Genomic DNA, 71,791 nt, shown 5'->3' with positions numbered 1-71,791 from the left:
TGTCAGTGATAATGACTAAAGGAAGGTCATGCAACTTGAAGATATTCTCTGTAAAAGCTTTAGCAACAGTACTGACAGTTATTGAATGTTTCATGGCAATGAAGTGACTGTATTTGGTGAATCTGTCTACCACCACAAGAATCATGTCCTTGGCTTGTGAAGTAGGAAGGCCCTCAATGAAGTCCATGCTAATGTGACACCAAGCAAAATCAGGGACATGCAGAGGTTGCAGTAGACCTGGATATTTGCAGTGTTCATGCTTGTTGATTTGGCAGGTTGGGCACTGCTTAATAAAGTCCACAATAAACTTCTTCATGCCAGGCCAGTGGAAAAGGAGTTTCATTCTCTGATATGTTGCTCTATGCCCAGAATGGACACCAAGTTCAAAATTGTGCAAAGCTGACACCAGTTTAGTTCTGAGGGCAGTGTCTATCCCAATAACAATTCTGTTTTTGTACCTTAGCAACCCCTGTTGGAGGGCATAGTTAGGAATAGCATTTCCTGAAAGAGCTAGTTGGGACAGAAGATCCTTGCATATCTGATCTTGAGCATAACTATTAGTCACTTCAGTTAACCAAAGGGGCTGAGCCTGACTAGCAATTAGTGACTGTAGTCTGTATTTAACTCTAGATAAAGCATCAGCAACCTTGTTGTTCTTTCCTTGTTTGTATTCAATTTTGAAATTGTAGCCCAACAATTTGATGATAAGTTTATGTTGAATCCCCTGTGTTAGCTTTTGTTCCTGAATGTACCTTAAGCTCTGATGGTCAGTTCTGATAATTAGAGCAGAAGCAGCAAAATAGTGTTTCCAGTGTTTAAGTGCTTCAATGATTATCATGGCTTCTTTATCATAGGTTGACATAGCGGCTGCTTTTGGTCCAATGGTTTTACTGAAATAAGAAAGGGGTCTACCCTCTTGCATTAGAACAGCACCAATTCCATAGGCACATGCATCTGTCTCCAGGATGAAAGGTTGGGAAAAATAAGGGAGTGCCAGAACTGGGGCTTGGGTCATCTTATGCTTTAGTATGTTAAAAGCATCCATTTGATCAGTACCCCACTTGAAAATGTCCTTCTTTAGGGACTGAAACAAAGGTTTGCAGATAAACCCATAGTGCTGAATAAACCTCCTGTAATAGCCAGTAAGGCCCAAGAAGCTTCTCAGTTGTGTTACATTTTCACGTGTTAGCCATTGTGTTATTGCCTCAATTTTTGTTGGGTAAGTAGCTACACCATCTCCTCTGATGACATGTCCTAAATATTCCACCTGTGGTTGGGCAAAAGAGCACTTGCTAAGCTTTGCAAACAGCTGATTAGACCTTAAGGCTTCTAGGACCAATTGAAGGTGTTGAAGGTGTTCCTTCATGTTTTTCTATAGATTAGGATATCATCAAAGAAAACCAGGACAAACTTCCTTAGATAAGGAGCTAGAATGGTATTCATTAGTAGTTGGAAGGTTGCAGGAGCATTAGTTAATCCAAAGGGCATCACCAAGTACTCATAGTGGCCACAGTGTGTGCTAAATGCAGTTTTTCCAATGTCTTCTTCATTCATTCTTATCTGGTGGTAGACACTTCTGAGATCCAACTTGGAGAAAACAGTTGCTCCCTTTAACTCATCCAAGAGATCTTCAATAACATGGATTGGGTATTTGTTCTTAACAGTCTGTTCATTAACCTTCCTGAAATCATTGACTAGCCTCCATGTCATGTCCTTCTTTTTCACCAAAAGAGCTGGGGAGGAATAAGGACTATTACTGTCTCTTATAACTTTTGATTTGATCATGTCCTGCACTATACTCTCCATGGCATCCTTCTGGTGGTGAGGTAATCTATAAGGCCTCTAATTGATGACATTTGCTTGGGGTGTAAAGGTGATGACATGATCAATAGCTCTTTTTGGAGGTAATGTAGTTGGTGTGCTGAAAATAGGGGAATAATCATTTAGAATTTTCTGCACTGGTTCACGCAGAATTTGATCCACTCGTTCTTGTACAATAATTCTGTTTAGTATCAACACTGCTCCACACACAGGTTCATTTGGGACTGCTTCTGTGCTAGCAATTTCTTTAACTGGAATAGTAGGTAAACTTTCATCTTGGAATATTTTCTTTTCTCCTCCTGGTAAGGTGACCTTGACATGCATTTCATCAAAGTCTAGTTCCACAGGACTGAATGAAGCCATCCAGTCAGCTCCTAGGATAACATCATATCCTTGTAGTTGCAGTACTCTGAAGTCAGTGGAGAATTGTGTACCTTGCAAGGAGAAGGGACAGTTTAATGCAATAAATTCTGACCAGAGGGTAGCACCATTTGCAACAATCACTTGTCTTCTTTTAGTAGGAGTAAGGGCACAATTTACTTTCTTAGCTAAGCTTGGGGTGATGAAAGTGGCAGTGCTGCCACTATCAATGAGAGCTGTGGCGGGGGTGTTTCCTAACATGATAGTTGCAGTGAAGCTGAGCTTCTTAGTAGATCTAATTCCCATTAGTGCATGCATGGATATTTGGAGAGGAGGATCATCAGTGTCAACAGGGGGAGGAGTTTCTGCCTCTTCACTCTCAGCAGTGTAATAAACTAACTCTGCATCATTAGGGTAGCATTCTTGCATTGCTTGGATTTGGATTTGGTTGACTAGCTTACAAACCTTCTTGTGTCCTAGGAACCATGGATCTTTGCACTTGTAGCATATGCCTTTTAGTTTTTCTTGTTGAATCACAGTAGCATTTGAACTAGGAGGCTGCTTTCCAGGATCAAACTGGATTTGTCTTCTAATTGTTTGGTTCAGAAAGGTTTGTGTAGGTTTCTTAGCTGGTTGAGCCTGTTCCATTCTTCTAGCTAACCAAATGGCCTTCTGTAGGTCAGGAGGTTCATGACATTGAACATGATGCTGAATGTTATCACATAGGCCAGCAATGAAACTAGCTTTATAGTAATCCTGTGGTAATGCTGGGTTATCTCTTCTAATCAAATTCATGGACTGTTCAAACTTCAACACATAATCATTGACAGTCCCAGTTTGATTTAATGCATGAAATGTTCTGACATTGTCACATATTAAAGTTTCAGAGAATCTATCACCAAGCAGTCTACAGAACCTATACCAAGGCAGGGTGTTAGCTATTATCCCTGTTCCTCTCCACCACTCAATTGCAGGCCCAGTAAGGTAAGTCACTCCTATTTCAGTTTTCTGTTCCAAGGGGGTTCTAGCAGCCTCAAAGTACATCTCAATGGTTTGGATCCATGAATCAGTGATGGTGCCATCAAACTCAGGTATACTATACTTGGCAGGTTTCACCAGTGTGTGCACTCTCCTGTTCTCTTTAGCCCAGTCCCTGTTTGCAATACCAAACCTCCTGTCAAGGTGAGCATTTAGTCCATCTCCTTGTTCCTGCTCCAGAGTAATCACTTGTTGGCTAGGTCCCACTTGATGAGCAACAGCTTGATTTTTGACCTCAACATTAGCTTGTTTGTTCTCAACAAAGTATGGATGTTTGTAGGGTAGCTTGAGAGTACCATCTAAGTTTAGCTCCTTACCAGAAGTTTTGTCCACTAAAGTAGCAGACCCAACAGTAGCAAGGGATGGTTGTGCTTCCTGGAACTTGTTCACAGTGCCCTGTGGGGTGTGAGCAATGGTGCTGGCTTGGGGAACATCCTGAGGGTTGGGATGCACTTCCCTTGGTTTGGGAAAACCTGAGATGAAAGTGGACAAAGAACCCTGCAAGTCACCAAGAGTCTTCTGCAGAGACTGAAAGTTTTCATGTACGAGGTCTCTGAACTCATCAAACTCTAGCTTATCCTGCTCTCTGTGTTTCTGAAGCAGTTGGACATCAGTTGGAGTGAGGTAAACTCCTGCTGATCTGTGGAAGTGGAGTCCGAAGGTCCTACCATCTTTGTCATGAGACAAGGCGGAGAGGGTTTTGACAGAGATAGTCAAGTACCTCACTGGTGACCAACAAACATAAGAGAGGAATTTTACCACAGCAGAAACTGCAACCCGAACTTGGTGTTGTTAGTCCTGCCGCCGCCGACACCGACGCCATCGCCGCGCCACCAGAGTACACCGGATCCGGGAGGGTGGTGGGATTTTACTGCGCAAGCCGAGAGCTTTTGCAACCACTAACCTGACCAGACCTATACCGAATGATCGCCGCCGCCAGCGCCACCATAGTGTCATCGCCGCCTTGATCGGGAGGGAGGGAGGGATTTCACTGCTCGTCCCCCAGCATCACCGCTAAGAGATCTAGCACTTCGCCGAGGAGAGACTGGCTTTGATTACCATTGTCATACTCTGCTTAACTGAAGAACTAAAACAGGGGAAATTGCACTCGAACTAGCCACTTTACTCGAGAATTTAAGGCAGGTGCCGTGGTTATCTTACAAGAAGCCGACCAGGAACATTGGCGGCGCGATAGGGGAAACCCTAGAAGAAAAGACATGCCCTTCCCAAGCCGGATCCATGGCTTTTATAGCCTTACAAAACGAGAGGGACGGTAAAGCTAAGAAAGCTAAAACGAAAAAGACGAGCGTGCCAGAAGAACGACAGTGACGCTCGACGCTGCGATCACCGTTCGATCGAGGATCAACGGTAGCCGGGACCCTACTTAAAGCGAAGCGGTACGGAGGCCTCGAAGGCGTTGGATCCTTGATGTACGGTCTTGCTAGCTTCCCGCCTTCTTCTTCCTTTGAATTCCTCGACTTGATCATGATACAGACACTTGGGTCCTGACATGCTCGACTGACGAAACGGACGCGTGCTCTTCGTTGAGGAGAAGCGGCATCAGCTCATTGTTTGGGACCCTATCACTGACCATCACTGCTTCGTTGCCTATACGCCGCGGTTCAAGATTGGGGTCCTTCGCGGGGCAGTTCTCTGCGCTGCCGGCGACCAGGGGCATGTGCATGGCGAATGCCGCTTGAGCCCTTTTAAAGTGGGGCAGAATACGTTGCAAGTGTTTACCTCTCGGAGAATGGCATATGGGGCGATCTCATTTCAATGGTGCTTCCATGGAGGACTGTTATTTCCAAGTGCGCCACATTTGTTGGTAACGCCGTTCACTGGATGCTTACGAATAGCGAGGGATTGAGTGAGGGCATACTTCAGTTTGATTTGGATCAGCAAAGGCTAGCTGTGATCAATACGCCTCCTGATGTTCGTTACGGCTTTGACAGTGTTCAGGTCATCCAGACAGAGGATGGCGGCCTTGGCTTCGCCACTTTGTTGCCTTGTTGGGTCCCCGGCTCCCCGCTACCACCCCCACTTCCAAATGTGGGAGAGGAAGGTCAATTCTTATGGTGTTGCCAGATGGGTGTTGCGGAAAACTGTTGAACTGCAGAAGATCCTTGGATTGGGGTTTAGGATTCAGGAGGAGCTGTCTTCTATAGTGAACTATACTGAGGATGATAATGCAATCTTTTTTTCAGTGCATTCATTTGTCTATATGGTTCTGCTTGAGTCAATGCAATCCAGGAAACTTTTTAGAAGCTACGATCAGTTTTGCACCTATCGTCCTTTCACAAGTTTTTATACTGAAGGTAACTGCTGAAATCCAATTTATTTTCCGTACCTGGTTGCTGGAATAACTTACTGTACTTCTGAAGTGTTCACTGTCAACTTAAATTTCCTGATAAACTTATATGTTGTTTTCTGTGTTAGTGACTTGAGCATTAGCTCTTTATGGAACCACCGTGCTAGTGTACTATTATTCTTTTTATTCTGCTATAGTACATGTGTTTTCAGCATGTGCCATATAACAGGTGGAAATCGCCAACAAACAAACTAGAGAGTACTTGAATGGGAGTATTTAATACATGCAATGACCGACGGGAAATTAATTGGGACATTTTATGTCAAATGGCCAGTGAAAAACTTGATTGGCACATTTGAGAGAATAAATATAGATTCATAAAGTGTATACTTATTTCTGGAAGACAGTGTTATTGAGTGAGGGGCAGCTTTGAAATAGTTATATGTGGTAGGAAGGAGTCAACTGATTACATGCCTTAAAATGCACGCTAACCACTTTTTTGCATGTTTAGTTCTTCAGTCCAGTGTGGTTATTGAATTTTTCAAATATGATGTATGGGTTGATCTTAGAAAGCTGTCCACACATATGTGAGTTGCCGATTCTGGAAACAATGCATCTTATAAGATATGGAATAATATTTCTGTTGTTAGCATTTTCTTACGACATTCTTGTTGCTAGTTGGATGCCACAAATTTATATATCTGGTTATCTTTGATATTCTGATTTTCTTTTCCTATACTTGTGCACAATACAGTCGGGTAATATCAGACTATATAGGAGTGGAACTAGTAAGATAATTTGTAAGGCCGATTAATTTCTGCACTGGGTTGGTGCCTTTCATACTTGCTAACTACTCCCTCCGTCCCATGCTATAAGATCTTATTACAGCCAATATGTGAGTGTATTGGACGTAATAATTAAGATCTTATATTATGTGACGGAATGAGTAGCATTTAGATTCAAACTGTATAATTTCCTTCTTCGACAGATAGATGCACACTGACACTAGCAATGTTATCTTTTGTATGGCCATGAATTTTGTGGCTGCCGTCAGATTTAGTAAACTACTCCCTCCATTCCTAAATATAAGTCATTTTAGAGATTTCAATAAAGACTACACGCGGATGTATATAGACTTATTTTAGAGCATAGATTCACTCATTTTGCTCCGTATGTAGTCCATATTGGAATCTCTTAAAAGGCTTAGTATTTAGGAACGGGGGAAATAGTTAATGAAGTTATGAATGCCTAATAGATATAAAATGTTGATGCCCATACTGGGAATTTTCCAGTAGGCAGTATAACAAAAAAGTTGATTTTTTTTCCTCCACATAAATTATTGTATGGTTGATATGCGTGTATATTGCTACTTTGCTGATCTTATAGCGTGGGATATGTTTGGAATCGACAATAGACACTGAAAAGTTAGGTTGAAGCATACAAGGGCAGCCACAGCATAGGCCAAATACCGTGGTCAAATTTGCTTTTCAGGCTTTGCCACCAATGCCGCACGCTTTGAGATGGTTGTCAAACCAAAACTTGTGGGAACCAAAGCAAGTAGCTACTCCGGTGCTATATTTGGCCAAGCAATAAAATGTACATCGCCATTGTCTTCAACATCTCTTTCTTTCTTCAGTGATGCTTAGTTTTCTGCCGCTGCATTCAGGGATGAGATATTTTATGTTTTGCTTGTCACGGTGTGGGTCCTCCCCTAGAAGTACTTGGCATTCACCACACTGGAGAGATATATCAAATCCGGCACCAGTAACAAATGATAATGACATGGTAAATTTGGCATCACATACACTGTGGCTGCCCTGTCAAATCTGTGACCTGACTATCACATTGAAGCTTAAAACTGGTTAGCTGTTTGCCGCTCATTCCTGCGAATTTCTCATTTTCTAATTACGTTTTACCTAGTCATGCAGAAACGATCCGGCTTAAAATATTTACAGGTTTGATAAGTCTGAAGTTAACACTGTTGATTTACCTAATGAGCTGGATTTGTCCTCTTTGCACAGGTATCAGTGGTTTGAAGCAGAAGTAGCTTACTGGTACACTGCAACATGGAATGCTGACTCTTGCAGGAGTGACTATGACCGTCGATCATAGTTGTCAACTTGCTTGACTTGTAGTAGAAACTATCTAATGCTCTGGCATTATTTTCAGCAATCCTATATGCAATCGTCAACTGAACTCTGAAATGCCTAGACCCATTCAACATTATTGAGTAATGATTTAACCTTTTTCAATCGGTTGGGACCCCTTCCAGTTTGATGCCAAATTTCCGTTTGAGCCATATTCGTGTTGAAATTATCCTCTCAGCAGTGACATAGAGCAAGATAATTTTGTACTCGTATTTGTTAAAGTTTTGTATTGTTGCATCTGGCTGCTGCTATGGGCATGGCTGACGATGTGTCCTTTGCTGAACCCTGAACACCAGCCGTCTCGTTTGGTCTGGCCATATGTGCTCTGTGCGGCGTCGCGGTGAGCCATGGCAGCAGTCAGCTGAGATCCTCTTGGCTTCTATCACCATGAACACACACACACACACACACACACACACTTCATTCGTGTATAAGTATGGATTTTAGAGGGCAATTCCTCTGTTTTTGGATAGACAATTCGTATATTGAAAATGCTGAAATTCTAGAGAAGGCATGTTCTCCCTATAATTCCTCGGCACCGTACCAGTATAGCCATGTCATGCTATTCAAAATTCAATGGCTGAAACAGAGTACTACTAGGATTACCCCAATCTAACCGACACCTACCTGGGACGTTTTTTACAGGCTGAGGAAAACAGTGTGGATCAACTGTTATCTGAACCCCTAAATACTAACAGATAGTACGACATCAGACAGCAAAGCCAAACCAATCTGCGGCAACAAAAAAGCAATCACATTCAACAGAAGCAATCGGCCAAAGAAGAAACTAAACTGCAAAGAGATTATATGACACAACTCAGGAACATGTCGCCACACAATCTCAGGCCAAACGCAGTTAGAGCAGAAGCACTAAATCATCGCAATCACATGGACATAACGTATGCCACCACTGCAGAGTCTCGATTCCGCAGGCGCGGCATTGCTACATTATTCATTCATTCATTCAAGCAGAGAGTACTGTATGATGCGAGTTTCCCAGCATCCAACCAATGCTTCCTTGGGAGCGAGTCAGGCCTTGTCGGCGGTGACGGCGGGCGGCGACGGCTGGGGCTGGGCCTGCTCGGGGGTGAGCGCCTTGATGGAGACGGCGTGGATCTCGGCCATGAGCGGCGCCAGCGCGGTGTTGACCATCCGGTGGCGCTCCAGCAGCCGCTTCCCCTCGAACTTGCCCGACACCACCTCGATCTCGTAGCTCGCGCCGCACCTTGGCACCAAATCAATCCCATCAAATCAATCAAGACCACCAATCAATCGTTCGAACAAGCTTACATGGAAAATTGTGGGCTGCTTACCCGCCGGATGTATCGGTGACCACCTGAAATCGTAGGAACACACGGGTTAGGTTAGGGTTTAAGGCGGAGAGGATGGGCCATGGACGGACTTGCGGGCGGAGGGGGATTGGAGAGAGGGGAGAGGGGAGAGGGGAGGGAGGCTTACGAGGTGGGTGGGGCTGAGCGCGGCGGCGACGGCGGCCTCGACGTCCTCCTTGGTCACGCCCATGGCTGCTGACGATTGCCTCCCCCTCCTCTTGGTCTCTCTGTCTGTTCCGGGCCGGCGGAGAAGGAGACTTTCAACTTGGCTGTGCCTTCCTCCTATCAATTTATCCCACTTGCCCCGGAGAATACTTCGGATGCTGTGGTCTCGGGGTTACGAATTTGTCCGTCACCATGTTATTCCAGAAATCGTAGTGCGCTGCCTGGGAATCGAATATTTGGTGGTTTTTCTTTTTCTTTTTCCTATATATATATGGCTGGCGAATTTCACGGAACAACATACGTAGATGAGATGAGATGTATCTACCTCTGTGCAGCAATTTCATATGCCCGTGAGATGAGATGAGAGTAGATACATTTCAAATTGCTTCAGAGATTGATAGCTACCCTTAAGCATTGAGGCGCATCAAGGTACAGAGATTGATAGACTTGGTGCAGAGGTTTGCACAACGCATACATTGCAATTCTATTTTCTTCCAGTGATAATGCACTCACACACCCAAGTCACATAAGCGCATTTCGCTTACAGGATTAAGAGCCCTCGTAATTGCGCGAGACCACATATTAATCCAGAACAGTGTTAGTTTGACATGGAGTAGAATAAACTGGCATCACAATCAAGTGAATTCAAACACAAGGAGCTGTTGTTACACAATTGTATCATGGCATGCTAAAACCCTACGGTCCAACAGTGATACTGCAGCAGACGACAGGCAGTCCATGTAATCAACCGACCGAACCACACGCTACTCATAGTCGACAATCAGCAGGATCCCCCCATCAAACTTCATGGCTCACGCAGTTCGCAGAGGCGGGGAGACCAATATGACACCATCGCCTCGGACAAAAAGGAAGGGGATGGTACGCCTGGTTGTCTGCAAAAGGTTCAGTATTTGCAATAGTTAGTATATCAACACTCTCTCCCTGATGCATTTCACAGATAAGCCTTTCTTGTAGAATTAGATAGATTCCTCCAGAAACAAGTCATTATGGTCTTGCAGAACTCACAGTCAAAGATAGACCACACAAAATCAGAAACATAAAACTCCCACATGTATAAATGATTCAAACAGGTCTGTCCTCTATTCTTATGATGGTCAGTGGATAATAATGTCAGAAATCATGAGAAAAATGTTCGCAAGGATGTTTGGCGTGCGTTAGGCAGCCAAGCCCACACTGCTCAAGGGACTCCATACGTTCCAAACACACATGCACACACTGAACAAAGTAATAAGTTTTCCATTGGCATGCAACAACTACCATCATTCATCAAAGTTCAACTGTGTTAAAAAACAACCACAACATGGCCTCCAAAAGGTGTTGGATGATAATAGTATACACAAAAATTGAGAACAAAAGGTCACGGAACTTACTCGCACAATCTCTTCATATGTTTCATCGTCGATCTCAACAGTTGTTACAATCTCTTCAACATCTCCAAGGATCATGTTCAAGTGCTGATCATATGCCTGTGTAACAATGCACAAGGGAAACATCTCAGACTTTAGCAACTACCACATCCCAGCATGAATAACATGTTATGATATACATGGACCTCCACAATCCACATGACCAGAAGATGGATGAAAACGTGATACTGAATGTAGTGCAGACTAAAAACAAGCCATTGCAGTGCAGCATACAATTGATAAAAGAGCACATCATAACATTGTGATTTACTGGTTTATCAATAATGTGGACCTGCACAATCCACATGATTAGAATGTAGATGCAAACGTGATACTAATTGGTGCAGACTGAGAACAAGTCACTGCAGCGCAACATATAATTGATAAAAAAGCACATCATAACATTGTGATTTATCAATAACATGGACCTCCACAGTCCACATGATTAGAAGCTGGATGCAAACGTTATAGTAATGGTTGTGCAGACTGAAAACAAGTCACGGCAGAGCAGCATACAATTGATAAAAAAGTACATCATAACATTGTAACCACCACCACCACCACCACCAACAACAACAAAGCCTTTTAGTCCCAAACAAGTTGGGATAGGCTAGAGGTGAAACTCATAAGATCTCGCGATCAACTCATGGTTCTGGCACATGGATAGCAAGCTTCCACGCACCCCTGTCCATGGCTAGTTCTCTGGTGATACTCCGGTCCTTCAAATCTCTCTTTACGAACTCCTCTCATGCCAGATTCGGTCTAACGCGACCTCTTCTGACATTATCAGCACGCTTTAGCCGTCCACTATGCACTGGAGCTTCCGAAGGCCTGCGCTAAATATGCCCAAACCATCTCAAACGATGTTGGACATGCTTCTCATCAATCGACGCTACCCCAACTCTATCTCGTATGTCATCAGTCCGGACTCGGTCCTTCCTTGTGTGGACACACACTCATCTCAACATGCGCATCTCCGCCACACCTAACTACTGCACATGTCGCCTTTTCGTCGGCCAACACTCAGCGCCATACAACATTGCGGGTCAAAACACCGTTCTATAGTACTTACCCTTTAGCTTTTGTGGCACTCTCTTGTCACAGAGGATACCAGAAGCTTGACGCCACTTCATCCACGCGGCTTTAATTCGATGGGTTCACATTTTCATTGATATTCCCATCCTTTTGCAACATTGACCCCAAATATCGAAAGGTGTCCTTCTGAGCCACCACCTGCCCATCCAGGCTAACCTCCTCCTCCTCCTCCTCGTGCCTAGTAGTATTGAAACTGCACTTCATGTACTCGGTTTTAGTTCTACTAAGGGCCTGTTCGGATGTCCACCGGCTCCGCGGATCTGCGGAGCACCTAATTTCCAGCTCCACTAATTTGCGCTGCAGCTCCGCCAGCTCCTCGGACAGAACCTGGAGCGGAGGGACTCCGAACACCTCCTAAGTCTAAAACCTTTCGATTCCAAGGTTTTTGTATCCCTAACTCGAACTTCCTGTTGACCCCCGTCCGACTATCATTGTAATATTCTCAATAAATTAGTGGAAACAACACGCCACGTTGCCGAGCAATACTTGCAACGACAAGCGCATACGCCACAAATTCATACCGTGCTACCAACCTGTTAAATAGCCTCAAAGTTAATGTTATTGAGATGCTTATCTTTATCTATGTCGAATCGCTAGCAAGTAGCAACGCATGTTTTTTCTGTTATTCACGTGAACATATTAACCTCCTAGATCCCATTACACATAATAAAATGGCACATTTAGTGCCGGTCGCTTCGTATACAAATCCCAGTGAAAAAAATTACTATTAGAAATTAAAAAAAATTGGGGACACGATCTACGCAGACAAAAAGGAGACGAAATTGGGAGCAAAAAAGCTCCTCTCCACGGGCATAAAGAAATCGCTGCAGGCCAATGCTAGCAGGGAATTCTTCCACAGCCCAGCAACCACGGACGGGGCACAGGGCTAAATCAAACAATCGAAAGGGGATCCCGAGCGCTGCTTACATGGAGCTTGCCGCGGAGCTCGCGGTCGGACCTGAGCTTGACGTAGATGCGCTCGTCGAGGCTGAGCCTAATCAGATCCAGCGGCTCCTTCACCGCGATCTCCTCGTCGGCCGACGCCATCGCCTCCGCCCCTGCCGCTCCGCGTAACCGAGAACTAAACCCTAGCTTCCGCCCACCCAATCGAACTCGCCAAGCCGCGGTAAGCGTCGGCACCGGAGTTTTGGGTGGATGGTGGATGCCGTGCCGGCCGGCCTGCTGGATATCTGGTTCGCCGGGCCTTCCAGGGCTAGAGAAGGCCCACGGCGAGAATATATCATCCGGGCGCGTGTTTACGAGCCCAGTGGGATTACTTGAAGCCCACCCACATTGGACGTCCCCGCCGCCGCTGGGCCTTGGCCGTTTTGTTTTTCCTTTTTTTTCTTCCTTTCCTTTTCTCATTTTCTGATTTTTTGTTTCTGACAAGTTTCTGTCTTATTTTCCTGTTTACTATATGTATAAATATTAACTAAAATACTAAAACATTAATTTATTTTTAAAACATGAAATTTATGCCCCAAACACATTTTTAATATAATGATTTATTTAAGAAATGTGAGCATTTATTTATTATACTGAATAGATATAGATATAGATATAGATACACACACGCGCGCTATTCGTCACTCTGGGTGAGGAATAGTTATTCCTCACCCCGGTCCAGTCCTACTTGAAAACATAAGAAAAGAACACACCTAAGGTAATATTACACTATAAGAAGGAGTTGGTCTAGCACCGTACAAAAGAAAGTGAACTAATTTTATAACATGCATGCCGTAAAATTACATTCTACATGCAATGAAAATGTGGCGTATCAATATCTCATTAAAAGATGTTGTCATAATTTTATAATAGAAGTGAGGTAATTTTACAAGAGTAGTCAAGGTAATTTTACAACATGCATGTTAGAAAATTACATTCTGCGTTTTGATATTTCTTTGTCTCAGTCGAACGGCCAGGGTGAGGAATAAGCTATTCTTCACCCTGGGTGCATAATAGAGTGTCTATATATATATATATATATATATATATATATATATATATATTAAGGAACACATTTTTCGTGTTTTCATTTTAAAGTGATTTTAGTTTGATTTTAATTTTTAGAATCTATTGAATAAGAAACTTTATCAAGCTTATTGGGCCAGCCGTGTTGCAACCATGTGGGTGTTATAGTGGCATAATGTGTATAATAGGAGCTCCACATACTTTTCTCTAAAAAATGAGCTCGCCACTACTTTTGTAAACAAGAAAATAGATCATGAATGACCAGAAAACTTCATTAAACATAGAGTGGTGTTATAGAGAACTTTACAACATCATCCAAAAGAAACGGAAAAAAAGACTAGTCCCTAACTTTACAAGGAAGACCCCAAACAAGAGATGAAACCGTAAATCCGTCCAAATAAGCCCCCTCATAAGCACCACCATGCAGTGGCGGTGCCAGGATCCAAACCCTGTAATGTCAAGCTTTGCTAACAAATTTTCTTTAGAAAAAAATAAACAGAAAAGGAGCACATGCTAATAAATTGTATTACAGTGGTTTTAAAAAAAAGAATACATATTCTATTGCGCAAATCATACTTAACATTTTATTGCAGAAAATTTTGTCTCAACTATCGTTCACGTGACCGAAAAAGAATCCCTGATAGCTTCACCAAAAGATATACTGAAGGGAAACTAGTATTACCGAGAAATTTATGCATTTGTCAAACTCAAAATCAAACAACACAAGTTGTTGCTAAGAAAAGCAACATCTGAAATAATTCTTAATAAAGAACAACCTCTTACTCCCTTATATTGGTCGTGAAAGGAATGGAAGATAACGAAGATATAACTTTCAAATAAAATGAGAACGGACTTGTCCTGGTGTTGTATTTGATGTCGAGGGACAATAGACGCTGCGGCAGGCCGCTCGTGTCTCGCCAGAGGTATACGAATGATGTATGGTGCATATCACTCGCGCGTGGCTCACCGGAGGTCGACGCGTCATGCCCATACCAAAGATTGCTTGTACGTTTTCAATTTTGAAGAGACTTTTACACAGAAAGAAGAAAACCAAAAAAGCAGAGAAGTTGAACTATGGAAGGAGAAATCGTGGGATTTCAGGGATTGGTGAAGTTATTAGAACTTGCTTTGCTACTTTGCTTTTTTTTGCACAACCAAATTTTACCCTAAAGACCCAAAAAGATGTTGTGCAACGGTGATGTACGCATACATGGCACGTCAAATTCATGTGTAATTAAGCGACTACACTACCAGAACATGGTTTCGCCATTGCCACCATGGCTCCGCCTCTAACAACCAAGCACACGCTAAAAAGAATTCATCGGCACCGAACAAAAAGGTGCGCTACCTCTCCTCTGACATCCAGGCGAAAGGAGGAAGATCGATCACCCATTGACCAAAAAATCAAAGGCCAAGAAATTGAGATCCGTAATCAACCGATGCCACACTGTCATAGCTCCATCACAAATGCAGTTGATGACGAGCTTCAACCAACCTATGAACTCCAGCCCCTCTTCTTTCTCCATCAATGTGATGCCATCAGGAGTTTGGACCAAGGAACATAGCCACCTCTAGATCAGGGTGGTATGGGATTTATCAAACTAGCAAAGCCACCGAATGCAACAAACGTGTGTTGACGACGCACTTCAGAGTCTAGACCAGCATATCTTCACTTGCCTCTAAGGCAACCCTTAATGTAGACCTACCATATGTGTGTGTGTGTGGGGGGGGGGGGGGGGGGTCCACAGTCACCTCCCCCGCCCTACATCAGGTAGCAACGCCCTCAATGGTCCGGGATGAGACACGTGCCTCTCAATTGGGCAGATGGGGAAATGAGCGGGACAAGAGAGTTCTTTCCAATCGAGTCTAACTTTTATAACATGCTTCGTAGTTCTTGACTATTTCTTTAGGCTAGCCCAAGCCAGTATTACAGATTTCGGTGAAGGCCTCTGCGCTAGTTTGTTTTCTTTGTGTTCATGTTATTTTTCTTTTAATTTGATACATATCTATTTTGTTAATCAGTAAAGTAAAATTTGTTAAACCTAGAAACTTACGGTGCCACTGATACTCACCTTTTCTAGTCTACACGGACACTTAGGCCTTGCAAAATGCAAGGTACTTAGAGAGGCGTCTAAAAAAATTATTTTTTCTTACTAACATTAGTGTTTATCTCTATAGGAGAGATGCCTAATTAAATGTATACCCTCTACGAATAAATAATGGTGCTTGATATAACTAGTTTATTTCTCTAAGCAACTTTCCAAAACACCTTTAATTGTACAAGGCCCTAGGAGCGAGCTAGTGACATTGGGTAATTTTGAAGTGCAATGCATTACAGGTGAATTTTATATTGTCCTCCTTGCTCAATACGGTGCAAAATCTATTATTTAAGGCTTATGATCTAATACTAGTTTGTCTTTTTAATATAAGATCATGATCAACATATACCATGTGCACATCAATTTGGGCAATTTGGTGAAAGATTACGATCAAATACATGTTGCACTAAGAATACTTGTTCCCAAGTCTTTTCAAGTTCATATCACCACCCACTCCAACAAAAACAAAAATAAAAATCATACCACCGATTACACACGTCCTTCTCTTCGCCGTCGACCATCCAAATTACCAAATAAGATAATCGATCTGTTCTTGATGTGTCATTCTTTTATATCTCCCACAGAAGAAAACAACCTGTCAGACCGGCCTTTCCTCCATTTTGTCACCCATCTTCGTCTCCTCTCCGTGTCGCCTCCCCCGTGTCCCCTCCTAGTCCTCGCTTCCGGACCCTTCGAAAGTGAAATGAAATCGAACTGCCGCTGTCCACCGGGAATTGTTTTATGCGCGCATGTAACGTCCCGCATAGGCCAATGCCCATCCTCACCATCCGATCCGCCCACCGCGATCACGTCCACACGGCCTTTTTTTTATAAGCGAGCAGACGATCGCCGGGCGGCCGGAGCAGTTGGCCGCGGCACCTCATCGGCTAGCGACAGATATACGATGTTTTTTTGCCCCCTGCCCGTTGACAACCCAGCCCCGTTAGTTTCCTCTCAACGACCCCTTCTCTCTAATCTAACCTCACCCGAAAGCTTGCCGGCTTGGCTACTAGCACTCGATGCCGCCGTTGAACGGGACGGAAAGATGGTTGCGTTGCGTCAAATCCGAGAAGAGTGGCGCAAAGAAACGGCTAGCGGAGCAGGCAGGCAGGACGAGACCAACGCAACGCATCTTTCTTTTGCTCTGACGGACGGCGAGATTTGACGCGACGGGGTAAAGTTGATCATCACGGAGGAGTCGGTCGTAGTCGGTCGAGATGGAGCGAGCAAACCGTTTGCCCGTTCGAAAACAGGGGGCCGTTGTAGTGAGACGTCTGGTGATTCCTGCCGTTTTTCTACTACGCGGTCTCTCTTAGCTGCTGACGAGGGAGGGCGTGGACTATTGTGCGGGAGCAGTAGCGCCAGCGGTTAGATCATGCATGACTCGTGCATGCTTAATACTAGTACTACTAGCTAAGCTAGCCACGTAGGAGTAGTACGTAAGCGGACGGCAAAAGAATTTGTTTTAGATGGTGTAGTGGTTGGGGATGATAACGCTAATGATATCACGTGTGTCCTTGCTGGTGCTTAATCCGTTCGCCGCCAAATGCTAGCTGCTCCTGCGCCTAGCTAGGCCACGCCACTATTTCTCCCGAGTCATATCAAAACACAGACACGTAGTACTACTGCTAGTGAGTTTATATCAGGAGGAGCTCAAGTACGTACCTTGTTTGAGTAATCATTTCGGGTCAGTGACAGGAACTCATCACCAAATGTATATGATGGTTGATGGCTAGCTTCCATTATGGCCTGCCCGTGCGCCGCGCCGTTGCGGCAGCCGAGCCTGATAATAAATAAAGCACTAGTAGTGGCGCTGCTGCTGCTAATAATGAGAAGAAACCACGAGCGGGAATGTGAGATTAGTTAAGGAAAGGAAAGGTGATTGGGCGTTGGCTGATGATGGAATTAATGCGTTTGGTACTGTGTCCGTGATCATCCACGCAGCTAGGCTACAAAACGGAATGAACGGATTTGGGGAACAAAAATTGGAAGGAATGAATCCCGGCCGCGCGTACGGCCAAGCATAGCCGGGCTGGCCGGTCGGCGTGCCGCGGTGACGTCGTCGGAACCTTCCCGCTGGCCGTGGCCGTGACCCCGACGGCGACGGACCCGTTCTCCCGTCGGATTAAAGCATCTTCAACAGTCTGTATGTTTGATCGTTGGTATATGTGTTCACGTCAGCAGCCAACAATACATTGTATATGCTTTTTTAATATAGTGTATGTTAACCGCATGTAAAATAACTAAATGGATTTATTAAATGTTGAAAAAATGATCATGCTTGTCTTCAAGCTTGTGTATGAACCGTTGTTTCAAGTTCATACGGTTTCATTCTCTTTTTTTATTATGTGACATGTCATTAAAACTGTCTATATGGCAATTGTAGTACCAACGACGATTCGGCGGTTAGCTCCCCCCACCCCCGCGCGCGCTAGGGTTCCCCCGCCACCGTCGCCGGCCCCGTGCGCAGCCGGCTCTCCTCTCCCTCCCCCTCCCTTCCATGTGCCCCTCCCCCCCCACGCACGCTAGGGTTCCCCCCCGCCGCCATCGCCCCCCTGCGCAGCCGGCTCTCCCCCCTCACTCTCGCCCTCCCTTCCATGTGCCCCCCCCCGCGCTAGGGTTCCTCCCCGCCGCCGCCCCCCCCCCCTGCGCAGCCGGCTCTCCCCCTTCCCTCCCTCTCCCCCTCCCTTTCATCCCCCCCCCCCCGCGTCGCCCCGAGCGGCGACCGGGATGGCGCCGCTCGCCCAGCCTCCAGCTCCCTTCCTTCTCGCCCCTCCCTGTCGCCGGCGGCTCCTCCGGGCGATGTCGGCGACGGCGGGACCTCCCTTCCCGGTTCTTCCTGGCCTCCCGCTCGGGGGAGTGTCCGGATGACGGTGTGCCTCGGCCGGCAGGCGGTCCGGCGTTCTCCGGGTGGCCTGTCGTGGTGGAGCTTTCACTTGGCGGCGTGGTGGTGGCCGTCGGTGTGTTGATCTGGTGCGTCACCCCGGCCCAGATCTAGACCCTTGGGAGCGGGCCGGCTCGGTCCACTGGCGTTGCTGCTTTCGGTCGGATGGAGATGTGCTCCTGCTCAGACATGGATCGACGGAGCCTTGACGCGCGTGCTGCATCGCGACAGAAGTGGCTTAACGTGCGGGGCCTGGTATGCCGCTGCTGTTGCGTCTGGTCGGCTACTACCTCGGTGGTGGTGGAGGTCGGTCCCTCCCGCGTGTCTACGGTATTGCTGGTCCTAGTTTTCGGCATGTGTGCGCCTCCTTCCTTCAGGCCTCGCGTATTTGCTTCGAGGGAGACGGTGTGGGAAGCTTTTAGATCGTGTTGGCGTGGGATGGTGGTCGTATGATGGCGGGCTCCGGTGAGCCCGAGTTGAAGGTTGGAATCGGGAGAAATCCCTGTCGGCTCGGTCAACACCGACGCGGTGGCACTTGAGAGTGCCGCCAGACCTTCGTGGAGGGCGTCGGGGCTACTCTTTCCTTCTTCTCGTCGGGTATCGGGGAAACCCTTGGCAGCATCGTCGGCATCGTCGCGTCCCTTCTTGAAGGTGTTGATTGGTACCAGCGATTTGGAGTCTGGTTGCTTGGTGGAAGATCGTTGGTGGGCGCAACGGCCGCGAGGCTTCTTCGCCTTTTGGTTGACCCGTCGTTGTCGTCATTTTTTTTGTATTTTCTTTCTAGTTTCTTTTGGACATGATTATGTTGTTTTCATCCCAACACCCATCATTAATTGTATTGATGTCGGATGCTTTGGAATACAAAGCGGGGAAATCCTTTTTCGTTAATTATACCGATGATCATTCGATTATTCGACTATTGAAGATGCACTTAACTAACGGCACGGGAGCGCCTCGCCGCACCGACCGCGACCGGGGTGCGCGACCACCCTTAGCTAGGTATGGTAGCTAGGAGTAGTAGTACCAGCTACGGATTTTTTCACTGTTTTTACCTTTTTCTAAACATAAGCACAAAATGAATCAGATTTGAAACCATTTCACGATCTGACCCTTTTAGAAACGCCATAAGCCGTGGCGTTGCTGCCCCACTATGCAACGCCTGTCTACCGTGACGTTGCTGCCCTACAGTGATACGCCTGTCTACCGTGGCGTTTTTTCTTTTCTGCAACGCCAGTCTACAGTGGCGTTGCAGACCCACTGTGAAACGCCAACAGTGCTGGCGTTGCTGCCCTACAGTGACACGCCTGTCTACCGTGGCGTTTTTTCTTTCTTGCAACGCCAGTCCAATGTGGCGTCGCAGGCCGATTGTGAAACGTCAAGAGTGCTGGCATTGCAGACCCATTATGGAACGCAGCGACGACATCCAGCCAGCCCACGGCAGGCTGCCAGCAACATGTGTACTGCTGAAACGCCATGGACCATGGCGTTTCACTCGTGACCTGCAACGCCACATTAGACTGGTGCTTCTAGGTGCGTCTGCAACGCCACATTGGACTGACGTTTTTATGTGCGTCTGCAACGCCACGGGCCCTGACGTTTTAAAAAAGGTCAGATCGTGAAATAGTTTCAATCAGAGTTTATTCCGTGAAATACTTTCATCTCAGGGTCAAAATCTCAGGGCCTAGGCATGGCTCCGTCAGTCGCCCTGCCTGTCGCCGTTACGAGGTTCACAATATTTGTTACAGTGCGTCTCTCTCACTCCTTCTGTCTGTCACTGGATGGAAAGCGAAAAGTTTTCATCTTATTTTCCGTTCGTTTACTACTATTTGTCACTGGATGGACACGAAGCGGACGCGCGCCCCCTTTCTGTGTCTGCATGTAGCCGGTCTGGCTGATTTGTCACAAGTCGCCCACCCACCTCTGTCTGCTTATTTAATTCGCTGGTCCACCTCACTTGATTCCCGTTGGATGCATATGTTGATCGACGTACCGACGGACTATTCAAACAGACGAAAAAGAATAAAATTGCCGTCTGTTTGGATCAAACCGTTGAAGTTGCCCTTACTAACTCCGCCTCAAAATAAGTGTCTTAAGCTTAATACAACTTTGTACTAACTCTATTACAAAGTTGAGACAGTTATTTTAAGACCGAGGAAATAGTGCATAGTACTAGTAGTAGTGCTACGAACCTAGAATCAGATGGGCATAGTTTCGAAATGATTACGAATAGAATCAGCGAGACGTACTAGTTTCAAAATAATTACAGGTAGAATCTGCTTGGCATGGTTTCGGAATAGAATAATTGCGAAACAGAATTTGCTACGCGCCGTTCATTCTGGGATTCCACAGCTATGCTGTAGTACTTCGGTCAAAGCACCATTGAGTGTGAGTGTACTCATGCTGCGATAGGATAATGGTGTAGGGTACAGGGCAATCGATGGACTGAAGATTGCTCTGGGTTAGTGTGACCGCCGGTTCTTAGTGACAGGGTACACTGTGGTATGGTTGGTTCGCCAAGAGCCTTTTTAGGTACCTTATCTATACCTAATAATAAAGCGGCTATTGCTTTCGTCGGAAAACCCACCGCCGCATTTTTATATAAAAAAAACCCTGTAATTTTTGTTATTCAACCCGCGCTCCGTTATTTATCTGCAACGCAAAAGGAAAAAACGATTCGCAGCAAAAATTATACCCGTACGCATCGTCTCCTCCCGTCGACCCTGGGCCACCCTGGCTTGTGCCCAGGCCGCCGCCACACCACTCGCCGTTGCGGCCGACCTCAACCGCCATCGCTGTCGATCTCAACCCACCCGCCTCCGCGGCCGTACCTCTCCCGGCTCACTGCCCCCGTTACGGCGCTCGAGCGCATCGCGTCGACCCTGGTCCACCCTGGCCTGTGCCCAGGCCGCTGCCACACCACTCGCCGCCTTGGCCGACCTCAACCACCATTGTTGTCGATCTCAACCCACCCGCCTCCGCGGCCGTACCTCTCCCGGCTCACTGCCCCCGTTACGGCGCTCGAGCGCATCGCGTCGACCCTGGTCCACCCTGGCCTGTGCCCAGGCCGCTGCCACACCACTCGCCGCCTTGGCCGACCTCAACCACCATTGTTGTCGATCTCAACCCACCCGCCTCCGCGGCCGTACCTCTGCCCGCTTGCTGCCCCCGTTTCGGCCTCGAGCACAGCTTCTGGATCAAATCAACGCGACAGCTACAGTGAGTGGGGATGATGCGTCTGCTCGATGCAGAACGGCGGCGGCGCGCGGATAAGGCGCGGCGGAGCGAAGTACTTGGAGGTGGAGGCGGGCCTCCATGGCTCACACAGGGAACTCCGTGGTTATGGCGCGGCAACAGCGACTCCTTATGGCCAGATAGAGGCGTCTAACCCTTGCTCCCCTCATCGTATCCCCTCCTCCGGCAGGAACTCATCATCTGGTGAGATCCCCTCCCCATGCCTCCAACCTTGTGCCAAGCACCGGCAAGAAATTTTGTTTTGTGAGGATTTGTTTGCTGATGAATGAATGTATTGAATGTAAGATTGTATTGTTGTAGAGACAGAGAATGGAACACCATCTTCAGTTTGTCATCTGATCCCACATTCTCTACCCCATGAGTGAAATAAGATAACAGTCCATTGATCAATTCACGTAGCCTCTTTGTTTTGCTTTGCTTGCCCCGCTCAATTTCTCATCATGGTGTAATTAACAATGGACGGGTTGATTTATCAACAAAATAGGATAGGACTGACTACATTAGTTAGTTAGCTTATTATTTTAATAAATCAAAATAATTATAAAAAGATTAAAAACGTGTGGTATTTTTTTTTCTCCCGTTGCAACCCACGGGCCCTTTTGCTAGTATATATATATAGGGAGCCACTACATAGCGACGCGGCACATAGGTCTTCTGATGCTGCGGTTTTCTTCGTGCATGCAAACTAATACACTAGCATGACATCAGCAAAGATTCATATGATGTTAAATTTTAAAAAAGTTTTATCTCTTAAGCTATAAATCCAATTAACGATCCGCTTTCACGGTTAGCTTTCTCGTATTCAGATATTTGAAACTAGATTCCATGTTGACATGTTTCGACAATATTTTTTTTTCATTGATAGTTGCCAGAATACTATTGTTTACTTGTCATAATATTTGTCACATAGTTCTCACATTAAATTAACTTGGTTATCAGGTTTATGAATGTCGATATACCCACTAAAAAACTTGATTCATTGTGCTTGTGCTGGTTCATGCATTTACTTACTTATTGTTAGTGCTTTAATAACCACTTTTTAGCTCCACATAACACTGTAATACTTAAAAGGTATAAAATTATTGTCCCGATAACTATGTATAATTTTTATGACAGCTGCACACCCGTAAGATGACAACTATGATAACATAAATGTGGCAACTAGGAACGATGAAAAAAAAATCAACGAAACATGTCAACATGGGATCTTATTTTGAAGGTCTCGTCGAGACGAACCTAACGGTAAGACGAATCTTCAATCAAATTATTAATCTGTGAGATAAATCATTTTTTCAGCCCGCATACATGCATGCATAGAGTCCACGTTATTGTGGAGCAGGTTGAAAGTGAGGGGTGCCTTTTTTTAATGCTCGGGCCTGTATGCACGGGAAGGACAGGGTGCGGCGGTGCTAATTATATTTTCCCATATATATATACCTATCTCTTCTCTTCCTAATAATAAAGCACGTAGTGTTTCTGCCGTACGTTGTGTCATTTTTGCAAAAAAAAACCTTATGGTTTTCAGAATTCAACTCGCGGTCCTTATAATTAATAAGTCAATCGAAACGGTATGCACGAGATAAAAGAAAAAAACTACCTCGCGATCCCATCTCTACCTCCAGGCTCGAGCGTGCCACCACCTCCTGCCGACCACCACCCCCCACCCCCGACGCCGCGCGCCGCGACGGATGTCGCGCCGCCACGGACGCCGAGCGCCTCCATGGATGCCGCAACCGTTGGCGGCTCCCCACCGGCCCCTGGAAGCGGACGCGCACGGGCTAGCAACCGCCGCTGCCGCCAGCAGCACTAGGCGCGACCGGAGATCCCCTCATGAGGCCGATGCCAGCCGAGGACAAGGTGAGCCGTCGGGTCCCGAGAGCTACGCCTCCCATCTCCATCCACCAATTCGGCCTGCTTTGATTCCGATTTCTTGGTGCATGTGCGTGTCCTCGGTTTCTCACAGTGCCTCAGCTACACGCGCCCTCTGCCCACGCTTCCATGGTTGCCGCTCCCAGCCGCCGTCGTCGCCGCCACGACTTCTGCGCACATCGCAGAAACGAGCGGCTCCCGGTCTCCGCTCCGGCGGGGTCTCTCGCAATCACCGCTACCGATTTGTTGATTTCGCCGGCGGCGCCGCTGGCCTGGCTTCCGTCCAATAGGTACGGGCTGTGAGACACCTTGCTCTTCTTATCATCTTCTGCCGTGAAATTTGTTGTTGTTGTACAAGTACTCCGTATTATGAGTGTGGTGGCGGGCGCCGCGGCGTGGTAAGTGATGTGTTCCTTCACATATATCTTACTGAAATGAAGATGACAATAACACTCTTAATTAATCTTGGTAATGGATTGGAGGCAATGAACGATGCATGTAGATTAGTGCGTCCTGAAATTTGGGGCCCTGCCAGCTTCTGTTTCTTTTGCACAAATTGGCAAACTGGCGCTTTCAAAAGGCATACATTTACTCCATAAATCATGCGACTGGACTCATAATTCCAGTTCCAGTACACTTAGTTAGTGTAGCAACTCAAATGTACTTAAACCTTGTAGTTCCAGTTCTTTATTGTAGCAGCGATTCGACTCAAGCTGGTAAAAATGGATACATAGCATGGTCGTCATTTATTCGTGTGTCTATGTGCCCACAGTACCAGGCCAGGAGTTTATTTCTATTTCTTTACTACATTTGTGTCATTCAGAGAGCGATTGAATTCTGATAAAAATTACAGGTTTGCATGTGCGTCTTGAATTGACCGTGGCATGTGATGCGAGTGGTTTTCTCTTTTTTCTAAATTATAAAGTTATGATTGTAATTATGGTTCTTATTCAGTATGATACCTACCTCTCTCAGTGATACATACATATATTGTCAGGTGTTTGCTTTGTCGTGCTGAAGCTTGGGGTCATTTTCTGTAAAATTGGGCATTTTGCTAGCTACGCTCGTAAAGCATCCAACAGATGGTGAGCGCCTTGGCAGGGGTGATGACCTCTGTCATCGGCAAGCTCACCGCCCTGCTCGGGGAGGAGTACGCAAAGTTGAAAGGTGTGCACAGGGAGGTGGAGTTTATGAAAGATGAGCTGAGCAGCATGAATGCCCTCCTTCAGAGGCTGGCAGAGGTGGACCGTGATCTTGATGCGTAGATGAAGGAATGGAGGGACCAAGTTCGGGAGATGTCTTACGACATTGAGGATTGCATAGACGACTTTATGAGTGCTCAGACAACATGGCTTCTACAAAGTGTGGTCCAACATCTCAAGTGTGGTCCTCATGGGGCCGATGCCAGCCGAGGACAAGGTGAGCCGTCGGGTCGCGAGAGCTACGCCTCCCCATCTCCATCCACCAATTCGGCCTCCTTTGATTCCGATTTCTTGCTGCATGTGCTTGTTGTCGCAAATAGATCAGGGGTAGTAGCAGGGCATCATCTGCAGCCGCACCGATTCGACCACCCCCAGATGTACTACCAGCAGCACGGTGGAGGCCGCATACGCGTGCCACTGTTCACGCACGGCGGTCGTGGCCAGAAACACTTCTACCTGCCGCCACCCATTCAGGCGGGTGCGACGGCGCATCACAGGTACGAGGTACTCATGAAGGTCAGCCGCCTTGCTGCGGAGTACCTGGTAGCCAAAGGTGTGCTCCCTCCGGCATCGCTGCAGGGGGCGGTGGTGTTGGGTGGGGCTAGATGTCGCCTAAGCCTCTGTTGCTGACAACATGTTGATGACAAGTAAGGTAACCAACGGAGGAGCTATGGGCCATGGTTGGGCAGGCAAGCTAGAGCAGAGCACATGATTTTTTTGGACGCATGACCTATTTCTCTCCCAGACACACTGATTTGAATCATGGTGGATTGTGGTGGAAAAGCTAGCCGAGAGCATGTTTGAATAAGAGCTGCAACTCTTGCACGGGTGGTCGAAAAGCTGGTCGAGAACGAGTTTGAGTAGCAGCTGCAACTTTAGCACTCTGAATTCCCTGAGCTCCCCTCTGGCCTAAGCCATCATTCTACTTTCGTACAATCAATTTTAATAGAAACTGGTTGTTTGTGTAAACACAAGGTGTAGATTGTATTGTAGCAAATAAAATTTTCTTTTGAAATTAATATGATGTGTGACTATGCCCGTAGAATAGATAACCATTTCAACTGGAGTGCAAATATAAATGAGCTTGTGTACAGTCATTACTAAATGTGTAATATTAGCACGGATATTTCTTAAGTGTAGCATCCCACCAGTTTGATTTGATTTGAATTAATATATTATTTATATACTCATTGAGATATTATGTTCATGAGGGATTGATTTGAATGCATATAATTTTATGATCCCGTTGCAACGCACGGGCCCTTGTGCTAGTACTACTAAATAACGGCGAGCAGTATAGATCTAATCTGGCCGTTGATGTAAATTATGATCATGAGGGTATTTCTGTCTTTCTCCTAGCCCATCAATCATTTTTTGTTTCCGAGTTTGCCGTTGTGCATCGTGCGGCCATTTCGCCATAGTTGCCATGCTTCGTCGCCGGTCCCATGTGATCTTGATCGTCATGCCGCTGCCCTCCTAGGTGCCAAGTAGCCACCGAATGAATCTGTCGACGGCTCGCAAGCAGCCGACGACGAGGGATTAGGAATCCAAAGGATGCAATTAGCCAATTATGGGATTGTCCAGCAGCTAGCTTGGCCGTCGTCCTGGTCGAAGCGATACCAAACAACACGGTGGCCATGAAAATTATCTAACTGGCCATTAACCGATTTTACCCCTCATGTCGTGAATACTGCTCACGCATGAGGCGCAGTACAACTTAGTACTGCTCACCTTGAGGAGCAGCACGGACTAACCTGAGCCGTTTGATTCGCTAAAATAGATGGTTCATATTTACTTAAGGGTACCATAAAAGAGCTCCCAAGAAAAGAAAAAGTAAACAAGACTCAACGGTCCCAGGCTTACATGATCTGATCCATGATAACGTTCTCGTACTCCCTTTGTTCTAAAATTCTTGTCTTTAATTTATCTAAATAAAAATGTATCTGGTCATGTATTATTATTTGGATACATCTATTTTTTTAAAAGACAAAAAAATTCAAACGGAGGGACTATATAGGAGTGCAGTACTTGGTTGGTTCGCCACTAGTAGTTATTAAGGCATGTTTCTTTAAAAAGTCTTAGGACTTATTTTAGTCCCAACTAAAAAGTTTCTAGTCCCTATTCGTTTTTTTATGGACTAAACAAGGACTAGAGGTCATTAAATGACATGCAAAAAGACCATGTTACCTCTAGTAATGTACTAGAATTTATTAAATGACATGCTAAAAGTAGGGACACTGTTGGAAAAAGTGCCAAAAAAATCCCAAAAAACCCCTCCCGTAGGGACTTCTTCCTTTAGTCCCAAATACCCCTTTTAGTCTCTAAAAGTCTCTCGTGTTTCTTTCACACGGGACTAAAAGGGATTTTTTTAGTCCATACAGCAAAAAGTCCATGTAAAGAAACACCCCCTAACATATCCAAAAGTTTTCCCTCCAAGTAGTAATGTTTTGTGAGTGCTCAAAAAAAAGTACGTAAATGTTTTGTGAAATCCAACTCCATGAACATGATTTTCCCAGAATGACGGCGGTGCAGTTTTTACCAAAATGTGCTAGAGTATAATGAATGTGTTGCATGCACTTATTTATTCGATAATGAGAAAGGAACCACTAAGTGCTACATGAAACACACTAGTATTTCGTCCCGCATTATAAATAAAGCAATCAACGGATCCAACAGTGAGCAACATCATACCGACATAAGCAATTTACCGGGGTCATAGCACAAGCAAGCCAAAAAAGACAAAAGAAAGCATAAAAAGTACCACCAAGTGGTCAACCCATCAAGAAGGCACGGGCATAGCTAGTCGGTGTGTCCAGGCCAGTAGCACATTCAACATCTGTTATAAGCGCACCTGGTTCGTTCCCTATCTAGCCGGTGCCGATGCTGAAAGGACGTAAGAAATTTGAAGAAAGAGTCACAAACGCATCGCAGAATAACCCTCTCGATCACCATCTTATTACATGTTGTCCACAATGTCCAAGAAAGCACAACAAGGATCATTCAGAAGAGGCACATTTGCCTTTCGGCCTGCAGCGCTCTGGCCTGGAGGAAGCTGGCCACATCCGTCCCCTCCCACTCAGGCCCGATGGCATCACTGACAAAGCTCCACAGCGACCTCGTCGTCGTGTAGTAGAAGAGGTGAGTGTCCCATTCTCAAGAACGCCACACAAGGAGCACAACCCATTACCCGGTCCATTCCTCTTGAGCACCTTTGCCCTAGACGGGAGGCGATCCCTAAATAGTTGCCAAACAAAAATTTAATCTTCAAGGGGAGAGGCGCCTTCCAAAGGTGCACGATCCATGGTATCGACGGCCTACGACACATCGCAGATATGCCAAAGTCATTGAAAAATCTCTAGAGGGAGAAAAGAGTCATTGCGGGTCACTTCAGAGCAAAGAAGGTGGGTCATCTGTAAATTGGATCACTCCAGCACCTCTGTTGGGCCAAATGAACGACGGAACAAGATGTTCCATTGCCCATTTTGGACCGCCTCAAAGACCAAGTTCACCATATTTGTGCAAATGGAAAATAAGTGAGGGAACCACGTGTAGAGAGGGGTTCTATCCACCCGACTATCTAACCAAACACATGCCTCCTCGGCCATTACCGAGAAAGACAACCCCGAGCGTGTCTCATTTTTGATCTTCTGGATCAACCTCCAAAACTGGGAGCCCTTCATGCGGTTGCAAGCTAGAAGAGGCACGCGTGGAAGCTACTTGGCATGTAGAAGTTGCAATCACAACCCCCTCTCCCCACGGATGATCCGCTAAACACACCTAAGCATGAAGGCGACGTTCATCCTACGTGAGGCCAAGATACCCAAACCACCCATATTCTTGAGAAGGCACATGTCAGTTTATTTCACCACGTGGTATTTCTGTCGGTCATTAATTGCCTGCCACAAGAACCGATAAAGGTCTTTGTTAGAACGAACTTTGCACTTCCTCCAACAAAATGTACATCCACATCATATAGATGGGAAGTTTGCAGAGATAAGAGTCAATCAAGACAATCTTACTTCCCTTGGAAGTAAACCGTCCACACCATGGCTCCGCCCGCACGGTGACCCTCCCCATGGAAAGGGCAAACGCACTAAGAAGAACCTTTGAGTCAGGGAGCGGCATCCCCAAATACTCAATGGGGAAGGCAGCTAAACTACAATCCACGTTGTCCACAATCCGTTGTCGCTCGGTCTCAGAATATCCTAGGACGATCACTTCACTCTTATCAAAATTAATTTTTAGCCTTGATATTTCTTCGAAACACGCGAGGAGAAACTTCAAGTTAACGATGTCTAGGTCAGACCCCTCTACCACTGGCAGAGTGTCATGGAGGCCAACCTGGGCCACGACTCCCTCTTCCATAAGGCCAACAGATAATTCTCGAAATAGACTCATGGCCCGCTTATATATATAAAGCAACAACCAATTTCCAACATATAATTTACTAGGTAGATTTAGTTGTTCAACCGAGCTCTTTAGCAGATATTTGTTTTGAAGAATCACCCGGAGTGAGAGCATCCCCACTTGAATATATTACTCAAAAGGTCTAGTGATACGTCTCCAACGTATCTATAATTTTTTTATTGTTCCATGCTATTATATTATCTGTTTTGGATGTTTTATATGCATTAATATGCTATTTTATATTATTTTTGGAACTAACCTATTACTCTAGAGCCTAGTGCCAGTTTATGTTTTTTCGTGTTTTTCAGTATTGGAGATAAGGAATATTAAAAGGAGTCCAAACGGAATAAAAACTCCGGAATGATTTTTCTTGGACCAGAAGACACGTGTCAGGCTTGGAGAAGGGGGCACAAGACCTGCCAGGATGCCAAAAGCCTGCAGGGCGCGCCCCTGGCTTGTGGGTCCCGTGCAGGCCTCCTAACCCTAATCTTTGGCCTATAAATTCCCAAATATTCCCCCAATACCGAAGAAAGCCACGAAAATACTTTTCCACCGCCGGGAGCCTATGTTCCCGTGAGATCCAATCTGGCAGCCTTTTTCGGTAATCCGTCGGAGAGGGAGTTGATCACGGAGGGCATCTACATCAACTCCATTGCCCCTCCGATGATGCGTGAGTAGTTTACCACAGACCCACAAGTCTATAGCTAGTAGCTAGATGGCTTCTTCTCTCTCTTTGTTCTTCAATACCATGTTCTTCATGATCTTCATGGAGATCTATTCGATGTAATAGTCTTTTGTGGTGTGTTTGTCGAGATCTGATGAATTGTGGGTTTATGTTCAGATTATCTATCAATATTATTTGAATCTTCTCTGAATTCTTATATGCATGATTTCATATCTTTGCAAGTCTCTTCAAGTTATTGGTTTGGTTTGGCAAACTACATTGATAATTCTTGCAATGGGATAAGTGCTTAGTTTTGGGTTAAATCTTGCGGTGTCCTCACCCAGTGACAAATTAGGGGTAGCGAGGCACGTATTGCATTGTTGCCATCGAAGATAAAAAGATGGGGTTTTCATCATATTGCTTGAGTTTATCCCTCTATATCATGTCATCTTACTTAATGTGTTACTCTGTTCTTCATGAACTTAATACTCTAGATGCACGCAGGAGTTGGTCGATGTATGGAGTAATAGTAGTAGATGCAGAATCGTTTCGGTCTACTTGACACGGACGTGATGCCTATATGCATAATAATTGCCTTAGATATCTTCATAGTTATTCACTTTTCTATCAATTTCTCGACAGTAATTTGTTCACCCACCGTATTATTTTCCTTCATGAGAGAAGCCTCTAGTGAAACCTATGGCCCCCGAGGTCTATTTTCCATATTATATTTTCAGTTCTATAAATAAAAATTACCAAAATATATTCCCGCAATTTATTTACTTTTGTTTTACTTTTAGTTTTAGCAATCTTTTTTCTATCTCTATCAGATCTCATCCTTGCAAATAACCGTGAAGGAATTGATAACCCCTTTGTTGCGTTGGGTGCAAGTGTTTGATTGTTTGTGTAGGTGCTAATATTGGAGCCTTGCTTGTTCCTCCTACTGGATTGATACCTTGGCTCTCGACAAACTGAGGGAAATACTTATCTACTTTGTTGCATCACCCTTTCCTCTTTAAGGGAAAACCAACGCAAGCTCAAGAAGTAGCAAGAAGGATTTCTGGCGCCGTTGCCGGGGAGGATATATAGCAAGATCAAGCTTACCAAGTACCCATCACAAACTCATCTCTTGCGTTTACTTTATTTTCCATTTGCCTCTCATTTTCCTCTTCCCCACTTCTAAAACTATTTTTAGAAAATACAAAAATATTTGCCTTTTTATTCGCCCTTCTTCCATTCGTCTTTTCGTTTGCTTGCTCGTGTGCTAGGTATTTTCGTTGCCACTATGTATGAACCTGGGGAGGTTTGCATTGATAGGTATAGTAATAATCTTGAAGAGAATAACGATTCTCATAGAGAACCTACTATCATGCATACAAAAAAATCCGCATAGGTAGCAGCAATATTATTGGAAAAGGTGTTATTCAAGATTTCTTTACTTGTGCTGGTATGCTACCTACTTTAGGAGGGTCTATCCTCAATAAAACTAATAGTCTTGCGGATGCCATAACACTACTAATAATTGAACTTGAGAGGCAATTTGTTCATATGCATCCTTGCATACAAAGGATTTTTCTTGAGTTCTCTAATATTCAGCTTGCTTCCGTTAAGCGTGCCGCCACTATATCTCTAGCCCACGAGTTTAGATCCACTATGTACCACAAGATGGGCACCAGAAGTTGGCCAGGGGCCCCACTACCCACTAGGGCGTGCCAGAGGGGGGGTAGGCGCGCCCTGCTGCCTACTGGGCACCTGGGTGGCCCCCTATGGTATTTATTTTCTCCAATTTTTTATATATTCCAAAACAAATCTCCGTGAAATTTGAGCTTATTTGAAGATGTGCATAATAGGTATCCCTAACGTAGCTTTTTCGGGTCCAGAATTCCAGCTGTAGGTAATCTCCCTCTTTGTGTAAACCTTGCATATTATGAGAGAAAAGGCATTAGAATTACTCCAGAAAGTGTTATATTGAATGTATACACTATAAATAATAGTAGTAAAACATGATGCAAAATGGACGTATCAACTCCCCCAAGCTTAGACCTTGCTTGCCCTCAAGCGAAAGCCGATATCGATAATCATGTCCACATGTTTGGAGAGAGAGGTAACAATAAAAACAAAATAAGGACATAGTAGCATCGTCATCATTATTATGACAACAATAAACTCTATCATATAACTTCTCATGAGCAAGTAACAATTCATCACAACATCAAAGTATAAGGAATAAACTTTCTTGAAAACTAACAAACTATGTTCTCAATCAGTAATGCAATTATAATTCATCATATTTTCACGAAGGGTGTCATATCGGAGCCTTTTTGGAAAGTCCACATACTCAACTATCATTTAGTCTTCTATGATGGCTAACATTCACACCATATATATGGAGCAAAAGGTTTCAGCCACACACATAGAAAGATAGGGACTTATAGTTTTGCCTCCCAACATATTCACCTCAAGGGCGATGTCAACAATAATAACTCATGATCACTCATATCCAACTGGATATATGTGCCTAAATCTTTCCCCACCATACGATGCTTGCAAAAGAGAAAAATAAAAAAAGGAATAGAGGAGAACACTATTGACTCTTGCATAAAACTAAATACATAAAAGTAAAGGATAGACCCTTCGCAGAGGGAAGCAGAGGTTGTCATACGCTTTTGTTTTTGGATGCACAAGCTCTTAGTGCAAAAGAACATTACGTTATATTGCTCCTTGTGATAGCAACCTTTATTATGTAGTCCATCGCCTTTGTTACTTTACCATCAAAAGTTCGTACATCGCTTATTTTCCCTTACACTAAAAGGTCATACATATTTAGAAGCATTTTTTATTGCCTTATGCACCGGTGAAAACTTACTTAAGGGATCTTATTCAATCCATAGGTAGGTATAGTGGACTCTCATAACTTGAAATTAGGTTTAAGGTTTTGGATGCACAAGTACTATATCTACTTGGTGCGGATTTTTGGCTATCAAATATATTGGGCAAGCACCACATATTGGAGGATATATGACAATATAACTTCTATGTGAATATGAAGAATCATAGATCATTACGTTGTATCCCTTGTCCAACCCAACAATTTGGTATAAAATATTTAATGGGGGCTCACAATCATAAAAGATGTCTAAGATAGTATATTTGCATGTGAATCTTCTCTCCCCTTATTAATTATTTCATGAATTGCATCATTGACCAATGCTATGTTTGTCAACTTTCAATAAATTTTATTATATAACTCTCACTCAATACTACTTACACCCTTTCTTATGTAATGTCATTACCTTCCATGAGATTAGCATATGATATTTTTCATTACTTTCTTTATTTTGATTGAAACAAAAAATTAAAGAAGCAAAAACTCAAACTAAACTTTATTATATAACTCTCACTCGATTACATATATAGATAGATGACGAAACTAGCACTGGAAAATAGATCATACTAAACTTTTATTCAACTAAATCATGAAATAACTAAGGATCGAACTAAAAATATGTAAATATAATAAGAGTTATGGTGATACGTATTGGGGAACTGAAGACGAGATGATGTATATACTTCTCGCACCTCATTGGTTACCCCAAGTGGAAGGTTGAGATGTAGTCAGCAGCAAGTTTTCCCTCACACATGAATTGTAAGGTTTATCGAACCAGTAGGACTCCTAGGATCAACAAGCAGGTGTCTCCCACCCTGACGCTAGCAGAAGACGTGGACATGCACACACACAAATAACTTTGCTCCCAACGAGTACAGAGAGGTTGTCAATCTCTCCAGCCTTGTAGTTTGCAAAGGATCAAAACACAAGCGAGAATAGTAATAGTGATTGCAACGGATAACTAAATGAAAACGGTAAATGGTGGAGGTGTAAACAGTGGTGGTGATATGGACCAGAGTCACATGATGTTCACTTGTGATGTCTCTCTCCCAAAAGACGATAAACAACTATGCTTGGGTAAAAAAATCACAGTCGGGCAATTGACAGAATTATGAACGCACCGCAATGCTAATTATGCTGCTTGATAGTTAGAGGTTCAATAGTAATGGGCAGTACGCCAAGACAAGTAGACCGTTTATTCATCAGCATCTACTTACTAATCATCCACCTTGAGATATCTATCCAGAACATCTCACCGGTATTAAGTTGCGAGCCCCACCCAAAGTGTAAACTCAAAGCAACGGACAACTGCATTAAGGAACTATGTGTAAGGTAAACAATCCTTACAACCGTGGTCACGAGCACCGTTGGTTTCTCCCTGGTGGAAACATCACATCGCCTACTCTCATGTTTTTGTCACTCAAGCTAGAAATCAAGGGGCATGAACCCACAATCATGCATAACGCTCCATCTTGGAGTTACAATCTACTACTCGGCCAAAGCAATAAATAGCAAGGGAGAACATGCATGAATCACTAAGGAACATAATATAAAAGGATAATCAAATATATAACTCATAAAAATCTGAACATAATCTCATAATCCATCGGATCCCAACAAACCGAGCATAGCAATTGCAAGAGAATTACATAGATGCCTTGATCATGTAGGGCAGCTCACAAGGACTAACCATTGAAGCACAAGATTGGAGAGAATACATCACATAGCTAGTGGTCATGGACTCATGGTCCAAGGAGGACTACTCACGACACGTCCGGGAAGCGTCCATGGCGGTGGATAAGCTCCCGGAGGTCAATTCTCCCTCCGGCAGGGTGCCAGGAAGAGGTCTCCTGACGCTCCCGATCTCAGAAGCATTGCGGCCGCGGAACGATGGAGAAATTTGCGATTCTGGATGTGATGGATAGGTTTTCTCTCGGAAGTCTAAATATAGGCCGAAGGAGGGTAACGGAGGAGGTGGGACCCACCCATGCGGCCTCTTGGCGCGGCCTAGGGCCAGGCTGCGCCCACGGGTCGCCTGGGAGGCCCATGGCCCCCCCCTCTGGCCCATCTTCGGTGATCTGGAAGCTTCCGTTATGCTGATTTTTTATATATTTTTCCTGGAATTTTTCGGGCTTCGGAAAATTGGGTAAAAGCCCCTAAAAAATATACATCAGAAGACAAAAACTGGCAGTGGATGCACTGAGTTAGTAGGTTTGTCCAAATATGTGTAAAATGATATAAAAGTGTAGCAAAACATATAACAATGTCACCCAAAAGATCATGGAACAAGTATAAATTATAGATACGTTTGGGACGTATCAGGCACGTGCCCCAAGCTTGGCACAAGCAAAGGGGAGTGCCCATACCCGTGTACTTAAGTCTCCTTCTTTGGTGATGGTGGTGGTGATGAGGTGGCATTCTTCTTCTCTAGCTTCCATGGCATAGGTTCACCATCATAAGTGGATGCACGAGTCTCGTGGGCCCTGAAACTTGCAGCTAAACTCATACCTTTGAACCTTGCTTCATACTCAAAATTTTTATTTTGAATATCATAGATTTGGCTTTGCAAGTAATTGATTTGTGCTTAGAAGTTGAAGACGATGTCCTTCATAGACTGTCCATCCACCTTGTGATCACGGGTGAATTCCGTGATCATGGAGCGGTTGGCACCGAGTCCACGCTCCACCATCCCTTAACACTCGACGATCTCCTGCTCCACCGCCTCGAGCCTAGCCTCCATGCTTCCCATCTTTTTGGGCCCTTGAACATCCCGGATGTGGATCACCCCATCACGCATCTCAATGGCCTGAGTGTGCTTCATCACCTACGGTAGGTAGGGGCTGATGACCTTCTCGTAGAACTTGTCCTTAGAAGACCTTGGTGAATCCACCGTGATCCAAATCTGACAGAAAAATAACACAAAATAAGAAAAAAGGATATTTCCATGATGTTGTGGTCAAAACCGATCGAAGTATGTATAAAGAATTTTTATCTTACAAAACAAGTAGTCCAGAGGAAAATGGAGTTGGGAAGGTTCCCGAGGGGCCCACTACACACCAGGGCGTGCTAGGTGGGGTAGGTGCGCCCTAGTGCCTAATGGGCACCTGGGTTGCCTTCTCGGATGTTTTTATTTTTTTCTAATACTCCAAAACTAACAGAAAATATTTTTATGAAATTTTTCGAGTCGGTTTACTTACCGTATCATGTACCACTCCTTTTCAAGGTTCTCGAGTGTTCTAGAAGGTCTATTTTATGTATTACTCCGGTGCCATGTTTTGAATAATGTTAGCTTCAACATTAATAGGTGTACCTGAGATATAGTGCTTAATTCTTTGTCCATTGACCACCTTCGGATTAGTGCCTTCAGCATTATTGATCTTAATAGCTCTAGAGCAATAAACTTCTTCAATGATATATGGCCCCTCCCCTTAGGAGAGGAGTTTTCCTGCAAAAAAAAACTAAAACGAGAATTGTACAATAAAACATACTCAGCTATGTTGAATTCTCACTTTTGGATTCCTTTTTCATGCCATCTTTTAAATCTTTCTTTGAACAATTCGGCATTTTCATAAGCTTCGGTTCTCCATTCATCTAAAGAGTTAATATCAAATAACCTCTTTTCACCAGCAAGTTTAAAGTCATAATTGAGTTCTTTTATTGCCCAATATGCTTTATGTTCTAACTCAAGAGGCAAATGACAAGCTTTTCCATAAACCATTTTATATGAAGATATACACATAGGATTTTTATAAGTTGTTCTATAAGTGCAAAGTGCAGCATCTAATTTCTTAAACCAATTCTTTCTAGACATATTGACAGTCTTATGAAACGGCTCAACACCGTAATGCGACTCACCATGCGCTGGACCTGGTTGACATTATTTGGCTTACCAAGCGAAGTTATCGCCTTGATTTTCTCTGTGTTAGCCTCAATGCCTCGCTCAGACACCAAGAAACCCAAAGTGGACCTTGAAGGTATGTGACCTTTGGAGACAACTCCAAGGATAAGGTACTTGGTCTTGGTAAGGTGGCCATATCTCATGATAGTTCCATTCAAAATGCCATGCTTGTTGAATCCCCTGGATACAATCTCAAAGGACGTGGTATGTCGAGGAGGTTTTTGTGGCCCTTCTCTGCCTTGACGCAGTGCTGGAACACCCCGAACACGCTGCGCTTGAAGAGCTCATTGTTTATGATGGTTTAGGGCCTCGACCTCGTCGACGGGGGAGACGGAGATGGAGACGGCAGCGGGGCCAAGTGGAAGAAAAGTCAACAAGAAGGAGAAGAATTCTTGCCCCCTTTTTGCTTCACCTTAAGTGCGAAGGAGATTTCAACTAAGTTTTCAGCTCACCTTAGCCTTTGCGTCCATCCTCATGAGTGTGGGTTTTGCAATATTAACTTTATTTCTCTGTTTCTCAACTCAACCTGACCACTAGATTAAGGATGATAAGGGGACGCAATTCTATGGTTGACATCATATGTACAAAGCAATTTACGAAATGCACCATGAATAAAATGTGAACCACCATCAGACATTAAATATAGGGACTCCAAACCACGAGAAAATAACTTCTTTAAACATTTTAACGGAGGTGTTATGATCAACACTACTAGTTGGAATAGCTTCTACCCACTTACTAACATAATCAACAACAACCAAGTATACCCATTAGAGGAAAGGAAAAGTCCCATATAATCAAAACACCAAGCATAAAATGGTTCAATAACAAGTGAATAATTCATGGACATTTCTTGATGTCTAACAATATTACAAATTCTTTGACATTCATCACAAGTTAAAACAAACTTAGGAGCATCCGTGAAAAGGGTAGGCCAATAAAACCCAGATTGTAATACCTTATGTGCACTTCTATCCCCGGCATGGTGTCCTCCATAGGCTTCGAAGTGACATTTCCGTACGATTTGTTACTCTTCATGCTCTGGTATACCACGTCTAATAATACCATCTACTCCTTCTTTATAAAGTTGTGGGTCATCCCACAAGTAATGTCTTAAATCAAAGAAGAAAATTTTCTTTGGTTGGTGTCGTGGGTATAAGCCTGACAGTAGATGTGTAGGGTACGAAAGGGATGGGCAGAGCCTTAGCTACGGCAAGGTTGTATGAGTTCAGGCCCCTCTGCGGTGGAGGTAACAGCCCTACGTCTCAGTGCTCGGGGAGCTTGTTGTCGAGTGGAATATCGAATACCGTGAATTGCTAACCCCTGCACCAGTGGGGGAGGGTGGCTTATATAGAGTGCGCTGCCCTCCACAACGGTTCGGTGCACAGGGGTGGAGTAGTGGCGAATAAATGTCTACGTTACAGGTAACGTACGTCTTAAATGCTAATTAAGGCACATGGAAACGTATGACCGTTTCCCTCCAGGGGGGTTACGATGCACAGAGTGGAATCCAGTCGGTTAGTTTGATAAACTCCGAATGCTAATCTCCGACTGGATGGTCGAGTATCTGTTACCGACTGGATGGAGGGAACTCCTTAGTTCAGTCGGAACTGACTAAGGGCCTTGTCCCTTATGAGGGGTAGTCCTTGGGTTGGACCTTTAGGGCAGGCCTATGACCCTACCCTAGGACTATAACCCCATCAGTTGGTATGTAAAACCAGGTGGTATGAATTTAGCAACAATATAGTTAGCATAGTCTGCATACCCAGGAGTATTACAAGAAGCATTTATGACAGCTAGTTGTTCATCATCGAAGCTATCATCAATAGGTAGTGAGTCATCAAGAATATTTTCTAACCTAGACAAGTTATCCGCTATGGGATTTTCAGCTCCCTTCCTAGCAGTGTTATGTAAATCAAATTCTTGTAGCAAAAGAACCCACCTAATGAGCCTAGGTTTAGCATCTTTCTTTTCAATAAGGTATTTAATAGCATCCTGATCGATGTGAACAATTAATTTATAATCAACTGTGTAAGATTTGAATTTATCACAAGCAAACACAACTCTAAGAAATTCTTTCTCACTAGTAGCATAATTTCTTTGAGCATTGTCTAGAGTCTTACTAGCATAATGGATAACATTTAACTTCTTATCAACTCTTTGTCCTAGAACAGTACCAGCGACATAATCGCTAGCATCACACATAATTTCAAAGGGAAAGTTCCAATGAGGTGATTGAATGATAGGTGCAGAAGTCAAGGCTTTCTTAAGTGTTTCAAAGGCTTTTACACAATCATCATAAAAAACAAATGGAAGATCCTTTTGCAAGAGATTATAAGTGGCCTAGAAATTTTAGAGAAGTCTTTAATAAACCTCCTATAGAAACCATCATGACCAAGGAAGCTTTAGATACCTTTAATATCATTAGGACATGACATTTTCTCAATTGCATCAACTTTGGCCTTATCCCCTTCAATGCCTCGTTCAGAAATTTTATGCCCCAAGACAATACCTTCATTCACCATAAAGTGGCACTTCTACCAATTCAAGACAAGATTAGTTTGTTCACATCTGTGCATAACTCGACAAGGTTGCTTAAGAAATCATCAAAAGAATTTCCATAAACGGAAAAATCATCCATGAAAATCTCAACAATCTTTTCACAAAATACACACAATATTGCAGTCATACATCTTTGAAAGGTAGCATATGCATTGCATAAACCAAAATGCATACGTCTATAAGCATAAGTTCCAAAATTACAAGTAAAGATGGTTTTCTCTTGATTGGGTTGTGATAGAGGTATTTGATAGAAACCAGAATATCCATCAAGAAAGCAAAAGTGTGTGTGCTTAGATAATATTTCTGCCATTTGATCAATAAAAGGCAAAGGGTAATGATCTTTTCTAGTGGATTTATTTAATTTTCTGAAATCAATTACTAGTCTATAATGAGTTACAATTCTTTGTGGGATAAGTTCATTTTTATCATTAAGAACAACAGTAATACCTCCGTTCTTAGGGACACAATGAACAAGACTTACCCATCTACTATCACCTCTAGGATAAATTATACCTGCTTCCAAAAGCTTTAATATTTGAGTTGTTACCACTTCCTGCATCTTAGGAATTAATCATTGTTGGTGATCAACACCTGGTTTAGCATCTCGTTCCATATTAGTCTTGTGTTGACAGAGAGTGGGACTGAAGTCCTTAAGATCATCAAGAGTATATACAATAGTAGCACGGTTCTTCCTCAGAGTTTTTAATAATCGCTTTTCTTCATGCTCTATAAGTTTAGCACTAATAATAAGAGGATATATCTTCTTCTCATCAAGATAAGCATATTTCAAAGTATTAGGTAATTGTTTTAATTCAAACACATGATCACCTTTAGGTGGAGGAGGGCCTCCTAGAGTTTCAACATGCAAATTGTGTTTAAGGGTAGGTTGTTGATCAAATAACATCTTACCTATTTCATTTCTTTCATGCAAGTGCATATCATTTTCACGGTCTAGCAAATATTGTTCTAATGGATCAGTAGGTGGTACCACAATATAAGAGAGGCCAATTATTTCATCCTTACTAGGAAATTCTTTATCATGAGGTTGTCTGTGAAACTTAGAGAAATTAAAATCACGAGACACATCACCAAAATTATCACTCATAGTTTCTTTATTGCAATCTATCTTAGCATTAACAGTGTTTAAGAAAGTTCTACCAAATATTATGGGAAAAAATTCATCTGGCGGAGAACTAAGGACTAGAAAATTAGTAGGGTATTTTATTTTCCCACAAAATACTTCGACATCTCTAACAATCCCAAGTGGTGCGATAGTATCTCTGTTCGCAAGTTTAATAATGACATCAATGTCTTCTATTTCAGCACGTACAATATCATTCATAATTTTTTGATATAAAGTAAAAGGGATAGCACTAACACTAGAACCCAAACCACATAAGCCATGATAACAATGATCTCCTATTTTAACTGAGATAACGGGCATGCCAACAACAGGTTTATTCTTATCTTTAGTATATGGTTTGGCAATTCTAGCAACTTCATCACACAAATAAATAACATGTCCATCGATATTATCAACCAAGAGATCCTTAACCATAGCAACACTAGGTTCTACCTTAATTTGCTCGGATGGACTAGGTGCTCTAATATTACTTTTGTTAACCACGGTTGAAACCTTAACATGTTCCTTTATCCTTACAGGAAAAGGTGGTTTTTCAATATAAGCAGCATGCATAACTAGATCAACATTGTAAATGATAGTTTCACCTTTAATTATAACTAGCTCCTCAATCTTTTCTTTAATAGTTGGATGAAATTTAAAACATTTCTCCCTAGGGAGATCAACATGAGTAGCAAATGATTCACAAAAAGAGGCTACTATCTCAGAGTCAAGTCCATATTTATTGCTAAACTTGTAAAAAGCATCGGTATCCATAAAAGATTTAACACAATCGTACTTAAGTGTTATACCTGACTCATTACCTTGTCGAGTTCCCAATCTTCAGAGTTGTGTTTAATTCTTTCAAGAAGGTCCCACCTGAATTCAATAGTTTTCTTCATAAAAGAGCGAGTCGAAGAAGAATCGAGCATGGTTTGATTATCATGAGAAAGTCGAGCATAAAAACTCTATAAGATAATTTCCCCCGAGAGCTCATGATTGGGGCATGTATACATCATGTATTTAAGCCTCCCCAAGCTTGAGAGATAATTTCTCCTTCACGAGGCCAAATATTATATATATAATTCCGATCACGATGAACTAGATGCATAGGATAAAACTTATGATGAAATTCCAATTTCAATCGATTCTAGTCCCAAGCTCCAATATCATCACATAGCCTATACCATGTCAATGCTCCCCCCCCACCAAACTTAAAGGGAAAACCTTATTCTTCACTTCATCTCCATGTAAACCTGCAAGCTTAAATAATCCACAAACTTCATCCACATAGATTAAGTGCATATCATGATCTAGTGTTCCATCTCCTGCATAAGGATTAGCTAGCAGTTTCTCTATCATACCCAAAGGAATCTCATAACCAATATTTTAAATAGGTGTAGTAGGTTGAGGAGCAACTCTTTGTGCTTCCGGTCGAGGTGAAGATACCCCGAACAAACCCCTCAAATGATTGTTTTCCATAGTAGCAAGTAATAGTAAATTTCCACATGAAATATAAAAATTTCCTTACCAATTTTCACTCACCAAAAGCTCTTCATTCCCCGACAACGATGCCATAAAATAGTCTTGATGACCCACCAGTATAGGGGATCAATCGCAGTCCTTTCTATAAGTAAGAGTGTCGAACCCAACGAGGAGCAGAAGGAAATGACAAGCGGTTTTGAGCAAGGTATTTTCTGCACACATTGAAATTGTCGATAACAGATGGTTTGATAGCAAGATAATTTGTAACGAGCAAGTAATAATAATGGTAAAAAAAGTGCATAAAGTTAGACCAGTCCTTTTTCTAGCAAAGGACAGTACGAAATGGTCTCTGATAATAAGTAAAATATTCTCGAGGACACATGGGAATTTCATCTATTCACTTTCATCATGTTTGTTTGATTCGCATTCGCTACTTTGATAATTTGATATGTGGGTGGACCGGTGATTGGGTGCTGTTCTTACTTGAACAAGCCTCCCACTTATGATTAACCCCTCTCACAAGCATCCACAACTACGAAATAAGAATCAAGATAACATCTAACCATAGCATTAAACATATCGATCCAAATCAGCCACTTGCGGAATAGCGCGAAAACTAGGGTTTAAGCTTTCGTCACTCTAGCAACCCATCATCTAATAACTACTCCACAATGCATTCTGTTAGGCCCAAAGATGGTGAAGAGTCATGTAGTCGACGTTCACATAACACCACTAAGGGAATCATAACATACACATCATGAAAATATCGAATGAATACCAAATTCACACGATTACTTATGATAAGACTTCTCCCATGTCCTCAAGAACAAAAGATACTACTCACATATCATATCCATGCTCAAGATCAGAGGTATAATAAATAACATAATGTATGTGAACATTTAATCTTCCACCAAATAAATCAACTAGCATCAACTACAAGTTGTAATCAACACTACTAGTCACCCACATGTACCAATCTGAGCTTTTGATACAAAGATTGAACATAAGAGATGGACTAGGGTTTTGAGATGAAATGGTGTTGGTGAAGATTTTGATGAAGATTGATCCTGCCAAGGTGAGAGAGTTGTTGGTGATGACGATGGCTTCGATTTCCTCCTCGCGGAGGGAAGTATCCTCAACGGAATCGCTCCGCCCGAGAGCAAAAGTGCTCCTGCCCATGTTGTGCCTTGAGACGGCGGTGCTTCGTCCCGAGTGTCATCTCTTAATTTTTTTTCTAGGGCAAATGGGCTTATGTACCACAAGATGGGCACCGGAGGCTGGCGAGGGGCCCCATTACCCACAGGGGGGGCGTCGGGGGGGGGGGGGGGGGTAGGCGTGCCTTGGTGCCTGGTTGGCACGTGGGTGCCCCCCTCTGGTATTTATTTTCTCCAATAGTTTTTCATATATTCGAAAACAAATCTCCATGGAATTTCAGCTTATTTGGAGATGTGCAGAATAGGTATCTGTAACATAGCTTTTTCAGGTCCAAAATTCCAGTTGCTCGCAGTGTCCGTGTTTGTGTAAACCTTGCATATTATGAGAGAAAAGGCATTAAAATTACTCCAAAAAGTGTTATATTGAATGAAAACACTATAAATAACAGTAGGAAAACATGATGCAAAATGGACGTATCATGTAGGCACAACACTCCCCAAGAAGCCACTAGGGCCACCATAATCTCCTCACGCCCTTGCACAATTCAAGATGTTGTGATTCCACTAAGGGACCCTTGAGGGCGGTCACCAAACCCGTACAAATGGCAACCCTTGGGGGCGGTCACCGACCCCGTACACTTTGGTAACCCTTGGGGCGGTCATCGAAACCCGTGCAAATTGCTCGGGCAATCTTCACAACCTAATTGGAGACCCCGACGCTCACCTCGAGCTTTGCACCACAATGATTGAGTTTTGAGGCACCACCAACTGTCTAGGGCGCCAAATTACCCAAGAGGCACAAGCTCTTGGGTGCCCAAACACCCAAGAGTAATAACCTTATTAAATTTCAGTTCCACGTACCATCATGGAGAACTCAAACCAATGCAACTAATGCAATGACAAGAACACACGAAGTGGACAAGTCCCCCACTCCCAAATCTCACCACAACAACAAAAGCTATGGAGGAATATGAGAGGAAGAACAAGGAGCTCACAAAGAACTCCAAGATCCGGACCCAAGGGGTTCCCCTCACACATAGAGGAGAAAGTGATTGGTGGAGATGTAGATGTAAATATCCTTTCTCTTTTTCCCTAAAAAGGAGCAATCATTGGAGGGATTGAGAGTTAGCAAGCTCGAAGATGGTCAACAATGGGGGAAGAACATGAACTCAAAGGATAAGATCCATTGGGGAAGAAGACCCCCTTTTTATAGGCCTCCCCAAATCCAACAGTTATGCTCACATCCCGCACACAAGCGGTAACACCGCTCCGGAGAGCGGTACTACTCCTTAGACCGTAGTACATGCACAGTAGGGCAATGACATAGAGCCATGAGGCGGTAGTACCGTCGGAGCGGTAATACCGTTTAAACGTAATAAGTGGTACTACTGCTCCCACTACCTTTTCTACTCACGCGCAACCCGACACAAAAGTTTGAAACCCTAGAAGCAGCGGTACACGGCACGACATTGGTCAGTGGCACTATCGCCCATAGGTGTTACTACCGCTAATATTCATAAGTGGTACTACCGCTTGCCAACGCGATACTACCGTTTGGGACCTCCAGGACACATGCACATAAAATAGATGGAAACAATAAAACCTGAACTGCCAAAAAATTGCGTACGAGCTCCAAATTGAGCAAGCTCAACCCTGTTGGATAGAGGACGACAAGAGCTATCCAATTCCAATGATACATTAAAAAGAGGCTGTAGAAAAATGGCAATGATATAGGGATATGAAACCTTTATGAATGAACAACCGGCAAAAACTCCAACATTGAAAACATCATAAAAGATGCATATGAACTTCGTTTTTGATGAACTCGAGCTTGTCATGAAGATGACCATAATATCTAAAACTCACAAGGAGAAACGTCAATCAGGAACCAAGAAATATGATAATGCCAATAATGCAATGGTTTGAGCTCTCAATGAATGATACGATCAAACTACTTACTCGAGAGCCTCCCTTGGTAGTACGACTATCGACCCATAACCTGGTCTCCCAAGTACCACCATGAGACCGATAAAATAGAAAAACCTATTGCTAGCAGTCCCCGGCAATGACGCCAGAAAAGAACTGCTTCCAGTTGCTCAACAATTAGCAATTGTCTTGCAATGGCCCACCAGCGTGCGGGATCGTGACAGTTTTCGAGGGTAGAGTATTCAACCCAAATTTGTTGGTTCGACACGATGGGAGTGAAAGGATATTCTCCAGCATTAGCAGTTGAGTTGTCTGCTCAACCACACCTGAAAGATTAGTATGTGCAAGCAGGATATAAGCAGCAAAGGTAGTATGATAGCAACGGTGCCAGAAACGATCTGCTGACGACAGATTATTCCTAACTGAAGTATCAATGGCGCCAGAAAAGTATTGTAGCAGGTAGCAGCAGTGTAACGAGTAACAACAGTGACAAGGAACATCAATAGTGACAGCAGTAGCAAGTAGCAAGTAATAGTAGCAGCAACAGTAGTAACAGCAGCAGGGCAAAGCAAGTAACAATGGCAGTGGGACAAACTCGTAGGCAATGGATCGGTGATTTGTTGGATGACATTCATCATGCAACAGTTATAACACGGAGAGATATGTGGCTAGCTCCCGTTCGTCAATGTGATGTAGGCATGCATTCCATGTGTAGTCATACGTGCTTAGGGAAAAGAACTTGCATGACATCTATTGTCCATCCCTCCCGTGGCAGCGGGGTCCAAATGGATACTACGTGATATTAAGGTTCTCCTTTTAATAAAGAACCGGACCAACGTATTAGCACTTGGTGAACACATGAACTCCTCAAACTATAGTCATCACCGGGAGTGGTTCCGGTTATTGTCACTCCGGGGTTGCCGGATCATAACACATAGTAGGTAACTACAACTTGCAAGATCGGATCTAAAACACACATATATTGGTGACAACATAATAATTTAAGATCTGAAATCATGGCACTCGGGCCCTAGTGACAAGCATTAAGCATGGCAAAGTAGTAGCAACATGAATCTCAGAACATAGTGGATACTAGGGATCAATCCCCGTAAAAACTAACTCGATTACATGATAGATCTCATCTTACTCATGACCGCCCAGCGAGCCTACGAATAGATTACTCACGAACGATGAAGATCTTCATGAAATTGGAGAGGGAAGAAGGTTGATGATGACGATGGCGATGATCTCCTTGATCCGGAGCCCAAAACAGACTCCAGATCTGCCCTCCAGGACAAGAACGGATGTGGCGGCGCCTCTCGATCGTGAAACGCGATAAAATCTTCTCTCTTGATTTTTTCCGGGACGAAAGGGAATAAATTGCGCTGGAATTGGGGGCGGCAGAGCCACGTGGGCCCCACAAGCCTGGTGGCCTCCGCCTGGGGGGGAGGCCGCAGCCACAGGGCTTGTGGCCCACTGGCCCGCCCCTCCGGTGGATCTTTGCGCAGGTATTTTTCATATTTTCCAGAAATATTCTCCGTAAATTTTCAGGACGTTCCGAGAACTTTCATTTCTGCACAAAAACAACACCATGACTATTTTGCTGAAAACACCGCCAGTCCGGGTTAGTTCCATTCAAATCATGCAAATTAGAGTCCAAAACAAGGGCAAAAGAGTTTAGAAAAGTAGATACGATGGAGACGTATCACCTATCAAGGTAAAACCTTTGCCTTGCGCATAGTCCACTTGAGCTAGATGATAACGATCTTGTCCTCCTCAAGATGGACCACCTTTCTTGATTGCGTCGGCTCGATCATGACTACTAGATTGCTCCTCCATACTCCACTATGGGTGAGCCTCCCTTCGGCACATTTTCACATGTCCATTATCACCACAATGGACGACAAGCTTCAAGCATGTGATCTCTTCGTGATGCTTCACTTGAACTTGCACACCGCAACCTTGATGACGATTACCACTTGATGTCATCTTTCATGGGTTGTTTGGGATCTTTTTGTTAATACAAGCCCATGAAAATATATCTAACCCTACAAAGAACACTCACAAAGATCATGGGTTAGTACACTAAGCGTAATGAACAATACTTACCATACCATGAGATCACTTGATCCCACTTGATACATCTTCTACGTTTTGTGTGTTGATCAACTTGAATAACTCTTTGTACTTAGTCTTGATCAACCTTCACTCTTATATTCTCTTCATAAATATGATGTCTTGAAGGTAAACACATGAATGTTCACATGGTCTTCTTCTTCAAGACATGCTTGTAATAAGCTCAACACTCACAATGACCAATCTTCGAAAAAAAAACTTTAAATACCACCTCGGTCATCACATTAACTCCTTGAAATCAACAAATGAACTTCAAGAAACGGCTATAGACAAATCCTTGAAGTAAAACTCAAAGCAACCATTAATTCACAGGGATCGTCCACAATTACCAAAACCACACATGAAGAAATATTCGCTAACCAAATGGCTAGGGTTTGGTCCGACGAGCAGATCAGGACGGATATATATGAAGTCGATGCGGCCAGTGCGGGCGTGCCCGGACGCCCCCATACCCGCTCCATGTTAACTGAATACGAGGTGTATCGGTCAGTCCGAACGTTTGAGGTCGATTTAAGAGGCCCGACTGAGTTCAAATTTCGCGACAGATTAGTGACCGAGCGGCCTGTCCGGACGTTTAAGGGAGGTATGAAGGGTCCGATGTTAGGTGCTCTAAGCAATCTGGCAACCAAACTTACATGCATAACTTGATTTTTTGTTGCCCGCATCTACTCAGTCAGACCCAATTAATACACACATGCAAAAAAAAACAAAAAAAACCGACGCATACAACCATAGCAAAACGGTGCATGTTTTAGGTCCACATGCTCGGCGTGAGCTTGTACGGTGCTCGGCGTCTGTAAAGGAAAAAGTTGGTCACGCACGGAGTGGACACCGTCCCGTTTCTGGTGGCGCCGGGTCGGTGGTGCACGCTGCACGCACGCACGCACCGCACCAGACACCACCCTCGCCGGCACGCCGCATGCCCTCCGCTTTTGGTGCCGTGGACACCGGGGCAAGGCAGCTAGCCACCTAGCTCAGCTCACCGGACCCGTCCCGACGCCGTCAGAACAGATAGCGTAGCAGGGACGGGGACGGACGGCCCCCGACGGAACGGAAAAGGCGCGGTCAACTCGTACTCGACTCGACCCACCCCACCACCGCCACACCGGATAAACAAACCGGAGCAGACCGCCCCGCCCCGCTCCTCATTCCTCCCTCTCCCCCCGCCCCCCCTCTCCCCTCCTCCTTCACACGGCCCCCACCCCCCTCCTCCCCCCTCCCTCACAGCACGCACGCGGCGCAGCCGAGAGAGAGCACGGAGAGGAGCCCGGCGCTCGGAGCTCGCGGGAGTGGCTCACCCGGAACCGTCCAGCGGGAGCGGCCTGGCGCGTGCGCCCCGGAGCTGCGGCGCGCCGCCGGCACGGCTGAATGCGATGTGAGCTCCCGTCCTCCCTTCTCCCGGTTTCCGTGGGTTTTGCGGGGTTCGGTTTTCGTGCGGGGTGGTGTACGTGTGTTCCACGAGTGGCGGCGCGGTGATGGTGTGGCCTCCGGCTCCGGGGCGGACCCCTGGCCACCGGATCGGTAGATCGTACCCTCTCTGCCCCCCTTAGATGCGCGCGCTCTCCGGGACGAATTCTCGCGGCGGAGCGTGGACTTTTGGGCCGCCTCCCTCAGAAATTGTTTTTCCTTGCATTGCAGGGGGGTGAAGTTGAACAGAGGAACCAGTTGTGTTTTTATATGTTTTTCAATTCAAAACTGGGCCTGTTTATTACACTAGTATGTTATCTTTCCACGGTATAATATGCATTAGGATACGTATACGTACGTACATCCTAGTAGTATTAAACTTGCTACTAGTTTATGCAAGTATTTGGCGTGGAGAAAAATAAATAAGAGAGGGGGCTATGGTTGGCTTTGGCTCTGTATGGCACAATATTTCGTTTCATCTTCAAAATGGAACAGAATTCGGCGGCAGCTAATTGAGGTGTGATGTCCGGGCTGCCTTCTGCTGCAGCTTCCTTGAGAAGTATAAATTCTCATACAAGAAACATGTGACGTACTGACGTGCCCTCTGGTAGCCAAGCTGTCATTTCTCAGCACTGTAGTCTGTATATGTATATATATATATGCATATGAAGGCAATTTTCCGAGCTTCCAGTTGTCTTGAGCTTAAAGTGACGTCCGGTTTATATGTAGCCAAAAAGTGTACATATTCTTGCGCCATGAGCAATTGTGGGTACAGGTGTTCCTCTTTGATTGCTAGTTAGGCCTACCTAGTTGTTACCTCTCTCAATCAAATCCGCCGGTGTTTAGTAATCCTGCCTTGTTTGCTCATGGACAATTTTTGTTCTCACAGGGACAGTTCGTAGGGGCTGCTTCAGTCATGCACTTTCTGGCGGTCTAATCTTTCCGAGGAGGAGCGGTAATCTACTTGTTCATTCTTCTATCGACTGGAGCAGCTAAAAAGTTTGTTGGTAACCTTGTTTATTTCCAATTGCAGGCAATATCGTATGCCTTACTATCCGGCATTGCCTGGCTTAGATGTCGTTTCGTAGCATAGCTCGTGATGTTAGGGATGGTTTCGGTAGCTTGTCGAGACGGAGCTTTGATGTGACAATCGCAAGCCTTTATGGTCTTACTGGGCACCACAAGGGGAAGGCTCAAAGTTCATTGGATGACTTCCTCGATCCAGCTCCTGTAATCCAAGAGAGTCGGTGGGCGAGTCTTCCTCCTGAACTCCTCCAAGATATCATACGGAGACTCGAGGCCGATGAGAGTACCTGGCCATCCAGGAAGCATGTCGTCTGCTTCGCGGCTGTTTGTAAGACATGGAGGGAAATGTGCAAAGAGATTGTGCTGAGCCCTGAGTTTTCTGGGAAGCTTACGTTCCGAGTCTCTCTAAAGCAGGTAAAGGGAAAAAAGAAGACATGTCTACATCCTTTGCTGAAAGTACCTACTATTATTGTACTAAACCGTGAGCAGTGGACATCTTTCCTTGTGCTTCATACGCTACAACTTTTTGTTGTCTTGACAGCCTGGTCCTCGAGATGGAATGATTCAATGTTTTATAAAGAGGAACAAATCAAAATCCACCTATCAGCTCTACTTGTGCCTTACCAATGGTATGTTATTCTCTCCTCATTTGTGCAAGCATTGCCCATCAGTTTTACATTTTTTCTGTGTATGCTTGGTTCATTATCTCACTGAGATATAGCTGAGGATAAAAACGTAGCCAGTCTTAAATATTTCATCATGCTTGAGGGCTTTAATCGACTGTTCTGCCTCGTTTCTTGTAAACCTTTCTAGTTCTGACTTGTGACATGGGAAATGTTTTTCTGTATGAAGTGATCAAATGCCTGCGTTATCTCCTCCCACTTAATCAAATATGTTGAATCTTTTTTCTTTTGAGCAGTTGTTACTGCAGAAACTGGGAAGTTCCTCTTATCAGCTAAACGGAACCGCAAGACATCTTGCACAGAGTATGCCATCTCAATGGACTCTGCCAACACCTCAAGATCGAACAGAACCTACATTGGGAAGCTGAGGTAATTACCACTTAGGTTTATATGGAAGAAAAACTTTTGACATTTTGCTTGTCTCGTAGTATAACACAAGACTACCATTTTTCCAGGTCAAACTTCCTCGGCACAAAGTTTTTAATCTACGACACGCAGCCCCCGTACAATGGGGCTGTAGTCCCACCCGTTGGAAGGAGCAGCAGAAGGTTCAACTCGACAAAGGTCTCTCCGAAGGTGCCTGCCGTCAGTTACAACATAGCTCAGGTGACATACGAGCTAAATGTTCTCGGCACGAGAGGGCCTAGGAGGATGCGCTGCATCATGCACTCCATACCCGCCTCCTCTGTCGAGCCAGGTGGGGTCGTCCCCGGCCAGCCGGAGCAGATCGTGCCTCGAGCTCTGGGGGACTCATTCCGCAGCATCACGTCCTTCTCCCAGTCGTTCCGGAGCAGCGCCACCTTCTCCAGGTCCATCATGGACCAGTCCATGGACTTCAACAGCGCCCGCTTCTCCGAGATCAGCGGCGGCGGGCTGACGGACTGCGACGGGGACGGCGAGGTCAAGGAGCGGCCGCTGGTGCTCCGCAACAAGCCCCCGAGGTGGCATGAGCAGCTGCAGTGCTGGTGCCTCAACTTCCGCGGCCGCGTGACCATCGCCTCGGTGAAGAACTTCCAGCTGACCGCCGCGTCGAACCCGCCGCCGGCAGGCGCCCCGACCCCCTCGCAGCCCGGCCCCGTCGACCCCGACAAGGTGATCCTGCAGTTTGGGAAGGTTGCGAGGGACATGTTCACCATGGACTACCGCTACCCTCTGTCGGCCTTCCAGGCGTTCGCCATCTGCCTGAGTAGCTTCGACACGAAACTGGCCTGTGAATAATTTGTGACACCAAGACCAAAGCGAAGCGACGAAGGGGCGCCGGTGCAGATCAGACGGCGGCGACGCCCTGGTTCGTTAGGTTCTTAGCTCATGTTTGTGCTTCGCCGTCGTGTTTTTCCTGGTTGTAATTGTGCTTGCTGTTGTAGTATTGAAGAACTGGACGTATCATACATGAAAAGCATGTGATTCTTGGCCTGCCTCCCCTCTCTCTCTCTTCCATGACCTGCACCCGGTCCACGCAAGCGTCACCCATCCATCCATGGTGCAACGTAGTAAGAGCAACTTCAACGCGGCACTTTGGGTCAACTGTCCGCTGCAATAACGGAGAAATTGGATAATAATTTGCCCCTCCCTAAGAGGCTGCCGGGTGTGGCCGGGCCACTGGTCATTCAGACAACACTGGGGCAAATCATCCAACACCTTGTAAAATGGGGCAAATCATCCAATCCCCCGATGTCGTGGTTATAAGTCTGATAGTAGAAGTGTAGGGTACGAAAGGATGGGCAGAGCCTTAGCTACGGCGAGGATGTATGAGTTCAGGCCCCTCTGCGGTGGAGGTAAAAGCCCTACGTCTCAGTGCTCTTGGGAGCTTAGTGTCGAGTGGAATATAGGATTACAGTAAAAGCCAACCCCCGCACCAGTGGGGAAGGACGGCTTATATAGAGTGTGCTGCCCTTCATAATGGTCCGGTGGACAGGGGTGAAATAATGACGAATAAATGCCTACGTTACAGGTAACGTAAGCCTTAAATGTTAATAATGGTGTATGAAAATGTATGATCGTTGCCCTCCTGGGAGGTTACGATGTACAGAGTGGAATCCAGTCGGTACGTTAAATACGCTCCGAGTGCTCGTCACCGACTGGATGATGGGGGAGTCCTTAGTTCAGTCGGAACTGTCCAAGGGCCTCGTCCTCTATGAAGGGTAGTCCTTGGGTAGGACCTATAGGGCAGTCCTATGACCCTATCCTGGGACTATAACCCCATCATTAGTCCCCGAATGGATCGGGGTTGGAACGATGAAGTGATGTCTGGAGTATGGATCCGACTGGTATGGATGTGACTTTGGCGTTGTTTGCCTCGATCCATTTTGTCCTTTCAACCAGTGATCCGAGTGAAGCTATCGGTGAAACGAACCGTCAGAGACCGAGTGCTTCCGCGGAATTTTTCGACGTGACTGGTCAAACTGACAGCGCCGAATTTTCCGGGATCCTCAAATTTCGGTTGTCGCGCGCTCAGCGGGAATGACGACATTGCCATCGAGTAGGTTTCGCCGCCTCGATTACCGCGCCTTTATCTTCTCCACTAACATCGCAGCAGCCGGTTGGGGAGATAAGATTTCGGGTCCACCTGTTAGTGACCCAGTCGGAAGCTTATTTAAGCCTCTCCGGCGGGATTCTCTGTTGCGCTGCTCATCTTCCTCGCATTAATCCCGCTCCTCCCGCAGCTCTCTGCACGCCCCAAGCTTCCTCCTTCCCCTCCTCCTCCGCGGATCCGTCGCCTTCGCCATGACGAAGGGGCAGACCAACAAACTTGAGTCGCAGAAGAAGAAGAAGAAGGGGGCGGCTCCTACCCAGCGGCAGCAGCGGGCGCTGCCGGCGGGTTGGATCCAGGGGGATTTCCTCCCCTCCTCGGTGACGGAGGACGACTTGCTGGAGTTGGTGGAGCATGGCATGATCGTCAACAAGTCCTGGCGGCTGCCGGAAGGCGAGATGGAGCCGGCGCCGAAGGAGGGGGAGCGTGTTCTGCTGCTCAGCCATGTGTTCAGGGGCTTCTCCTTGCCTCCCCACCCCTTCTTCCGAGGTATCATGACTTACTTCGGGGCGCAGCTCCATCATTTTCCTCCAAACTCAATAGCCCACCTTGCTGCATTCGTCACCCTTTGCGAGTGCTTTGTTGGATGTCCCCCTCACTGGGGGCTCTTTAAGTACGTCTTCTCCGCTAGATCCCAAACCGTCAAAAAGCTTAGCCAGTCGGACGATAAGACCCATCTCCTCCAGCTCTACGGGGGTTTAGGCTTCCAGAAGAAAACAAAGAGTAGCTACCCCCCCTCCAGCTGTCCGAGTCAGTTAGGAACTGGCAGTCGACCTGGTTCTATTGCCAGGACATTGCTTGTCCGAATGCCTCGAGTGGGTTGCCACCTTTTAGCCTAGATCATCCGGGCCCTCCCAGGAAGCTTGCGCTCTCTAAGGGGGAAAAGATCCAGATCCAACCTTTGGTCGACGCGCTGATAGCTGTCGTCCGCAAGGGAGTCACCGGCACGGACCTGCTGGAGACTTTTCTGGGTCGGCGCATCCAGCCACTGCAGGCCCGACACCACGCCATGTGGCACTACGCGGGGCCTTCAGATTCCACTCGGTCTCATCCAGAGTGCGTGACCGGGGAGACTGTGAGAGCGTGGGTCCGCGGCATCACAGGCGCATGTGACAACACCGAAGGAGCCCGGCGGGTGAAGCCCTTCCGCGCTGACAATCCTCCTCCGAATGAGGTGAGTGCATCTTGTCGAGTGCTTTTAATCTTCTTAGACTTATTACTTTTCTTGTCCTGCTGACTGACGTTGCCGACTGTGTTTTGTGCAGGAGTGGACTAACTGGTATTCTGCTGTCTCGAACGGGAATCCAGCCGAGGAAGAGGAGGGCAGCGTGGATAGCGCCGAGCACGTCTCCGACAGTGGGGAGACGGAGGAGGAGTCGGAAGAGGAGGAGGAGGAGGATGGGGAGCAGAGCTCGCCACCTCCACCACCAGAGCACCGAACTAAGCGCCGCCACGATCCCGCTGCTCCGTCGGCTCCTCCAGCGGCCCCGAGTGCTCCACCAGCCCCTCCCGTGGCTCCGAGTGCTCGGAGTGTGAAGAGGACCAGGGACGCGACTGCCGAGCCCACAGACCAGCCGTCCAAGGTGGCCAAACCCAGTGGGCCTAAGCCTCGGATGAGGATCGTTGTTCTAGTCGCCTCAGCGTAAGTGTCTTATTCTTCTATCTTCCTTCAGTATCTGATTGAACTCATGCTTACCCGTCGAGTGGATTTCACTCAACAGAGCTGCTACCTCCGCCACCTCTCTACCGCGCCAGGACGATGACCCCATGGACACGGATAACGCCGCCACGTCCCAGCAAGGTACGTTGTCACGACTCCGAGAGTTTGTATTATTGATTCGCGAGTGCTGTCTTTGATCTTGACCTTTTTCTGTAATTTCATTTTGTTCAGTCGAGCTTCCTTCGGAGGTGATCCATCTGGAGGACGACGACCAAAGGGGGTCGGAGCTAGCTTTGGCGCCTGTCCTTGAGGTTGTCCCATCTACTGCTGCTCCCACCATGAACGTGCCGCCGACCGAGATGGTGCCGCTGACTGAGACGGTGCCCCTCACGGCAGGACCGACTGGAGCTGAGCTCGGGATGCCCAGGGAGTCTTCTGTCGCGCCGGGTCCATCAACCGTTCAATATGACGCCCGACATCTCCCGGAAGACCAGGTGGGGGCCGCCAAGGACGCCATGGTGCAGGTGGAGCTGATGGTGGGTGATGCCAAGGGAGCGTATGACTCCATCGCGTCTTTGTACAAGAAAAGCTTGGAGCTTCGGGACGATATCCGAGTAAGTGCGCTAGTAAGTGTTTACTTTCCTTTTGTCACCCACTTGGGGTTTCAGTGATATACTCGGATACAGTAGGATGATTTTGCAGTGGGTTCACTCCGAGTGAACCCACCGGGTGTAGTCCCCGAGACTTCTGTCGAGTGCTTGCACCGGCAGTTGTCTTTATATGTATTTTCCATGACCTGAACAGATCAGAGCTGATCTGCCCGAATGGTACCAGTGGGGGCACTCTGAGTGCACCCACTGGGTGTAGTCCCCGAGAGTAGTGTTACTCAGGTCGGGTAATAGTAGTCTCATAGATTTGTCTGTTTGTCATGTAGCTCAATAGGGCCGACCTGTTCGAGCTTCATGCTAGTGGGGCCACTCTTAGTGAACCCACTGGGTATAGTCCCCGAGACCGCTGTCGATTGCTTGCATCGGCAGGGGTCTGAAGAACTTTGAGCTTTGATTGTTTTCCTTGTCGAATATGTCTGATCTTCCCTTTGTGCTTATTTGGCAGAAGACTTGTGAAATGGGATGCGCGTACAATGCTCTGAAGGCTGAGAAGATTCAGCTTGCTGCGGACTTGGAGGCGGCTATGAATGACCTGGCTGGTGTGAAGGGGGCTCTTGCTGACCGAGAGAAGTCTTTGGAGGAGTCTCGGGAGACCAACAAGGCATTGCTAGCCGAAGTTGAAAAATTGAAGAGTCGGAGATCCGAATGGATGAACCAGCTGAAGGTGATGGATACTCGGTGCATGGCGCAGGAGAAGTACGTCAGCGACTGGGCAAGAAAGATGGTTGCACTGCTTGGTGGTAAGTTGTTGCCGAGTGCTTCTTGACTTTGGAGTTCACTCTGTGCTTACTTTCTGCTTGTCTTTTCTTTGCAGACTTCTGTCGGGACTTGAGGCTGAAGCAGCCGACATTGAACGGTCGGTTGTTCCGAACGTTCCACTCGGCGACGAAGCCAACCGGGACTTGCTCCGAGCGCATATTCGCCTTAGCAGGGTGGGACCTTTCATTGGCCGCCTGAGAAAAGTCATCGTCCGGATCGACAAGGAGCTATGGCCTGAAGACGATTCCCGGCAAGAAATAGATGGGTTGATGACTCGGCTGGAGGACGTCCCGAGCAGAGTGCAGGCATGGAAGAAGTCTGGCGCTCGTTGTGGTGCGGACGTGGCGCTATCTCTGGTTCGAGTGCATTGCAAGGAAGCTTGCGAAGAAAAACTGAAGACGTTGCAGGTCGCCAACACCAAGAAGCTTCGATTCGAAGATTTCATGGAGACCTTCCTCGACACAGCCACTCGCATTGCAGACGGAATCGACCTTGACACCTTTGTGGAGCCTGCCAGTCCCGGTGACGCTTGAAAAACTTTATGGTGAACGCACATTTACCTCGGTATGCCGAGTTGTATCTGTATTAAACTTTGGCCACTGTTGTTGGCCGTCACATTCGTGGTTCGGTGTGGATAATCTTGATTCACACCGAGCCGACTGATCGTAGATCCAACTTTGAATTCGAATCGAATATTTTGCTCTTCTTTCGCCAAGTTTTTTTTGACACGATTTTGGCTCGTGGTTTTTGTTTGGCGTTTCTTGGTGAAGCCAATGGCAAACATGAGGAAGCTTTTTTACTTAGGCGACTCTGAGTCGCAGCTAAGTCCCCGAGTGTGACTTTTCGTGCACACTCGAAGTGAGTTGTTACTCATGTAGTTGTCAGTTGTCTTCACATCCACATGAGCCTCAATGAGGGTCTGCTAAGCCTTCAAGTGTATCTCGAGTACACACTCGGAGGAAGCTTTTTTACTTAGGCGACTCTGAGTCGCAGCTAAGTCCCCGAGTGTGACTTTTCGTGCGCACTCGGAGTGAGTTGTTACTCATGTAGTTGTCAGTTGTCTTCACATCCACATGAGCCTCAACGAGGGTCTGCTAAGCCTTCGAGTGTATCTCGAGTACACACTCGGAGGAAGCTTTTTTACTTAGGCGACTCTGAGTCGCAGCTAAGTCCCCGAGTGTGACTTTTCGTGCGCACTCGGAGTGAGTTGTTACTCATGTAGTTGTGAGTTGTCTTCATATCCACATGAGCCTCAATGAGGGTCTGCTAAGCCTCCAAGTGGATCTTGAGTATACACTTGGAGGAAGCTTTTTTACTTAGGCGACTCTGGATCGCGGCTAAGTCTCCGAGCATGTCTTTTAGCGCGCACTCGGAGCGAGTTTGTACTTAGGCGACTCTGGGTCGCAGCTAAGTCCCCGAGTGCGACTTCTGGTGCACAATCGGAGCGAGTTTGTACTTAGGCGATTCTGGGTCGCAGCTAAGTCCCCGAGTGCGACTTCTGGTGCACACTCGGAGCGAGTTTGTACTTAGGCGATTCTGGGTCGCAGCTAAGTCCCCGAGTGCGACTTTTAGTGCACACTCGGAGCGAGTTTGTACTTAGGCGATTATGGGTCGCAGCTAAGTCCCCGAGTGCGACTTTTCGTGCACACTCGGAGCGAGTTTGTACTTAGGCGACTCTGGGTCGCAGCTAAGCCCCCGAGTGCGACTTTTAGTGCGTACTTCAGAGCGAGTTTATACTTAGGCGACTCTGGGTCGCAGCTAAGTCCCCGAGTGCGAATTTTAGTGCACACTTGGAGCGACTTTGTACTTAGGCGATTCTGGGTCGCAGCTAAGTCCCCGAGTGCGACTTTTAGTGCACACTCGGAGCGAGTTTGTACTTAGGCGACTCTGGGTCGCAGCTAAGCCCCTGAGTGCGAATTTTAGTGCGCACTTCGGAGCGAGTTTGTACTTAGGCGACTCTGGGTCGCAGCTAAGTCCCCGAGTGCGACTTTTAGTGCGCACTCGGAGCAAGTTTTTTACTTAGGCGATTCTGGGTCGCAGCTAAGTCCCCGAGTGCGACTTTTAGTGCACACTCGGAGCGAGTTTGTACTTAGGCGATTCTGGGTCATAGCTAAGTCCCCGAGTGCGACTTTTAGTGCACACTCAGAGCGAGTTTGTACTTAGGCGACTCTGGGTCGCAGCAACTCCCCGAGTATGACTTTTAGCGCGCGCTCGGAGCGAGTTTTTTACTTAGGAGATTCTGGGTCGCAGCTAAGTCCCCGAGTGCGACTTTTAGTGCGCACTCGGAGCGAATTTTTTAGACCGGAGTCTGCAAACGCGATTTTTTTTGAATCGGCAAGAAATCAATCTGCTTTGTATTACTTCAATGATACTTGCTCTTTACATTGCCCCTATCGGCGGTTATGTGTAGAAGCGCTTCAGGAGATCTCCATTCCTTGCTCGCGGCTCGTCCGTTTCCCTGTCGAGGTTGTAGAGTCGATATGCTCCGTTGTTCAGCACCTTAGAGATGATGAAGGGTCCTTCCCAGGCGAGAGCCAACTTGTGTGGTCTCTGCTGATCCACTCGGAGCACCAGGTCGCCTGCTTGGAATGTGCGACTACTGACATGCCGCGCGTGAAATCGCCACAGATCTTGTTGATAAATTGTTGAGCGAGTCAGTGCCAGCTCGCGCTCTTCTTCTAGAAGATCCACTCCGTCTTGCCTGGCTTGCTCTGCTTCGGCTTCCGAGAAGAGTTCGACTCGTGGAGAGTTGTGAAGCAAATCACTCGGAAGGACTGCCTCTGCTCCATAAACGAGGAAGAACGGGGATCGTCCTGTAGATCTATTCGGAGTTGTGCGGAGGCCCCACAGCATCGAAGGCAGCTCGGTCACCCATGCGCCGGCGGCATGTCCAACTTCTCGCAGGAGTCGAGGCTTCAACCCTTGAAGAATAAGTCCATTCGCCCGCTCTGCTTGCCCGTTTGCTTGGGGGTGCGCCACGGATGCAAAATCCACTCGGATACCTTGGCCTTTGCAAAAACCTTTGAATCTGTCCGAGTCAAAGTTCGCGCCATTGTCGGTGATTATGCTGTGCGGAACCCCGAATCTGGCGATGATGTCTGTGATAAACTTGATGGCCGTAAGGGCGTCGAGCTTCTTGATGGGCTTGGCTTCGATCCACTTGGTAAACTTGTCGAATGCTACCAGCAGATGAGTGAATCCTCCTTGGCCTGTTCTGAATGGTCCGACCGTGTCTAATCCCCACACGGTGAATGGCCAAACAAGAGGAATTGTCTTCAGCGCAGACGTTGGCTTGGGGACTTGTTCGAATAGAACTGACAACCTTCGCATCGGTCGACCATATCTTTTGCCATTTCATTCGCCTGTAACCAGAAGAAACCAACTCTGAATGCTTTGGCGATGATTGCTCTTGTGGAGGCATGATGACAGCAGGTTCCCGAGTGAATTTCTTCCAAGATTAACTGTCCCTCCTTAGGGGAGATACACCGCTGAAGGACGCCCGAAACACTTTCCCTGTACAACTGGCCATCAATGACGGTGAAAGACTTCGACCTGCGGACGATCTGCCTAGCTTGGAATTCGTCTTCTGGTAACTCTTGCCTCATGATGTACGCAATGAACGACACAGTCTACTCGGGGATGACAGCAAGAATCTCCATGATCAAATCAACCACAGCGGGGACCTCGACTTCAGTCGAATCTGTTGAGCTCTTTGGTTGTAATGGCTCCTCAGTAAAGGGATCTTCCTTCACCGAGGGGTGGTGTAGGTGCTCGAGGCAGACATCACTCGGGACTGGTCTCCGAGTCGATCCAAGTTTTGCCAATTCATCTGCTGCTTGGTTTTTCAGTCGGGGAACATGGTGAAGTTCCAGACCTTCAAACTTCTTCTCGAGCTTCCTTACTGGGTTGCAGTATGCAGTCATGGTGGGGTTCCTTACATCCCACTCCTTCATTACTTGATTAACCACCAGATCTGAGTCGCCATAGATCATCAGGCGACAGACGCCGAGTGTGATGGCCATGCGCAACCCGTAAAGGAGAGCTGCGTACTCTGCTTCGTTGTTGGAGGAATCGAAATGTATCTGCAACACATACTTGAGTTTATCACCCTTTGGGGATATGATCACTACGCCAGTGCCGGAGCCATTCAACATCTTGGACCCATCGAAGAACATAGTCCAATGAGCCGAGTAGATGTGAGTCGGTTGCTGTTGTTCTACCCATTCTGCTATGAAGTCAACCAGAGTTTGAGACTTTATAGCTTTCTTGGCTTCGAACTTGATGTCGCAGTATAGCATCTCCATTGCCCACTTTGCCACTCAGCCCGATGCATCCCGATTGTGGAGAATTTCCGACAATGGAGCATCAGATATAACAGACACCGAGTGGTCTTGGAAGTAATGAGCCACCTTCTTTGCAGTCATGTAGATCCCATAAATAAGCTTCTGATAATGGGGATACCTCTGCTTGGAAGGAGTCAGGACTTCGGAGACATAATATACTGGCCGCTGAACCTTGTACGCTTTGCCTTCTTCTTCGCGTTCGACTGTGAGAACGGTGCTGACGACTTGATTTGTAGCCGCGATGTACAGAAGAAGGGGTTCTTTACTGAGCGGGGCAGTAAGAACCGGCTGGGTGGAAACAGGGTTTGAGGTCGTTGAATGCAATTTGGGCTTCGTCTGTCCACTCGAAGGTATCTGACTTCTTCATGAGTCGGTACAGAGGTAACACCTTCTCTCCGAGTCGAGCGATAAACCTGCTCAAAGCCGCTAGGCAACCTGTGAGCCTTTGAACATCATGTATTCTTACCGGCCGCTCCAGCCGGACGATGGTCCCGATCTTTTCGGGGTTGACATCGATCCCTCGTTCGGAAACGAAGAAACCGAGTAACTTCCCACTGGGAACACCGAATGAACACTTGGCTGGGTTGAGCTTGATATCATACCTACGTAGGTTGGCGAATGTTTCTGCCAAGTCAGTGAGCAGGTCGGAACCTTTGCGTGACTTGACTACGATATCGTCCATATATGCCTCCACATTTCGACCGATCTGGTCAAGGAGGAATTTTTGGATCATGCGCATAAAAGTTGCTCCTGCATTCTTCAAACCGAATGGCATAGTGATGTAGCAGAAACACCCGAATGGGGTGATGAAGGCTGTTTTTAATTCATCCGGACCATACAGACGGATCTGATGATAGCCCGAATAAGCATCAAGGAAGGATAAACGCTCGCAACCCGCAGTCGAATCAACAATTTGATCGATGCGGGGGAGCGGGAAGTGATCTTTCGGACAGACCTTATTAAGATGTTTGAAATCGATGTACATACGGAGAGACCTGTCCTTCTTGGGCACCATGACCACATTAGCGAGCCACTCGGAGTGATGCACCTCGCGAATGAAGTTGGCTGCCAAAAGTTTAGCCACCTCCTCTCCGATTGCCTTCCTCTTGTGCGCGGCAGACCGACGTAGGCGTTCTCGGACGGGCCGAGCAGCAGGATCCACATGCAGTCGGTGCTCAGCCAACTCCCTGGGTACACCTGGCATGTCAGCGGGCTTCCATGCGAAAATGTCCGAGTTCTCACGGAGGAATTGGATGAGCTCGGCTTCCTATTTTGGATCAAGGGTGGTGGAGATGTTCGTCGGGGCGGCGGTGTCGTCTGTCGGGTGGATGCTGACTTTCTTCGTGTCGCCCGCCGACTGGAACGTGGACTCGGAAGCTGGCTTCTTTGAACGCATCAGGTCAGCGGGGTCGGCGGTCTTCTTGTACTCATCCAGCTCGAGAATAGCCATCTGCTGATCGGCAATCCTCGACCCCTGCTGCAAACACTCCTCGGCTCGCTGCCGATTGCCTGTAACCGTGATCACACCTTTGGGACCTGGCATCTTCAGCTTCAAATACACGTAACAAGGACGGGCCATGAAACGCGCATACGCCGGACTGCCCAGAATCGCGTGGTATGCACTCTGGAAGTCCACCACCTCGAATGTCAGCTTCTCCTTGCGGAAGGTCTTGTCAGAGCCGAAGACGACATCCAACGCGATCTGGCCGAGTGACTTGGCCTTTCGTCCTAGGACGACTCCGTGGAACTGCATAGTGCTCTCGCTAAGTTTGGACATCGGAATGCCCATTCCCTTGAGAGTGTCGGCATACATGATGTTCAAACCGCTGCCGCCGTCCATGAGGACTTTGCGCAGTCGGACTCCTTCCACCACCGGGTCGACGACCAGAGCTTGCCTCCCTGGGGTGGGTACGTGTGCTGGATGGTCCGACTGATCAAAGGTGATCGCAGTCTGTGACCACTTGAGGAACGTGGGGGTGGTTGGGGTTGCCATGTTCACCTCCCTGTTCACCAGCTTCTGTCGACTTTTGCTTTCCACATCAGCAAAAATCATCAGCGTTGCATGGACTTGGGGGAACTGATCCCCCTTGTCCTCATCATCCTGCTCGGTGTCCTTTTCACTTGGCTGACCTTCACAGAATCCTTGGATCAGGAGGCGACACTGCCGAGTGGTATGCTTCGGGAATATGGCGTTGCCTTCTTCGTCCATCTTCGTGTGGATTGGACATGGCTGATCCAGGATGGAATTCCCGAACTGTTTCTTCTTGGGGGTGTACTGAGCTTTCCCCTTGCCTTTGAACTTGGCGTTTGTAACAGCAGCTGCCTCTGCCTGCGGAGTGGATTGAGCCTTCTGCTTCTGCTTCCGACTGCTGTTTCCATCTCCATCGGCGACTGTCTTATGCTTGCCGCTACGTATGCGGTCCTCCTCTTCGCCATTTGCATAGCGTGCGGCTATCTCCATCATCTTGCTCCTGGAGACGTCGCCTGTCCGGCCGAACTTCAGGTACAGATCTCTGTACCGCACGCCTGCCTTGAAGGCGCAGACTGCTTGATGCTCCGTGACGTTCTCTACCGTGTGGTAGAGGGTTGTCCAACGCTGGATGAAATCGCGCAAGGGCTCTTTCTACTTCTGGACGCAGTGCTGGAGCTCCACGAGACCAGCAGGGCGTTTGCACGTGCCCTCGAAGGTCCTGATGAAGACTCGGGACAGATCTGCCCAGCTGTAGATGCTTGACGGAGCCAACTGGTTCAGCCAAGCTCGCGCCAAGCCATCGAGCATCAGGGGGAGATGTTTCATGACGACCTGGTCATCTCCGCCACCGATATGGACCGCCACTCTGTAGTCGTCCAACCACGTTTCTGGCTTGGACTCTCCTGTGAACTTGCTGATTCCCGTCGCCAATCGGAAGTTGGGAGGGATGTCAGCTGAACGGATGGCCCGACTGAAGCACTCGGGGCCCGAGACGATGGTCTTGCTTCCACTCGGACGGTCTCTATCGTGACCATCACGGTGGGCTCGACTCCTGTCGACCTTCTTCTGGGCGATGTACCCTCTTGCGTCGGGCCTTGGATCATGCGCGTCGCCGACTAAACGACGATCATCGTGATGCCGAGGTCCGTAAGGCCCACCCCGCGGAGGGGTGCGTGAACGGCGACGATCTTCGGGATTCCTGGAACAGCTGCCCCCTCTGCGTCGCTGATGAGAGTCGGGGCTGAAAACCGACCGATGCGTGTTCGCGTGAACAGAACTGTTGTGGATCCTGTTGTGCGACTGGGAGACCGCCGAATTTTGCTGCTGCGCCGTATGCAACAGGGCACGGATCTGCTCGATCCCTCTGCCAGCCTCCGAATTAGTCGGCTGGAGAGAATCGACTATCCTGGCAGCCGCAACCAGGTTGAGGATGGGTGTGCAGAACACCTCGACGTCGCTCTGGCGAGTGCTTCGACTGACAGAACGACGGTGTTGACGACGAGCGCTGAATGATTCTCCGACCTCATGCTCGTTCCGACCAGTCCGGAGGGGACTTTCATGGGAATCGTCCATGAGAACTTCGGCTGCAGGCCCGCGACCCAGGTACTCGGAAGGTAGCTTAGTCGGAACTGAGTCCAAGCACTGGGATGGTGGCGCGACCACAACCGATTCGAGCACCGCCACTTGAGAGGACGCACTCTGTCGCGCCTGGGCGTGTCGCACCCAATGCTGGAGTCGGGGGCGACAGGATCGCTTGTTGCGACGCGTGACGGGGCGAGGATCGACACCGGGGCCGATGGCTGGAGAAGAAGGATGCCGCGGGAACCGGCACGGAAGTGCGTAGCCCCGCGACTGGGGAGCGCCTCGACGTCGAGGGGCGCATCCCGAAGCCATGCCGAATCGTCGACGATGAAGGAGAGTGCGCCAAAGAGGATCTCGTGACCCATGCACAAATCTCCGTCGGACGACATGATGAAAAGATGAAATCACAAACTCGCCGGAAGTCGCTTAGACGCCTGCCCCAAGGTGGGTGCCAACTGTCGTGGGTATAAGTCTGACAGTAGAAGTGTAGGGTACGAAAGGATGGGCAGAGCCTTAGCTACGGCGAGGATGTATGAGTTCAGGCCCCTCTACGGTGGAGGTAAAAGCCCTACGTCTCAGTGCTCTTGGGAGCTTAGTGTCGAGTGGAATATAGAATTACAGTAAAAGCCAACCCCCGCACCAGTGGGGAAGGGCGGCTTATATAGAGTGCGCTGCCCTTCATAATGGCCCGGTGGACAGGGGTGGAATGGTGGTGAATAAATGCCTACGTTACAGGTAACGTAAGCCTTAAATGTTAATAATGGTGTATGAAAACGTATGACCGTTGCCCTCCTGGGAGGTTACGATGTACAAAGTGGAATCCAGTCGGTACGTTAAATATGCTCCGAGTGCTCGTCACCGACTGGATGATGGGGGAGTCCTTAGTTCAGTCGGAACTGTCCAAGGGCCTCGTCCTCTATGAAAGGTAGTCCTTGGGTAGGACCTATAGGGCAGGCCTATGACCCTATCCTGGGACTATAACCCCATCACCCGACTTGCCGAGCCCGCACCACCGCGCTCGTTGCCGTGTCGCAACACGCGCCCACGACCTGCACCATAATCTCCAGACCTGCATCACTGTGCTCCTCGCCTCTACACGGCCACAACCGGGTTTGACTCCACGCACAAGCTTGGGGACGACAGGCTGATGAAGGTCCCGGGGGTCGCCGCCGCCCTTGGTGGACCCGGCCCGTCGTGGCGGCCCAAATCGTTTTGGCGCCTTCAGCCAGTCGGTCCTCCGAATGACTCCCGACACCTGCTCCACTGCGACTGGGCGAGAGATGGTGTGGTACGCGTCGCTGGGCACGTCAGGGTACCTCGACCCGGACTACCACCGGCGTGGTGGCGCCAGAGCTCTGCCCGGTGAGCGATGTGGCGGATATTTCGCTAGTGCGCACGACGGCAACGGTTGCAGTTCCTGGAGGTTTCCCTGGTGAGCGCGGCGGCGGAGATCTCCCCGGTGAGCACGACGACAATTACTGCAGTTCCTGGAGGTCTCCCTGGTGAGCGCGGTGGCGGATATCTCCTCGATGAGCACGACGACGACATGCGCAAGTGGCCTCGTCGGTGAGTGTGGTGACGACGGCTGCAGTTCCTGGAGGTCTCCCCAGTGAGCGCGGCGGCTGAGATCTCCTCGATGAGCACGATGACGACATGCGCAAGTGGCCTCGTCGATGAGTGTGATGACGACGACTGCAGTTCCTGGAGGTCTCCTCGATGAGCACGACGACGACATGCGCAAGTGGCCTCGCCGGTGAGTGTGGTGGCGACGACTGCAGTTCCTGGAGGTCTCCACAGTGAGCGCGGCGGCGGAGATCTCCTCGGTGAGCACGACGACGACATGCGCAAGTGGCCTCGTCGATGAATGTGGTGACGACGACTGCAGTTTCTAAAGGTCTCCCCGATGAATGCGTCGGCGGAGATCTCCCCAATGAGCACGACAACGGCCTGCACAAGTGGCCTCGCCGATGAGCATGACAACGGCTCGCGTTGGTGGCCTCGCCGTTAGTCCTCGTTGTGGAGGCAGAAGTCTACGGTCATTGATATGTGGGACTAGGGCGAACACAAGCGGACAAGAGCAGATGACCGGAGCGTCCCCTTCTATCCGTCGAGGACCCATTTCTCGCTCATATTTGAGCACAAGAAGTAGGCACCTTGTCCGCTTGGTACGTCTGGTTGAATCAGTTTTCTATTCGAATAACTTATAAAAGGATAATATGAATAGCTGCGTTGGAGTTGCTTTGGCATGGGATGACATGCCACACAATAAGAAGAAAGTTGCGTGTCATTCACCAGCTGTGCTGTGCGCTTTACATGATTTTCTGAAACGCTGCAGGAAACAAAAGCTGGCGTGGGCTCTCGTTCTGCGGCCCCCCCTGCGCTGCTGGAATTGTGCGAGTCCCTGTCGCCGTCGCTGGCCCCGAGGAAGGCTCGGCATGGCCTGCCGCTTTTATTAGTGGCCATGGTCAGTCACGGAGGCGGAAGGCCGGTGACCACGCCGGACCATGCTATGCAAGTGCGGGTCAATGATTGCGCGATGTCGACGCCCCCTCCGATGGCGGGACGCGCCGGCCGGTCACACGAGACAAAACAAACAGTCGTAGTACCTGCCGTGCTGTGCGCCCAACGGGAGCAACGGCATCGTCTCACATGGGGCGCTGCCTGCCTTTTCCCGTCCCTTGAGTGTGTGTGCATGCCATGCCAAGCATCTTTTAGTAAATTTTAATTAGGTTCGTGTTTCTTTCATCGATCAGTGGCATGCACGCCGGAGCTCGCCGAGGAGTCAGGACAGGAGGAAAGGGAAAAAGATCGAAAGCGTGAAAGGGCCGGCGAGGGCGAACAAGCATGGGCCTACTACTCCGGCGAGTGTGACCGGGTGAGAGGAACATCGTTGTTTCTTTCATCGAGCTGGAATGCACACGGACGCTACGGCATGTAGCACCTCGACACGACGCCTTTCCGGCTCGCTCGCCAGTAGTGCTCCACGAGCGCGCGCGAGAGGGATGGTGCCGGTGCCGGTGCCGTGGCGTGGTTTCGCGTAGTAGTACGTTTGGTGTCCTGGACCAGGAGGGCGACAGGAGAAGAGACGGCGACGGCGACGGCGACGGTGTGTGTGAGGACGGGGAGGCACGGCTGCATGCGCAACGGCGACATCGCTTTCGACAATGGCTGATGTAGCTAGTTGGCACCAATCACTAATGCATTCATGTAATCCATCCATCGACCGGTTGCGCGATGGGTGAAGCAAGGCTTTTGACTTGGGCACCGGCGTGTTACGTGTCGTCGTTGACGGACGCTTTGTATTGCGGTGAAGATATGTGGTGTTGTGATGTGGATGTTGTTTTCATAGGACTGTTTTGTGTGTTTGACTTACGGCTGTGTGAGTTGGACAGTGGAATGGGGATTGAGGGTATCTTTAAGCTGCTCGGATTATGGATGGGCTTAGACCCATATAAGACAATAATGCCCGATTAATCTCCATGACCCATGTGAGCGCACGGTAAATGATGAGAAGTTTAGTACCATACTGTTACAGTAAGACCCTTTTATAAAGGCTGCTTTATCCATTATTAAGAAAATCGTTAACTGATAGCTGCTCGAGTGGCGGACCCAAGAATTGGCCAAGCTCAGGACGAACCGGGCCAGGGCCAGGCAGCCTTTATTGACTCTAGCAAATTGCTACAATATTTGCTACAGTCAACAAAGCAAATTGACGTCACGCCCCAGGCCGTCGCGTGGGCTGCCTCGGGCCCAAAACTGGCACTACCTGCTCGGTTGGCTGACGAGTAGTGAATTAATAGACTAATCAGTAAGTTAACGCTCCTCCTCCTCCGTCGCCCGCCTCAACGCGCGCATCGTGGGTTGCCTGAACGAGACAAACCTTATATTTTTCGGTCAGAAATGAATAATTAACGAGTCGCTAAACGAAAGTGCCATTGTCCGAGACGTTGGACCGTGGGCTGTTTGCGGACTCGGTCGTGGCCCTGGCCCAGACCCATCTACCTGACGACATATATAAGGAGGCGCCGACTGTGGAGTGTAACCTAATCCGTTCACTCTCTTCCTCTTTGTGCAATCCTAGCCGCCATTTTATTGTTCCACTCAGTGCGCTGCTTCCGGCGGTCCCATCCCGACGACCACATGCATTGTTGGTCGGGGGAGTGATGCTTGTGATCTGCGTTGGATTTCCGTGAAGAGGAACGTGTGATGCAACATAATATAGGTAAGTATTTTCCTCAGTAGAGAACCATGGTTTATCGAACCAATAGGAGTAATAACAAATCCCCGTCTTCAATGATTGCACACGAAAGAAACAAACACTTGCATCCAACGCGGGCAAGAGGGTTGGCAATCCCCTTGGACTCGTTATTTACAAGCAAGTAAAGTGTGTAGATAAAAGTTGCTAACTGAAAAGTAAATTAGGGCAGCGAGGTATTTTAGCATTTGTAAACTTATAAGTGAATAGACCCCGGGACCGTAGTTTTCCCTAATGGCATCTCTCATGTAGTAGGCATACGGTGGGTAAACAAATTACTATTGGGCAATTGATAAAAAAGCGCATAATTATGTGATATTCACGATAATGATTATATGTATATAAGCACCACATCCATAAGTAAATAGACATACTCCTGTGTGCACCTATTACTATTACTCCACTCCAAGAGCGCTTCTATGCTTGCCTCTCTACGTATTAAGTTCATGACAAACAGAGTAATACTTGGAGAACGATGACATGGTGTAGACAAAGAGAACTCAATCAATATGAATTAACCCCATCGTTTAATCCTTAGTGGCAACAATACAAAGACGTGTTTTGTCCCCTTCCGTCACTTGGATATAGAAACCCGTCAGATTGAACCCACTATAACGCACCCTTTCATCAAAGAAATATCAATCTAGTTGACCAAACTATTTTAATAGATCAGAGAGATTTAGGAAGCTAAGATAACCATGCAAATAAGAATCATAATTAGAATTCAGAGAAGACTCATACTTTATCATGAATAATCTGAACATAAACCCACAATTCATTGGATCCCAACAAACACACCGCACAATATGATTACATCGGATAGATCAACAGGGAGATGCGATGATCATTGTATTGAAGAACAAGAGAGAGATAGCCATTTAGGTACTAGCTATGGACCCGTAGGTCTGTGGTAAACTACTCACACATCATGGGAGCAGGAAGGTTGATGTAGAGGTCCTTCGTGATCGACCCCTGCTCCGACAGGGCATCGAGAAAGGGCTCCAGATGGGCACATGACGGAACATAGACTTGCGGCGGCGAAAAAAAAATGTTTCGAGAGGCTCTCTAGTTTTTTGGGGGGTATTCTATAATTTATAGGACGAAGAGGTACGCTAGGTGACACCGAGGGGGCCAGGATACAACAGGGGGGTGGTCGCGCTCTCGTGTGTGTTGCCTCCCTCGTGCAGCCTCGTGTCTCCACCCGAAGCTTCCATATCTTATTTTGGTCGAGAAAAAAATCATATTTTTTTGGGGCAATTGGACTTCGTTTGGTACTGTAAACCTGAAGATCCAAAAACATGGAGAAAACAACAATTGGCACTAGGCAGGTTAGTGCTCAAAATTAATATTACTTGGTATATAAACACCCAAAAAACATCCTAGAATGATAATATTATAGCACGGAACAATAAAAACTATAGATACATTGGAGACATATCAACATCCCCAAGCTTAATCCGTGCTCGTCCTCAAGTAGGTAAGTGATAAAAACAGATTTTTTGATGTGACATGTGATACGTCTCCATCGTATCTACTTTTCCAAACTCTTTTGTCCTTGTTTTGGACTCTAATTTGCATGATTTGAAAGGAACTAACCTGGACTGACGCTGTTTTCAGTAGAATTGCCTTGGTGTTGTTTTTGTGCACAAATGAAAGTTCTCGGAACGTCCTGAAAATTTACGGAGAATATTTCTGGAAAATATGAAAAATACTTGCGCAAAGATCCACCGGAGGGGATGGGCCAGTGGGCCACAAGCCCTGTAGCCGCCACCCCCCTGATGGCGGCTAGCAAGCTTGTGGGGCCCACGTGGCTCTGCCGCCCCCAAACTCAGCTCTATAAATTCAATTTCGTCCTAGAAAAAATCAAGAGAGAAGATTTCGTCACGTTTGCGATACGGAGGAGCCGCCACATCCTGTTCTTCATCTGGAGGGCAGATCTGGAGTCCGTTTTAGGCTTCGGAGAGGGGAAATCGTCGCCATCATCATCATCAACCTTCTTCCCTCTCCAATTCCATGAAGCTCTTCATCATTCGTGAGTAATATATTCATAGGCTCACTGGACGGTGATGAGTAGGATGAGATCTATCATGTAATCGAGTTAGTTTTGATGGGGATTGATCCCTAGTATCGACTATGTTCTGAGATTGATGTTGCTACTACTTTGCGATGTTTAATGCTTGTCACTAGGGCCCGAGTGCCATGATTTCAGATCTGAAATTATTATGTCGTCACCAATATATGTGTGTTTTAGATCCGATCTTGTAAGTTGTAGTTATCTACTATGTGTTATGACCCGGCAACTCCGGAGTGACAATAACCAGAACCACTCCCGGTGATGACCATAGTTTGAGGAGTTCATGTGTTCACCAAGTGCTAATGCGTTGGTCCGGTTCTTTATTAAAAGGAGAACCTTAATATCCCGTAGTTTCCTTTTGGACCCCGCTGCCACGGGAGGAATGGACAATAGATGTCATGCAAGTTCTTTTCCCTAAGAATGTATGACGACACACGGATTGCATGCCTACATCACATTGACGAACGGGAGCTAGCCACATATCTCTCCGTGTTATAACTGTTGCATGATGAATATCATCCAAACAAATCACCGACCCATTGCCTACGAGTTTGTCCCACTGGTGTTGTTACTTGTTTTGCTCTGCTGCTGTTACTACTGTTGTTGCTGTTGTTACTTGCTTGCTCTGCTGTTACTTGCTACTGTTGCTACTTGCTACTGCTGTCACTACTACTGTTCCTTGCCACTGCTACTACTCGTTACACTGCTGCTACCTGCTACAATACTTGTTCGCACGACGTTGACGGGAAAGAGTATTTCCCGTCCACGGGCAACTTCTGGCGCCATTGATACAATCGTTCGAAATAGTCTGCCGTCAACAGATCGTTTCTGACACCGTTGTTATTATACTACTTTGATGTTGATACTTTGCTTGCAAATACTAATCTTTCAGGTGTGGTTGAATCTGAGACATTCAGCTGCTAATACTTGAGAGTATCCTCTCACTTCCTGTCCGGCGAACCAACAAATTTGGGTTGAATACTCTACCCTCGAAAACTGCCTCGATCCCACGCGCTGGTGGGTCATTGTAAGACAATTTCTAATTGTTGAGCAACCGAGAATAGCATTTTTCTAGCCACTGCCAGGGATCTTCTAAACATCATTTTTCTGGCGCCGTTGCCGGGGAAGCGATTGCTATATTCTCTGAGTCACTTGGGATTTATATCTGCTGATCACTATGAAGAATCTGAAAGATCCAAAAACCAGAGTTTTGCCCTCAACTACGAGGGGAGGTAAGGAATTGCCATCTAGCTCTGCACTTGATTCACCTTCAGTTATGAGTAAGTTTGCGACATCACCTCCTGCTAGAAATCTTGATATGTTGCCTGTGCTTGATGATGCTTATGATGCTGCTATGCCTGATACTGCTAGAGATGCTTTGCTTGATACTGCTAGAGATGCTATGCCTGATGATGCTAGAGATGCTATGCCTGATACTGCTTTGCCTGATACTGCTAGAGATGTTATGCCTGATACTGCTAGAGATGCTATGCCTGATACTGCTTTGCCCGATGATGTTATGCTTGATACTGCTAGAGATACTACTTTGCGTGATGTGCCACTAGGGGTGTTCCTTGATGCTCATATTGCTAGAGTTACTGCCAATGCTCGTGATGCTTCTG

At 46.7% G+C, this 71,791-nt stretch overlaps 3 protein-coding genes across 3 annotated transcripts; 1 reads left to right on the top strand and 2 right to left on the bottom strand.

Moving 5' to 3' along the window:
- Positions 1 to 8,462: 8,462 nt before the first annotated feature.
- Positions 8,463 to 9,311, bottom strand: LOC123444804 (protein BOLA2). Its single transcript, XM_045121653.1, has 3 exons — positions 9,133 to 9,311; positions 8,988 to 9,010; positions 8,463 to 8,899 (listed from the first exon to the last, which is right to left on the bottom strand). The coding sequence occupies exons 1-3, from the start codon at positions 9,193 to 9,195 to the stop codon at positions 8,704 to 8,706; spliced, it is 282 nt and encodes a 93-aa protein (XP_044977588.1). The 5' UTR covers positions 9,196 to 9,311; the 3' UTR covers positions 8,463 to 8,703.
- Positions 9,312 to 9,735: 424 nt separating this feature from the next.
- LOC123444803 (sm-like protein LSM3A) lies at positions 9,736 to 12,846 on the bottom strand. Its single transcript, XM_045121652.1, has 3 exons — positions 12,620 to 12,846; positions 10,562 to 10,657; positions 9,736 to 10,063 (listed from the first exon to the last, which is right to left on the bottom strand). The coding sequence occupies exons 1-3, from the start codon at positions 12,737 to 12,739 to the stop codon at positions 9,983 to 9,985; spliced, it is 297 nt and encodes a 98-aa protein (XP_044977587.1). The 5' UTR covers positions 12,740 to 12,846; the 3' UTR covers positions 9,736 to 9,982.
- A 35,510-nt stretch (positions 12,847 to 48,356) lies between these two features.
- On the top strand, positions 48,357 to 51,740 carry LOC123444802 (tubby-like F-box protein 3). The gene is made up of 6 exons (XM_045121651.1): positions 48,357 to 48,586; positions 49,508 to 49,573; positions 49,652 to 50,058; positions 50,186 to 50,273; positions 50,564 to 50,696; positions 50,783 to 51,740. The coding sequence occupies exons 3-6, from the start codon at positions 49,693 to 49,695 to the stop codon at positions 51,543 to 51,545; spliced, it is 1,350 nt and encodes a 449-aa protein (XP_044977586.1). The 5' UTR covers positions 48,357 to 48,586; positions 49,508 to 49,573; positions 49,652 to 49,692; the 3' UTR covers positions 51,546 to 51,740.
- Positions 51,741 to 71,791: the final 20,051 nt, after the last annotated feature.

This window comes from Hordeum vulgare, chromosome 3H, assembly GCF_904849725.1.
Source record: "Hordeum vulgare subsp. vulgare chromosome 3H, MorexV3_pseudomolecules_assembly, whole genome shotgun sequence".
In the NCBI taxonomy this organism is placed as follows: Eukaryota; Viridiplantae; Streptophyta; class Magnoliopsida; order Poales; family Poaceae; genus Hordeum; species Hordeum vulgare.
Note: the sequence above shows the minus strand (reverse complement) of the source record. Positions and strands in the feature narration are given on the sequence as shown.

Coding starts and splice junctions, on each gene's coding strand:
- LOC123444802 (XM_045121651.1), top strand. CDS start 49,693: ATGTCGTTTCGTAGCATAGCTCGTGATGTTAGGGATGGTTTCGGTAGC. Junction 50,274..50,563: donor CTACTTGTGCCTTACCAATG/GTATGTTATTCT, acceptor TCTTTTGAGCAG/TTGTTACTGCAGAAACTGGG. Junction 50,697..50,782: donor ACCTACATTGGGAAGCTGAG/GTAATTACCACT, acceptor CCATTTTTCCAG/GTCAAACTTCCTCGGCACAA.
- LOC123444803 (XM_045121652.1), bottom strand. CDS start 12,739: ATGGCGTCGGCCGACGAGGAGATCGCGGTGAAGGAGCCGCTGGATCTG. Junction 10,658..12,619: donor AGCTCCGCGGCAAGCTCCAT/GTAAGCAGCGCT, acceptor ATTGTTACACAG/GCATATGATCAGCACTTGAA. Junction 10,064..10,561: donor CATATGAAGAGATTGTGCGA/GTAAGTTCCGTG, acceptor AACCTTTTGCAG/ACAACCAGGCGTACCATCCC.
- LOC123444804 (XM_045121653.1), bottom strand. CDS start 9,195: ATGGGCGTGACCAAGGAGGACGTCGAGGCCGCCGTCGCCGCCGCGCTC. Junction 9,011..9,132: donor CGCTCAGCCCCACCCACCTC/GTAAGCCTCCCT, acceptor CTACGATTTCAG/GTGGTCACCGATACATCCGG. Junction 8,900..8,987: donor GTCACCGATACATCCGGCGG/GTAAGCAGCCCA, acceptor TTTGGTGCCAAG/GTGCGGCGCGAGCTACGAGA.